Source organism: Lygodium microphyllum, chromosome 6, assembly GCF_053477565.2.
Source record: "Lygodium microphyllum isolate KBCC chromosome 6, Lygodium_microphyllum_v1.1.10, whole genome shotgun sequence".
NCBI lineage: Eukaryota > Viridiplantae > Streptophyta > Polypodiopsida > Schizaeales > Lygodiaceae > Lygodium > Lygodium microphyllum.
Window position 1 is genome coordinate 63,982,878 of NC_141140.1, and position 72,089 is coordinate 64,054,966.

The window sequence follows — 72,089 nt, forward strand, 5'->3', positions numbered from 1 at the left end:
GATGAAGGCAGTGTGTGTTAATGCCACTGACGCTTGTAATCTACAAATAATTATGAAAGGTTAGAAGGCCAAAGAGAGAGATGAAGATAATTCAAAACTATTGAGGAAACCCCTAAATAGGATGATAAGAGCAAGAAAATCCTTAGCCATGATGTACAAGGTGGTCCTTTGAAGGCTAGTAATAACAAAGAAAACCTAAATAAGGAGCCAATGAAGAAGAATGAGAATGCTAAAAAAGTGGCACCTAATATTATGAAGCAACTAAGAGAGCCAAATGATTTGGTAGGAGAAGAGGACTATTACTAACTTTTAATAATTTGATCTCATAAATTCTCTATGTGAGATCAAGCCTAATGTTCATCTCCTATAGCTAATTAAACTATCTGTGGGAGTGCTTGAGTTCAGAAAGATCTTTTATACTAGATATATTGTCAAACCCTTGGGTGTTGGTGATGATTGGTTTAAGCATGCCAGAAAACATTACCTAAGGGTTTTAGCTTATGTTGATGGTATATTAGTAAATCATGCCATTGTGGATACATGATCTTCTATTAACATTATATGCTTTGAATTGATGGAGAGGTTGGGATTAGGGATTCAAAGAGATGCCTCCACAATTCTAAGGGTGGACAATGATAGTTTGAGAAAAATGAAAGTTCCTATTACTAAAGTCCATGCAACCGTTGCTGACATCAAATGTATCCTATACTTTGGGTTCATTAGGTTTGCAGGGTGACTAAGCTACCTGACAAATGTACTAAGTTCTTGGGACCAAAAATGGGCCCAACACTAGCTGTAAGGCTATAATAACTGATCTAGCCTATAATAAGGGAAACCTCTTTTTCTCAATCGTAGGTCAATTTTTGGGAAGACATGTGCTATGCATCAAGGAGTTGATCATTGATACTATCTTTATATGCACATGCAGTGTGGCATACCCTAGCATGCTCAAACAAGTTTAATTAGCAATAAGCTATATGTTGTACATAGACATTATTTCCATGATTTTCTCTAACATAGTGCGGCATTGAGAAGACAGAACATCGGGCTAATCCATGTTGCCTCTGCTCCTTTAGATATTCATGAAAACTTAAATGCTACACTTCAATGCAAAATCATTCATTTTTCTTTATATAAGCTTGGCATTTTAGCCTTCTTTCGATATTTATTCATTATGTGGAGTATTCTTTATATTATGTATCATTTTTCTATGGAAACACTTCCTAAGTAGGTACTTTAATAATTAGCCAAAAAATCAAGTCATTTCAACCCTCAATAGGCCATCCTTTGACACTCCACATAGTTGTTGCCAACCACCCTCACACTCCCTCGCTCCATTCCTTGCATATTGTCATGAATCAGCACCCATTCTCGCTTATCCTCTCAGCCCACATGAATAGCAATTATGGTGAAAGACAAAGACTAAATTTTGATCTCTTCAAATAATATATTATTTCTGATGATTTCTGAAGTGATGGAGAGGAAGAATTGTTGCATCTCTTGTGTAAGAGGGTACTTGTTGATTCCACCTGCTACCAAACTCCATTTTTCCCATTTGAAGAGGCGTGAAAAAAATTGCATCCCCTCCCCTCATGAAGATTCGTGGGTTATTTAACTCTCTTAAGCTTAATGAGTTAAAAAAATGGTTCAACTTGATGGGACCTAAAATGGGCCCGCACTGGCTATGGCACTAGCCAGACCTCATGCACACAACAGAGAACCTCACCACACTGCCTCGTGGACCAGGAGCATTTGAGATTCACTCTACACTAAATGCTAATGCTGTTTATGTGTTTGTATTACATCATAGTCCAACGTTTACCATCCCTTCTCCTTAGAGGGAGATCCCATAACATATAGGCATAATGCCTCGTAGCACAAACATAGGGAAGCACCTCTGGAGACTAACTGTCGCGGCTCCACTTTGACTCTTCTACACCTTGGGGATTGGCCCCAAGATGCGTTGCTCCAAGATAAAGTACACACGAGACAAGATCCACTCTTTCATTTTGAATGTATTCCAGGAGATACCATGTGTCCTTACCAAATAATTTCCAAAAATTGATCAACTAGCTTACGGATTAGGTTATCTCACACACTCAAGCGTAGGTCATTATAATGGAAAACAAGTGCTTTGCATCCAGTTATTCATGATTCAATACCATGGTTGATATGCACATACAAAAGTGGATGATCCTAATGTACTCAAACATAATTTTCAATCAAAAATGTGTCATGCACAATTAGGCTTTCCAATGCTCATTTACTAACTCGTTGCGGCGATGTAAGGATAGCACTGAGACATCGCTCATGCTACTATCCTCTAAATTAAAATAAACCCAAACCTATATCATGCTATGCATAAGCAAAATTAGCCATAAACAACACTCAAATCGCATCATTCAAACTCCCCATCCCCTACATTTAGGTAGTGCTTCCATTGCATAGGTGTAGGGGTTCATTTTATCATATTTTCATATATGAAAATTAATAAATCACAAAATTTGACAAAAAAAGAGAAAAATTAGGCTAAATCTCATGCTCCACCACTACCATACATTCACAAACACTCATTATATTTTTTTCTTATTTTTATGAAGTGTATTTCTATGTTTTCTCTATTTTCCCTTATTTTTATGCATTTATTTATCAATAATCACTATTATTTTATAATTTTTCTTATAGCAATCATTTTAGCATACTAAAATCCAATTTTATTTTCCATGTTTCCCCATAGGAACACATTTCACCCACCCGAAACGACAAAACCATCATTTTACCCTTAAAAACTGCATTTTGGGTGTTACAAGATTTAAATAGCACATGCGAATCATTATGAAATCAAAATTTTCCAATAGAAAGCAACTACAAATAATGCAACGAGCACTCAAACAAATTTTCATCACATAAGAACATCATTTCCATTATAAAATGTAAAAAAAGCTTCATTTCCTTCATAAGAAATAGTCATACCGTGTTTCTACGAAACCCGAGATGCATTAAATGACTACGTGACCGGTAGACGGAGCCTCCATAGACCTCAATTCCATGTTGCACATCAAGCTTCAATATCTCCATTAATCTCCATCATCATTTGCTTCAATCTCCTTCCCGATTCCTCCTTCAAATTAGTGCATATGAACAGCCCATGGAGGGGAGAGAGAGGGACGAGAGAGAAAGACTAGATCTGGTTATTCTTATTCGGGTAGCCATTTCTCATGTGAGAGGCAGCAATGGAGAGCGTAGGATAGCACAAGATCACTGGTGTAATCAGTGGGGTTTTTTTTTTTTCAATCCCCAGCCCTCTTCTCCCTAAAAAATCGGCGCCTCCAGACGTCGCCTCGCTCTTCTTTTTTCTATACACACAACAGACCTCATGCACACAATAGAGAACCCCACCACACATCCTCATAGACCAGGAGCATATGAGATTCACTCTACACTAAATGCTAATGTTGATTATGCGTTTGTATTACATCATAGTCCAACGTTTACTATCCCTTCCCCTCAGAGGGAGATCCCATAACATATAGGTATAGTGCCTCATAGCACAAACATATGGAAGCACCTCTTGACTGACTGCCACAACTCCTTTTCGACTCTCCTACATCTCGGGGATTGGCCCCAAGATGCATTGCTCCAACATAAAGTACACATGAGACAAGCTCTACTCTTTCATTTTGAACGTATTCCAGGAGATACCATGTGTCCTTGCCAAATAATTCCCAAAAACTGATCAACTAGCCTACGAATTAGGTCATCTCATACACTCAAGCGTAGGTCATCATAACATAAAACAAGTGTTATGCATTCAGTTAGTCATGTTCCAATACCATGGTTGATATGCACATGCAAAAGTGGTGTAACTATCTTGTTGCTCTAGCAACATTGATGGCTAGTGCTTATTTATTTCTACCATCTAGATTATCATGTCATGTCTAGTTACTACTTATCGCCATCATATTTAGCATTATGCCACCATTTGCAGTATTCCACTTACTACCTATTTCTTCATATTTAGCTTAATGACACCATTTGTAGCAAGTAAATATCTCCAAACTATTGTTATATATCATTCACATCTTATGGAGTGCCTATGAGTGCTCATTCCTACCTTTGCACTCTTAATGAAGCTCTGAGATAGTGAGTCTATTGGAAAATTTTTTGTTATATTTAATCTTGCAAAGTCATAACGTTAAAGAAAAGAAATATATGCATATATTTGTAACATTCGCATAAACATATTTTTTTTAAAGGATAATATAAATTTTTTTATATTCCCCTCCCCAGCCGACTGATGTGCTGGAAGGGGAGGGGAATAGCAAGGAAGTGGAAGCTCCTCGTCGCTGAGAGCTCACTGGTGTAGGAGGCCATGCCTCTCGCCACATTGAGAGGGAGGATTCCCCCACCGCCCCAGCTATTTAAGCCGGGGATGATGAGACGATGGGAAAGGGGCTGCTGCCATAAGAAAAAGGGCAGGCTAAGGGTATAGTGTGGAGGCACCGCCGTTGAATAAGAGGGGGAGGGAATCCTGAGACTGCAGTGGTCCGAGAGGAGAGGGGTGCCGTCACCCTGTTGCGCCGAGCTAGAGGGAGAGGGTGGTCATGGAGAGGGAAGAGCCAGCCCTACTATTCTGCTGGACAATAGACACGTCAGCGGCCACCCTGATCCACCGCTGAAATCCATCGTGGCCACAACCTGGCCGTCGCATCACGGTTAGGGAGTTAATTTTCCCCCACGTGTCCTTCCCCTGAAGCTTGGAAGCTTCCAAAAAGGGGGGCCATCTTAGCCCCCATTCCCCTTCGTCTTTATGAAACCTTTTTTTTACCACCACCCCGGGTTTTAAAACCCCTTAAGCCTTCTTTCACCCCCCCCCCTTCTCATGCCTTTTCAAAAACCCTTCCATACCTCCCGTGACTTAACCTTTAAACCCTTTCTGTGGCATATTGAAAACCCCCGTGTGTAAAATCCCTTATCTCCCTTCCCTTGTGACATATTGAAGACCCCCTGATGTTTAAAGCTCATAAGGTTTCTTTTTTCCTTAGCCTTCCTATGCTTCCAGTGGGTTTTAAAACTGCGTGCTTTATAAAATTCCTTAAGCCTTTCTCTTGGACTTAGGGATTACTCCCCATTTCTCCCGTGGTTAAAACCCTTAGCCTTTCCTTACCCTTTTCAAAATACCCTTAGGAATTTGATTTTTTCCCCTACTTGAAAAAGAGAAGAAAAGTATTGAGGTGCAAGGGAGCAATGGTGGAATTCTGAAAAGGAGTGTAAAGCTGCTTCTACGTCCGAAGGACTACAATTGCGATGCCTCCTAAAAAAGTCCAAGGCGCAGCTGCGGGAGGGTCATCTCCCGGTATCCATGTGGATATCTCACCCCAAACCCAGGTTTTCCTTTCTAAATTATTATTCGATATTGTTGTAATTCAATCTTGCAAGGTTAATTGTTAGAAATAGGATATATTTTCGTCCTAGTGGTTCACGTCGAAGGAACTTAGTCATCAATACTTTAAATGGAACATGCAAATTAAAGAAAGTATAAACACATTCCTAGCAAATAGCTTTATGCATTGAAATAAATTATAAGCTAGATTATTATCCATTGAAATAGTATACTTCGATTAAACCTAGAAGTATAAACTGCATCTCGTGTTATTAATCCATATCCTCTTTGCAATGAATCATCATGGAAGGTGCAAGCATGAAATGATTCTTACGATGCATAAACTCTAGGAAAATATCATTTATCAACATCATAAATTATCAAGTAAAAGGTTACTTATTTAGCATGAATTTTGTTCGCAAAGTGTAGGAAAATTATTTGGAATTAACCTAACCTCAAATCGATAAAGTTTAGGATTGAAAAATCAATTTACACATAGATAACAAATCATGTGGAAGTAATCTCGAAGTTATCTTCTAGATTTAACCAAATTGATATAAACTTAAAAATACCTATGCTATGAAATATTCGTTGGGAATGAGTTAAATTCCAAGAAACGCCTATACCTTAAATACTTGCCCACATTCCCTGAATGTAGGGTCAGTAAATTGTAATCGTAAAAGGAACTAGGGTTTGTCCCTAAGATTCTTACAAAAATAAAGCTAGGAAACCCTAGGTCTAATGACGTCAACTTAAAGAACCTGAAACGGATTGTTTCGTGACTCCATTATCGCATAGTATGATGCGGCACTTGCGTAGCAAATACAGAGTCATATGGTCTTGTGATTGAATTACAAGAAGAAAGGCCAAATTCTTGCAACGAGGATGGCGGATCCTTATGCAAGTTATCTTGCAAGTGGATGTATACTTTGATATCCTTCTTGAGTAAGGAAGATTAATTGGAGATTAACGACCAGAAATCGAAGCACCCAATGAACTTTAAGGTTTGACTAAGTTGGGTTAATAGGGTATGCCCTAACCCAGGATATAGCGGATCTTGCCATGTTGCAAGTCATCCCGGATCGAGTGTTGGATGCATTCGAAAGGAAGGATTCATTCCTTAGAAGTTTGCCAATAAAAACAATCAATGGAAATGTTTGTGCTTGCTACAAATTTTAGAGCATTGTTTGACTTTGTTTGACCAATGAATTAAAAGATAAATGAATATCTATACTTCAGGTTGAAGGCCTGAAGGGAGAGGCAGCTTCAGTTACCCCTGACTACCTGCCTGATCCTAACCAAGGGGGTTGTTGACCGCGCCGGGAATGTGGACCGAATCTGTCGCGAGAGGTCTCTTCATTGAGCGCTACTTGGAGCAGGAGGACGCTTGGGTGCCAAGGGGGGCTCTGGCCGTAAATCCCTCGCCTTTCGGGTCTTGCACAAGAGGCTAACGTGACTCGGGATTGGATCTCGAGGCCCGCATACTAGTCTATGGGCGGAAACTTGGAATAGTGATCCCTGTGGATTGCTGGATAGCCTTCGGGCGAATTGTGGATAAGCCCACGGGCGAAACTCTTTGTATTTCAAAGATTAATATGATGACCTGTTAATAAAGAACTTGTTTGATATTGTTTTCTATGTCAAGTGATAAGATTACGTGAAGGAACCTGTGCCTAACGGGTTAATTAAAGAAGTTGGTTGTTACATGTCCAACTAATGTGGTAGATAATTAAATAACTAAAACAACCCGAGGAAAGTGCGAAGGATGGGCCATAGGTCCGTCCTACAGATGGGCGGTCCCGGTTGGCTGGGAACTTTTCTCAAATCACGAGGAACAATGGGATGATCGTCAAAGGACATGAACAACAAAAGCGTTGACCTAGAGTTATGATTTAACTTGATTTACGCTGTTTTAGGGGAACGGAATGGGACTATGCCTTATGGCAGAGAGGTTGAGCTTTGCATCCCTTTCGTTTTCCATTCTCCTTGAACCAAGTGCAACGTGAATCTATTTCGGACCTGGCATTTCTATGTAAAGTAGTTCGCTTGGGTCCGACGCTAGTTGCTGTTAGGAAATGACCAATTAGGAAAACCCTAATTGAGGTCGATCCTAAGTGGGAATGGTCGGAATACTTCCGCTGCGTGGCAGACGTGGAAAGCCCTAAATCGCAAACCCCGTAACATTCCATGGGAGTGGCGGCGGAGCTTTCTAGACATCCTTTCCGATGGACTGCTAAGACATGTCCTGGATGATACTAGAGGACACGTTACAGTTGGTATCAGAGCTGACCAACAACAGAATTGTTTTTATGAAATCTTAATAAGATGAAGTAAAGCAAATGTTGCTGTCCAAACATTTCCTTACCTTCAATGCTGTCTTGCAGAATTACGAAGCATGGAACAAGTTCTTAGTATTTCGAATCATGTTTATGACTGCAATGCATTCTCCGCACTATCGACAAAGGGTTGAGATGATGAACATCCTAGAGCAAATCTACAATCCATCACCTATATACATGGAACGAAGATGGATGGGTGCTTCAGGAATCTACTATATAGCCGCCCACCAGTTTGCTTATCTACAGACCAACCTAAAGAGGATCAAGTGATTAGAAGACCTGAAAGTCGTGAAGCTGTTCGTTTTTGTGGAAGCTCACATAAACTCAACTTTACATATTCAAGGTCGGAGGGTTGAGATGAACTCATATGTATATGAGAAAGTAACCCATGTAATCCCTGCCCCGACAGGATTAAAGTGTTGGGCCGCCATGAGAAGTATGGATTCCAACAAAAAGGATATCCTGAACTTCCAATGACTTACCAATTCCTGAAGATCCATGACCCGAAACCTTACTATTACACAGTTCCTGTAGATAAATGTAATACAACGTTGTTCTCCCAAAACTAAATGTAACAGTTGGCTTATCATCACATGAAATGTTGTATTCGAAAGGGCTATGGCCATATAAATACAAATAAAGACTTCTTTTTATCAATGTCTGATTGTGCATATCCCGAGACATGAAGCCTAAGTGGTAATTCAATTTTTATGAAGGAAAAATGAGTTTTTATGCTATTTGATTGATGAAACATTGTTCCGATGGGCTAATTATACATTATGATGTTGTTTTCTATGACTTTCAATAGTTTATAATCTGAAAATTAGAAAATCATAAGTGATATGGCTGAAATTAATGTCATAAAACCCGTAAAACACGCATTTAAGGGGTAAAAAGGGGGTTTTTGCAAAATAAATGGGAAATATGAGACATAATGCCTACAAAAACCTAAAATTTTGCTGTCAAGGAACCTAAGGGCCACAACCCACAATCAATCTTAATTTTTAGTCATTTCTTATTGAAGAAAATAGAGGAAAAATACCAAAAAATGGTGAAAAATGGGTTTTAAATGGGAGAAAATTAGGAAACGGTAAAATGAAAATTCTAAAAAATTACATGTGTGTTTGTGCAGCGTATAATGAAGGTAAAGCATGAGGTTGGCCTCAGTTTACTATCGTTTCTATGTTTTCGTTCATGTTTATCGTTTTCTTTGTAAGGAAATACACATAAATTGACCCTTTCACCTATCAACGGATGCAAAACTGCATTAAACGGTAGGGTGAGAAGGAAGTTTGAGTGTCAAAATATAAATTAAAATCTGGTTTATGTGTTGCATCATGCCTATAGGACGTTGTTTTAAAATAAAGGAAAAGGCAGCATGAGCGTAAGGCTCGGTGTCTTTTCTATTTTCATTACATAAATGCTAGCATGAAAATCATGAAAAGATTAGTTTTGCACAATGCACAATGCTGATTTTCTTTAGTTTGTGCACTAAATGGTTCACATTATGTACTATGCATGGTTCATGGTATCTATGGAAAAGCTCCTGGATTGCGTTGCAATTGTTTTCTTAGGAATTTGACCCACAATTGAGAGCGTAAGGTTATCCCTTGCCGTAGGATAGAGGGTCGGTTTCCTAAGGGACTGTTAAGTAAGGACATATGGTATATCTCCTAGATTCGAGATAAAAGAGAGGAGTTTGTATTTGTCTGTTTTATATGTTGAGCAGTGCATCAAGGAGCTAATCCCTGCAATGTAGGAGAGCTGCAGTGGGGCCGCGGTGTTTCTATAGAGAGGTTGCCTCCATGTATGTGATTATCGTGGCATTGCCAATGTGTAAGGGTTCTCCCTCTGTGGAGTTTATAGAAAGGGAAACGTTGAACTACAAAACTAGAAAACTATAAACGCATAGATTAGGCTTTAGGGCAGTTCGTCCTTTAGCAGTGGATAGATGCTCTTGGTTCAGAGGCCGTGAGGGTGTGTTTGTCTGTCATGAGCATGAGGTCCGGCTAGTGCCATAGCCAGTGCCGGCCCATTTTAGGTCCCATCACGTTGGTACCAGTAATGTGGGAGAGGCGAGCGGAACGACCATTGCAATAAATGCCCCTTCGAACACGAATCAAACCCAGGTTCTTTAAGAGTTATAGTTAATTTATTTCTCGTGAAAGAAATGAAGGGGGTTGGCTACGTGCATGGAACATGGATGGGTCTTAGGCGCTAGGTTGCATGTGCGAAATGATAGAGTATGGAGTTCACATAAGTTTATATGCATGAAATGATATCTTTTACATGCATAAAATGATAAGGTTTTTTCACTATTTCACATAAAATAATAGCTTTTAAACCAGTTCAGTGCATGAATAGTCATTTAGAATTCATGGTTTGTGATCATGACTAAAAGAAACACATGAGATGATAGTTTCCGATGGATAGAAACCTAGACCATCATGGGATCTGGTGCATTAGGAATTAGTATAAGTGCATGCGAATTGTTTTATTGATCATGCTGTGGACTATCGCAAATGGATATGCTCCTAGCTTGATTGAAGCTGGCGACCTAACCCTAAATGGATTGTTGACCCAAGTTATGATTGGTTGTTTGAAAAGGTTGTAAATCCCTTGAGCAAGTGTTTTGATACATCCAAGTTGAATTTTGATTGTACATGCAATGGGATTGCGATGCCTTGAAGCAAGAGGGTGTGCATTCACTGTTTGTTAATGTGGTTTTGGATGTTAATCCAAGTGGGGTGTATTTGATGATTGCATGGTTGGGTTTGAGATGACTAATTGCCATCGAAATGAAAGGGATGTTTTCCCTAGCGATTGTTATTAAGCTGGTTGCTTCAGCTATGGTTGATTTCCTAAAGGGATAATTAAGGAAGGATGGTGCTGGCTACCCCCCACGAGCCGCCAAACCCTAACCAAGGGGGTTATGAATCCACGCCGGGAATGTGGACCGAACCCACCGCGAGAGGTCTCTCCGTGGAAATCACTTGGTGTAGGAGGATGCTTGGGTGCCAGTGGGGGCTCTGGCTGTAAATCCCAATGCCTCTGGGCCCTACACAAGTGTTCTACGTGACTCGAGATGGGATCTCGAGGCCTTGATACTAGTTACAAGGCGGAATCTTAGTAGGATAAACCTTCGGGTTTTGTTTTCGAGAGATAGAATGAATTTTCTGCGGAGGTAGAAAGAAACACTTAATTCTCCTATATGGGCGGGAGACAAACATTAATCTGAAGATAAGTTAAGGAAGTGTTTGATATTGTTTTATCTTGTCTTTGTGTCTGTGCCCTAAATTAGGTAAAGGAACCTGTGACTAATAGGTTAATTAAGGAAGTTGCTTTTATGTGTCAAACATAACGTGGTAAGTAATTAGATAACTAAAACAACCCTCGAGAAAAGCGTGGTGGATGTGACCAATGGGTCTATCCTACAGAAGGGTGGTCTCGGTTAGACGAGAGCTTTTCTCAAAGGAAATGATAACGAGAAATGTTAGGAAAAAGTCGGTTTATGACCTTAGACAATGTTGACTAGGAACCCGGTGTCGAAGGATTTTGAAAGCAAGGTCGCAACCACAGAGGACTTTGAATAATTTCAGGATAGAAGATCAATCTAGCAGATCAAATTCAATTTGAAACCTCTATTTCTGCACCAACTCTAGTCTCTGAATCTGTAAATAACCAGAGTGTTCCTGTTGCACTAATGCCATCTATTTCTTCAATTAAAGAATAGGCAGTCTGAGTATTGAAAATATTATTCAGCTTGATCCCATATCAGAAGTACAAAGCCTCACTATCCTGCTTACATTCATGCACAACATTGGTAATATGAGGAGAATCTAATGCAGGTTTGTAAGCCTGCATCAATATATTTTTGTCTTTCAAAGCATCAACAGGCTAAACTTCATCTTTAAAAGCAAACTGCATAATACAAAGAGAACCATGTCAGGCAAGATCAACATCTTCACAAACAAAACCTATGATAATGTGCTGTTCTGGATCAGGCTCTAAGTAAAGTCATGGTAATTGTGATGAATCTGTAACAAGATGGATAAGCATTGGTAGACAGTTTGCCAAAACATCAACCATATATCCCACTTGCACTACTTTCACGGGCATCAAGTGAACGGAGGTCTTTTGGTATATGAATTCGAACAGCACTCAGACTTTCTATCTGAGAGAGGGGTAAAGATGCAACCTCTAAGTGTTGCTGCAACAGCTGTGTCGTCAACTTCAGAAGATTATGTCAAGCTTCTTCACCGTCACAGCAGTGCCTAGCTTCATATCTGTCACAGCAGCAATCATTGGATATCTCTCTCTATCTCCTCTGAGCATTCTCCTCCTTGATTCCTCTGATTTGACAAGAGATGCATATTCTAGATTAAACCAAAATCGTGCAATTTCATTCAAAAGGACCACTGTTTCAATCCGCAAGTTTTCAACCAGAAGAATGAAAAACCTTCTTATGGCCCCCAAATGATACAAGAGCCTTGCATCCTTCTTTTTCCAAAGTGACTTGACAAAGAGCAGGAAGAAGAAGCTGCACAACCATGGAAGAACTTTCTACAGAATCTGATGTAATACCAAACAGATACTGAAGCAAAGACAGAAATTGAGCTCTAAGTTTCTTTTGGGAGGGAGGTGCATGTCAAGATTGTGGGAGAGAAGGAAGGAGTCTCACTTGTAGCTTTCTTGCTTGCACAATGGGGGAATACACACAAGGGTGGAGGCTGAAAACAATTTTCCTCTTCTTAGTTGTGTAAGCCAAAAGAACTCTCATACAAAGAAATAGAAGAACCCTATATATGGGTCTCAAACCAAACTCAACTAACTAAGGTGGCATACTAACTGAGCCACGAACTAGAGTAGATAAGGATAGCTATCATGTAGCTATTATTCATGGGCGGTGTACCAACCGCGTCTGCAACTGACACGTCGGTGACATAAATACACAACGGTCACCCTGGCGTATCACGAGTGGAGCTCGATATCTCAACAGTGCATCTGTCAAATATCTTCCAAACCAAAAGTAATTATTCAGAACTGCCAATCATCTGAGCCGATGCCAAAAAATCATCTCCTTTTGTCAAATTCTTCTTCTGTCAATTCCAAAAGTACACATCTTTGTGAAGCTATATTGGGCTTCTTTGCAAGCAAAGCCTTGCTATTTAAGTTAGCAAGTGACTGCTATGTCAAAATTACCTTTGCTTCCCGTTTCTTCAACAATCACATCCATGACAGTTTCCAGTAAGGCATAACAAGTAGCCAAATTATGCTGCCTCCTCCTTGTCCGCTTCTTCACTGCAGATGATTACACTCTTCATAAGTCAGGCCGCTTCTGTGACATCCACCATTGCCCGTCATATTAGTAAATCCACTGGTCTTCTCGTTCTTCTGCTGGTTAGATTTTGTTACTTTGTAGAGTTGGCTGTCGTTGTTTTCAGTTTCATCATCTTCATTAACTCATGTCGTCGTAGATCACTCTTCTTCATAATCTCTATCGCAACACGTCCACCCTTCGGCTTCCCTATCACACTAGTGTTCACTCTTCCAAACTTCTCAATTATAACAATTTTTGCACCTCCGAGCTCTTTTGCCACAGCATCGTTGATTCCTTACTTCGTCCCAAGCTCTCCCTTCGTTCTCCTCTATCACAGCAGCAGTTTCCCAAACATCCTCTGATGTCACCTCTTCTTTGTCTTCATCTTTTCGTCCTTCTCTTCTGCTACCATCTTCGACTTCTTGAGCACCCTCGTCGACTTCGGCTCTCCTCTTCGATCCTCGTCTCTTTCTCCTTCTCAGTCCTCTTCTCCGCCTTCTGTAGCCGCTTTTTCTTTCCCCCCAAAAATCCTCTTTTTGAAAATAGCCATCTGTGGCTTTGTTTTTTCCTTTTCCTAGGCCAAATAGTTCTATATATAACTGCACAACGGAACGTCAGAATTTCCAGTAACTCCAAACCACAAAATGAATTCAAATAATCACAGCTACTGCCAGAGAAGCCAATCTCGAAACAAGAGATTATCTGGCACACATGCAGTTTCTCTGCACAGCCTCCTGGACTTGCATCAGAAATGCATTTCCATTTCCCTTTTAAACAACAATAAGCTTCCAGAAATTCAGACTTTGCCTCAACTCTTGCTTCATATGAAGAAGAGTCTCTCCAAACAGGCTCATTGTTTCATATATGCTTGATTAACTCTCTGTTAAAACAGTGGGCCTAGTTCTCTCAACACGAACTACAAAATATAAAGTCCCAGATATACCACACCAAAGCTCCATGAGATAGTTATTCAGTGTCAAGTCAGTAGCAGCAAGGACTCTATAAATTGAGTAAGATGCCTCAAGAATAGGAGACAGACCAGTGATAGAGGTAGACCCATTTGTGGGTAAAAAGTAGTTTGCCATTTTGACTCCCTCACCTTTCTCAGTCATCAAAGCATCAAACATTATATAGGCATTATATTCAACAATCCTAGCAGATAAAAGAGTACCAAGTTCTCCTTCAGCTCTATATGTGTCACTTCCTAACACCATGATTTTGAAATCAAAACCTGTCTCGTCCACCTTCAAGTGGGGTTCATCACAAGGCCCCTGATCTCTTGCCATTCTTCACAAACATATCCACCATTATGCTTCCCACAAGCATATTCACTTCCAAACCTCTCTCCACTATGCTGGCACGCAGAATAAGAATGCAAACACAACAACTAAGTATGTACAAAGTAACAAATGTCACACACACAACTTTTTGGTGAATTTCACACCTCGGATGCGCAACAGTATGACATCCACCCCCTCTAATCCTGCGCATCCTCCGGATGGCCCAACTACCCATGATCATTATCATCAAGATCCACGAACAGATCGATCTCTCCGTTGTGTATTTTCGGTATTTCAACAAGATTATCTGTCATATTGTGTGTCTCTTCTACTAGAGTTTCTTCTCGTTGCTCCTCTTGCAAATTCTCCCAATGCATAATCCTCATCATCTCTTTTCTTGAAAATCTTGATTCTTTTTCCTGCAATAGGCACTTTAAGCACTGTCCCATCCAATTCTGTCAGCTCATATGTTGCATTGTCAAAGACTTGTCTGACTATGTACGGCCCAAACCATCTTTTCACCATCTTCCAAAGTGCAGTATGCTGATTTTCAAGGTTGCTATCAAAGACTAATACCTAGTCTCCCTCTTCTATTGCTCTAGGCCGCAAGCGATGCCTACTATCAAACCTGTCTTTATTTCTTAGTCTAGTAACCTTCAACCTGTCAATAGCTAGCTGAATATCCTCTGATCTTCTCTCCAACTGCCGAATCCGAAGAGCTAAGAGCTCCTCTTTCGTCAAATCCTCCTGCCAAGGTAAAACTGACCAAGTCAAAGCACAAGTCTCAGTCGGCATAATCGGTTTCTAACCATACATAAACTCTGTGGGCATATATCCTGTGGTAACACTGTGAATCGTACGATCAGCCCACAAAGAAAATGGTAGAAGTTTTGGCCATTCTCCAGTCCGTCCTATGCATGCTTTGGCTAATGCTTTCACTATCGACGGATGCCCTCTTTCACTCTTCCCATTTCCCTCTGGATTGTATGTTGTGGTTAGAGCCAACTTGATTCCTAGTTGAGAGAAAAACTCCCTAGCTTCATTTGCATCCAATTCACCGCGATCCGCAGTGATCTTACCCACACAGCCATACCTGCAGAAAATTTCTTCCAATAAGAACTTACACACTGCACTAGTGGTCTTCGTTCTCAAAGGTCTGCCCTCAACATGATTGGTAAGATCCTCTCTAGCCAAAACAATATATCTCATCTGCCATAGACCCATAGGCATAGTAACCAAGTCAACTACCCACTTATAATGAATGCATAGCGGATAGGTCGGATGAAGCTCATCTCGATGACACACTACCGAATACATCTAGCAGTCTCTGCAAGTCTCTACAAAGTGAGAAACATCTCTATACATGCCTTTCTACCAATATTTCTCCTTGATTTTCCCATAAGTAGCCCACACTCCTCTATGACCAGCCCAAGGACTCTCATGAAACTCCCTCATCACTTGTAACTGTGTCTCTTTATCGCAGACAACCCGCAAGGGTAATCCATCTCTTTTCTTCGAGTGCTTCCAAAGAAATCCGTCCTTGAGAAAATAACTATAGGCTTTTCTTCTGATCTTCTTGAACTCTTCATATGTCCATTCATCTCTTTTGCTTAGTGTACTAAGGTACTTGCCAATCTGCAACCAATCTCCAACATAGAGTTCTTCTATGAAAGCCACAATATCATAGACATGGCAAACATGATCAACCATAGCGGGCTGAAATTTCTGCATCATCCTCTTCTGCAAGTAGTGTCTCCTCATCATCATATCTAGCTCTAGAGAGCATATCCGCACTGGATTATCCTTCCCTGCTATGTGTTTAAATTCTGGATTTAATGACTTGATGTATGCAATCCATCTCAGCATAGCTATATCCGGAGTAGAGCAACTCGTAATCATACCTAAATCAATGGCAAGCAATCTGTCTCTACCACAACTGAGGCTCCAATAAAGTACTCCTTGTCACATTTGAGAGCCGTAACAATTCCCAGTAATTCCCTCTTGATTTACTGATATCTCCTCTGTCTCTCGTTTAGGACTTTCGCCCCAAACCGAATAGCATACATGTTTCCATCTGCATCTTGACCCACAACCCAACCTATGCCAATTGAACTAGTGTCAACTGTCAATACAATAGGCCTTCCGCAATTATAATCCGCTTTCCTGAGAGTAGGAGCAATCTGTAACAACTTCTTCAATTTTTGCATGGCTCTAGTGTGGCTGTCATCCCAATAAAATTTCTACCCCTTTTGAAGCAGCTGATATAAACAATCTACTATGTGTGCAAAATGGGGTATCCAAATCATATAAAACACACAAGCTCCAATGAATCTCCGTACCTCTGAAGTGGTAGAACAATACTCCGTAATCTTGCCTATAGCATCCACCTTCTCAGGTGAGGGTTTCCTACCATAATACCCACACATATGTCCAACAATGACAACCTCATTTACTCCAAAAACAGATTTTTGCCCTGATAGTGTCAAGTTCACTTCTTCTAACCTGGCCAAAATCTTCTCACAAGTTGAAATATGATCAGCCACAAAGTATCTGCATCCCTGCTCATTTAGACTCTCATTCTTCTCTTCTTCTACACACCCCTTAATGGGCACATCATCCAAGAAAGGCATGGTAAGCTGAGGTATGTAATCACGAAGGACCTTATGCATGGCATTCATCATATGCGCAACAGAATTAGTAGCACCTTGAGGCAAGGTACACATCCTGACAAGCCCAATAGGAGTTCTCATAGTGGTTATGTCCCTATTTTCCAAAGCCAGCTGAAACTGATCATATCCCGAATACAAATCACCTAAAGAATAGATGGCACGTCCAACAAGTGCTTCTGCAAACTCATCCACAACTAGACCTATACCAACATTCCTGATAGTAACTCTATTTACTGGCTGCATGTCCTGTATAAATCGAAGAGTACCATTTTTCTTTGGAACCATAAACCACCTATTTGTGTATGGTGCAGATGATGGCTCTAGGATTCCCATCCTGATTTTATCATTCAACAAGTCAATTAGCTTTGGCAGGTGTGCCTTAGGCACTGGAATAGGTCGGAGGTTCCATGGAATATGAGGAATAGTAAAGATCACCATAGGAGCAAAAATATCTAGATTCACACACCCAATCTCATGCGGGAAAAAAGCAAACCCCCTTCCATGTCGCTCAAGCATCTCCTGAAAGCATTGCTTCTCTGTGGGTAGTAAGAAATCACCATTTCCAATTTTTAATTCAGCAAGAGTCTCTACTGAAAATTTATGGCCTATATGCTCTGGATTCCTCAAAATTGGCTGTTTGGCAGCCCTCTCTATTTGCTAATCACTGTCAGGTGGAAGCGGTACAGCTACGGCTTCATCTTCTTATCCATAGTCTTGTATTTCGTGTCAACCCTGGCTTCATTATGATCCTTTGCATTACTCAAATCTTGTTGTAAATCAGCAATTCTGTACTCCAATGGCTGAATACCCTCAGCCCTCTACTCTATGGACTGCATAGGAACAGCCCTAAACTCTGGATGCTGAAATATTTCAGCAGTAAACTCTGTTGGCTGAAAGTTTTCAGCCCTCTGTCTCTCTGTAAGCTAATCATAATCAGCCGAAAACTCTGTTTGCTGAATTTCTTCAGCACTCAACACTTTTTGCTGAGTCACCTCAGCCTTTGACTCTATCTGTGACACAAAATCTGCAATTTCATGAAACATGTCCAGGGATTGCACTGATACATTACTGTGATAACTCTGCATATCAGTTTTCAGCATATCTTCCATCTCTGTCATCGTATCTGCACAAATCATACTATCATATATCCCATCTATATGCTCATCATCCTCTAAAATCCCTGCATTTTTCAAATTTTTCTCCTTCCTGCATATGTATTGCCTGGCAGCTCTAGGCAACTTAGAAGTCTTCTGATAACTCATCGAACTGTTTGCTGAAATTCCAACAAAACTGGAGGAGAAAACACTGCTGCCAGGAGGCGAGAACTCCAATCTCCTCTGCTCTGTACCATCGTCGTCTCGCGAAACAGCGGTACCTAATGAAAACCCGAATCCCTCATAGTGGGCAAAGGTGCATCTCTAAGAGTATCCCTGTTTCTAACATGGTTCACACACACAGTCGTAAACTGAACTGCTCTCATACCATCTTTACTGTGAATCTGTGCATAAGCAGATCCATCATCCATTACTTTTGTTTCCATGCGCATCTCTGTGATGAATGGCTGTCCAAGAATTATGGGATAAGAGCATGAATCCTGCACAAAGAAATGGAAATCCTCCTCTACATCTCCAATAGAAACCTTGACACAGGGACATGCAGCATACAAATCACGTATAGTGTCGTTGGCGGCTCTCATACGCCACCCATGCTCTACATCCATAGGCCATCTATTACTTTCATAAACTCCATGAACTATGAGATTAAGCTCTGAACCATGATCCACCAAAGCAACATAAGGCACCTATTTCTCTCCAATTTTTACCATCGTTTCTGTAGTTTCCCTAGCCCAATGACTCCGCGAAAAGTGACTACGCGGTATCAAGACAGGCTCATCAGTTTTAGCATAATGCATAGGCTGAACCCTCTTCTCTATCTATGGAAAAACAGAAGCATTCTCAACCATAACCTCATCCTCATCCTCATCCAACTCCCCAATCAAAACTCCATGTGTATCAGTAGTAGGCAATGCATGTCTTTTCCTCTTCAGGACTTCTTGGAACTGATCTTGAAACTCTCTTTTCGAGATGCCCAAAACCTTAGAAATAGTAAAAGTCACCTCACTACCAAGTATCTTGTCATTAAAGATTTTCTTCATGTCCGTAGATGTCTCAATATCAGACATCAATCTAAACCCTGGCTGCTTTCTCTCTCTAGGCTCTTGCCTCTTTTCTTTCTTTTGAGCATCTTCCATCTGTCGTTCTGGCCTTGGTCTCAAAGACGGTCCTGCAATAGGTAGAGTAACAAACTCACCCCCTCTAGTCTTTTTAGCTACATTTGGATTTTCTTCATCCCTCTTACGCTTCTCCTCAACAAGTACATCTGCTCCCTGAGACTTAGCCAAGTAGGCATAAATAGTGTACCTGTCAGGCGAATCCCAACCTGTCTTAGATCTGATGCAAGAACCTGCATTAGTCAAAAAAGTCTGCTGAATTTTTCCCTTGTTTGTCGTCTCCATAACATAAGTCCATAATGTTGACTGATTCTCTGATCCTTTCTCAATTTGAACTCCATATGCAGAAGCATCTCCTCTAGCTGCCACATAAGAAGTACGTGCAGCCATATCATCCACTAATTTCTTCATTCCGCCTTTCCCAAAGTTGGTAACAAAAGCGGAGCTCTTGTTTTAGTCAACTAGATCTTACCTTCTTGTCCCCAAAATACCAAATTCTTCCTCCTTGCATCCTGAAAAGATTCACAATCCCTACAATGCTGATGGTCCGTACTATCACACCAAATACATCTTCGATCTCTCCTAGGTGCACTAGGAGCACTCCTAGGTGCAGTAGGAGCACTAAAAGAAATAGTAGGCGTAGTCGAAGAAAACTGCTCTTTCAAATTTTCCACCAATTCTGCTTTAACTGACTCCAGTGTCAAATCCTTATGCCTTTGATTATGTCATCAAGAGAGGAAGGCACCGTCGGAGCGGATGGTTTTGGAGCAGAAGGAGCCGGCATCAGTCTTGGAACAGGAGAAATGGGAGGAGTAGAAACAGTAGGCACTGGCATAGGCCAAGAAACTGACTGAGGAAGAGAAGAAATAACAGGGATAGAAGCAGGCATAGGAGCAGAAGATGGTGTCGGTGTCATAGAACCATTCTGTAGGCGGGTCTTCCATATCCTCCTCTTGATCAAAGTTGAGACTGCATCCTGGGCATCTTGCCAATCTGTTTTAAGACCCATAGGCTTCGTGCAATCCTCAAGAAGCTCTCCTAATTCTTCCTGAAGAGCAGGATCTGCAGCTTGCAAGAAAAGCTCAACTTTCTCAACATCCAATGCTCTTTATTCAATGGCATCAAGCTGACTATACCTCTCTTCAAATTCTCGAATCAACTCTAAAGCAGCTAGACCTTTGTTTGGCATGTAGACCCACTCTCGGAATGACCGACGTGTAGCCATCCCAAAGTCCTCAAGGAAATACTCTTCTTTCAGGGCCTATTTAAAATCTTGCCAATGCGAATTTTGAATAAAAAGATCAGTCACTTTTACCCTCAAGGCGGGTGTGACAAGATGAAGGAAATACTTACTCATAAGTCCAGCTGGTACTCCAAAAAATCCCATCTTGATCTCATACGTCTTCAAGTAAGCTGAAACATTACGGCCATCAAATAGCTTCTTCTCATTCTCAACTGCTTCAATCGCCTTAGTCGTGCTGATTGCATTCTCCTGCTCCGAATATAGTTTCCTTTGCTGAGACAACTGTTGTTGATGCAATTCATGCTGCTGCTGCATATACAATTGTGTCTGTTGATTTTGAAGCTGCATATACATAGACATATTCTGTAAAATCTGCTTTAAATCATCTGTTGAAGTACTTGAAGCAGCAGTCAATGATGGAGCTGAAGTAGAGGACAAAGCACAAATCGTAGAAGAGGCTGAAACTGATGTTGAAGTATCTCCCATCCTGAAATTTATGCAACGCTTTCACGTCGGGTTCACCAAAGATGTCGAAGGATTTCGAAAGCAAGGTCGCAACCACAGAGGACTTTGAATAATTTCAGGATAGAAGATCAATCTAGCAGATCAAATTCAATTTGAAACCTCTATTTTTACACCAACTCTAGTCTCTGAATCTGTAAATAACCAGAATGTTCCTGTTGCACTAATGCCATCTATTTCTTCAATTAAAGAATAGGCAGTCTGAGTATTGAAAACATTATTCAGCTTGATCCCATATCAGAAGTACAAAGCCTCACTATCCTACTTACATTCATGCACAACATTGGTAATATGAGGAGAATCTAATGCAGGTTTGTAAGCCTGCATCAATATATTTCTATCTTTCAAAGCATCAACAGACTAAACTTCATCTTTAAAAGCAAACTGCATAATACAAAGAGAACCATGTCGGGCAAGATCAACATCTTCACAAACAAAACCTATGATAAGGTGCTGTTCTGGATCAGGCTCTAAGTAAAGTCATGGTAATTGTGATGAATCTATAACAGGATGGATAAGCATTGGCAGACAGTTTGCCAAAACATCAACCATATATCCCACTTGCACTGCTTTCACGGGCATCAAGTGAACGGAGGTCTTTTGGTATATGAATTCGAACAGCACTCAGACTTTCTATCTGAGACAGGGGTAAAGATGCAACCTCTAAATGTTGCTGCAATAGCTGCGTCGTCAACTTCAGAAGATTATGTCAAGCTTCTTCACCATCACAACAGTGCCTAGCTTCATATCTGTCGCAGCAACAATCACTGGATATCTCTCTCTATCTCCTCTGAGCATTCTCCTCCTTGATTCCTCTGATTTGACCAGAGATGCATATTCTAGATTAAACTAAAATCATGCAATTTCATTCAAAAGGACCACTGTTTCAATCTGCAAGTATTCAACCAGAAGAATGAAAAACCTTCTTGTGGCCCCCAAATGATACAAGATCCTTGCATCCTTCTTTTTCCAAATTGACTTGACAAAGAGCAGGAAGAAGAAGCTGCACAACGATGGAAGAACTTTCTACAGAATCTGATGTAATACCAAACAGATACTGAAGCAAAGACAAAAATTGAGCTCTTAGTTTCTTCTAGGAGGGAGGTGCGTCTGTCAAATATCTTCCAAACCAGAAGTGATTATTCAGAACTGCCAATCATCTGAGCCGATGCCAAAAACTCATCTCCTTTTGTCAAATTCTTCTTCTATCAATTCCAAAAGTACACATCTTTGTGAAGCTATATTGGGCTTCTCTATAAGCAAAGCCTTGCTATTTAAGTTAGCAAGTGGCTGCTATGTCAAAATTACCTTTGCTTCCCGTTTCTTCAACAATCACATCCATGACAGTTTCCAGTAAGGCATAACAAGTAGCCAAATTATGCTGCCTCCTCCTTGTCCGCTTCTTCACTGCAGATGATTACACTCTTCATAAGTCAGGCCGCTTCTGTGACATCCGCTATTGCCCGTCATATCAGTAAATCCACTGGTCTTTTCGTTCTTATATTGGTCAGATTTTGTTACTTTGCAAAGTTGGCTGTCGTTGTTTTCAGTTTTGTCATCTTCATTAACTCATGTCGTCTAGATCGCTCTTCTTCATAATCTCTATCGTAGCATGTCCACCCTTCGGCTTCCCTATCACACTAGTGTTCACTCTTCCAAACTTCTCAATTATAACAGTGTTTGCACCTCCGAGCTCTTTTGCCACAGCAACGTTGATTCCTTACTTCGTCCCAAGCTCTCCCTTCATTCTCCTCTATCACAGCTCAGCAGTTTCCCAAACATCCTCTGATGTCACCTCTTCTTTGTCTTCATCTTTTCGCCCTTCTCTTCTGCTACCATCTTCGACTTCTTCAGCACCCTCGTCGACTTCGGCTCTCCTCTTCGATCCTTGTCTTTTTCTCCTTCTCAGTCCTCTTCTCCTCCTTCTGTAGCCGCTTTTTCTTTCCCCCCAAAAAGCCTCTTTTTGAAAATGGCCATCCGTGGCTTTGTTTTTTCCTTTCCCCAGGCCAGACAGTTCTATATATAATTGCACAACAGAATGTCAGAATTTCTAGTAACTCCAAACCACAAAATGAATTCAAATAATCACAGTTACTGCCAGAGAAGCCAATCTCGAAACAAGAGATTATCTGGCACACATGCAGTTTCTCTGCACAGCCTCCTGGACTTGCATCAGAAATGCATTCCCATGTCCCTTTTAAACAGCAATAAGCTTCAAGAAATTCAGACTTTGCCTCAACACTTGCTTCATATGAAGAAGAGTCTTTCCAAACAGGCTCATTGTTTCATATATGCTTGATTAACTCTCTGTTAAAACAGTGGGCCTAGTTCTCTCAACACGAACTACAAAATATAAAGTCCCAGATACACCACACCAAAGCTCCATGAGATAGTTATTTAGTGTCAAGTCAACAGGGTAGCAAGGACTCTATAAATTGAGTAAGATGCCTCAAGCATAGGAGATAGACCAGTGATAGAGGTAGACCCATTTGTGGGTAAAAAGTAGTTTGCCATTTTGACTCCCTCACCTTTCTTAGTCACATCAAAGTATCAAACATTATATAGGCATTATGTTCAACAATCCTAGCAGATAAAAGAGCACCAAGTTCTCCTTCAGCTCTATATGTGTCACTTCCTAACACCATGATTTTGAAATCAAAACCTGTCTCGTCCACCTTCAAGTGGGGTTCATCACAAGGCCCCTGATCTCTTGCCATTCTTCACAAACATATCCACCATTATGCTTCGCACAAATATATTCACTTCCAAACCTCTCTCCACTATGCTGGCACGCAGAATAAGAATGCAAACACAACAACTAAGTATGTACAAAGTAACAAATGTCACACACACAACTTTTTGGTGGATTTCACACCTCGAATGCGCAGTAGTACGACACCGAACTTCACGTCGATCCTAGTGGGAATGATCGGATAAGTTCCGTTGGGGGTTAGACTCGAGAGACCCTAGTTGGTAAACCCATCATTCCTTAGGAGTGGCGGGTGGCGTCTTCTAGATATATCTCTCGATGGACTGCTAAGATGTGTCCCACGATTTAAGGAGCAGGCACGTTGCAGTTGGTATTAGAGCCAAACTTCTTAATGATGCATGATTGATTAATGCTTGGATCATAGACATATCCTAAAGAGAAATAACCTAAGTGGTATGGCTTGATTGTCAGGCACCTTCTGCACCCACGAACACTGATATGTAAGAGAAGAAGTTCCTTCTCAAGAAAATTAAGCCATCTGAGTTTGATGGCAAGGGACGGACTGTTCAAGTTGATGTTGAGATTTGGATTGAGTCCATGGAGGACTATTTTGAGGCAACAGGAACTACACTTGCTAACCAAGCCATGATCGCCAAACTTAAGCTTATAGGCGAAGTGAGACTTTGGTGAAAACAATGGTGCAAAGACCAAGCAATCTCGGTGGGGACAATCACTTTGGATAAGCTTAAGGAAGCTGTGCGAGGGAGGTATCTTCCACCTGCCTACCGCACACAAAAGATGAATGAATTCTACGACTTGAAGTAGCTAGGATTATCCCTTGAAGCATATATTCAAAGTTCATTTCACTCCTAAAGTATGCACCCCCAATGGATATGACACAATAGTTGTCAAAGTTCTGTGATGGGCTGAATCCACCCATAAACACTCGATTGGAATCAATGCGCCCAATGAACTTGCAAGATGCATTACTCCGAGTGAATCAAATCTTCCAAGAACTTAAATCAAGAAACTATGATGAAGATGACTCATAGATCAAGACAAGAGGTGCCACAAGTGTGGAGAGGTATGACACATCCGTAAAAGATGTCCCAACCGCCAATGTTTCCACTGCAATGAACTAGGACACATCCAGACAAATTGTCCTGAGTTGGACCTTGAGAATCAGGAAGGTGTGATCGAACAAAGCTGTCTAAACTCTACCTTTGGCTCATATTATGAACCATATAATGATGAAGGCTTGGAGCCTATTGTAACATTTGAGGATGACTAGATATCCTAGGAAGATCCTCTTAAGGTAATAAGTCTTCTACTTGGAATAAATCCTATTGAACCTTATGAGTTATGGAAAGTTGTTATTTTAAGATGAGAATTTGAGAAATCAGAGTTGCGCAGCGAAAGCGTGATGGGTCCTAACCCACAGGTTTTAGAACCCAATGATAACTGGTTATCAATGAACCCTAAGCGCATTCGAGATGAGGACATCTCGATTCCTCTAAGGGGGAGAGGATGTAATATCCCCGTGCCCCCATACGAATCCCCCCCTTTTGTTTTTTTCAAAAAAAATTTCCCTCTCCCTCCCCCCCGACAGTACGTTGGGGAGAGAGAGAGAGAGAGAGAGGGAGTGAAGTGGGAGAAGGGGGGCATGCAGCCCAAGTGGCGGCGGACAGCTGCACCCCCCCTTTATAAAGACCATCCCCTCCCTCCATTGGCATAGTTCCCCCCCTCTGTTTGTTGCAGGCACCCCCCCTACCCGTCATCCTATCCAACAGCCCCCCTCTAGCGTCCACAGGTCCCCCCCTTCAATGACAAACGATGCCCCCCTGTGATCGTTGTTAAGAAGGAGAGGACGAAGGAGAAGAAGAGGGGAAAAGAGAAGGAGGAGAAGAAGGAGAGGAAGAAGGAGGAGAAGAGGGAGAGAGCAGAGAGAGAAGAGGGAGAGAAGGAGAAGGAGTGGGAGAGAGAAGAGAGAGAAGAGGGAAAGAGAAGGAGGAGAAGAAAGAAGAAGGAGAGGAGAAAAAGAAGAGAGAGAAGAGGGAAAGAAAAGGAGTAGAAGAAGGAAGAAGGAGAGAGAGGAGAAGAAGAAGGAGAAGAAGAGGAAGAGAGAGGAGAGGAAGAAGGAGAAGAAGAGGGGGAAAGAGAAGGAGGAGAAGAAGGAGAGGAAGGAGGAGAAGAGGGAGAGAGAGAGAGAGAGGAGAGAAGAGAAGAAGAAGAAGAGGGAGAGAGAAGAGAGAGAAGAGGGAGAGAAGGAGAAGGAGAGAAGAAGGAGTGGGAGAGAGAAGAGAAGAAGAAGGAGAAGAAGGAAGAAGGAGAGAGAGGAGAAGATTAAGGAGAAGAAGAGGAAGAGAGAGGAGAGGAAGAAGGAGAAGAAGAGGGGGAAAGAGAAGGAGGAGAAGAAGGAGAGGAAGAAGGAGGAGAGAGAGAGAGAGAGAGAGAGAGAGAGAGAGAGAGAGAGAGAGAGAGAGAGAGAGAGGAGAGAAGCAGTGGGAGAGAGAAGAGAAGAAGGAGAGGGAGAGAGAAGAGAGAGAAGAGGGAGAGAAGGAGAAGGAGACAAGAAGGAGTGGGAGAGAAAAGAGAAGAAGAGGGAGAGAAGGAGAAGGAGAAAAGATAGGGAGAAGTAGAAGAAGAAGAAGAAGAGGTAGAAGAGAAAGAGGAGAGGGAGTGAGGAAGAGAAGAAGAAGAATAGGAAGAGAGAGAGTAGGCAAAGAGGAAGAGAAGAGAAAGAAGAATAGGAAGAGAGAGAGTAGGCAAAGAGGAAGAGAAGAGAAAGAAGAATAGGAAGAGAGAGAGTAGGAGAAGGAAGAAGAAAAGAAGAAGAAGAGGGAGAGAGAGAGAAGGAGAAGAGAAGAACAAGGAGAGAGAGAGAGAGAGAGAAAGAGAGAGAGGGAGAGAGTTGGGGAGTGAAGACGGATCGAGGAGCCACACTCAAGCCACCCCTCATTGGCAAAGGATCCCCCGGCCGCAACCTTTCTCTCTCGAACCAGTCACCCTGAAGGACGAACTATCCAAACCCCGAGTAGTAATGGCTCCCAAGAAGAAAATCGTGGGAAGCATAGGAGCCAAAGCGACTGTTGGTACCGGTAATGCGCGAGAGGCGGGTGGAGTAAAAACCACAATAAATGCCCCTACGAACACGAATCAAACCCAGGTTCTTTAAGCGTTATAGTTAATTTATTTCTCGTGAAAGAAATGAAGGGGGTTAGCTACGTGCATGGAACATGGAGGGTCTTAGGCACTAGGTTGCATGCGGGAAATGATAGAGTATGGAGTTCGCATAAGTTTATATGCATGAAATGATAGCTTTTACACGCATATAATAATAAGGTTTTTGCATTATTTCACATAAAATAATAGCTTTTAAACTAGTTCAGTGCATGAATAGTCATTTAGAATTCATGCTTTGTGATCATGACTAAAAGAAACACATGAAATGATAGTTTCCGATGGATAGAAACCTAGAGCATCATGGGATCCGGTGCATTAGGAATTAGTATAAGTGCCTGCGAATTGTTTTATTGATCATGTTGTAGACTATCGTAAATGGATATGCTCCTAGCTTAATTGAAGCTGGTGACCTAACACTAAATGGATTGTTGACCCAAGTTATGCTTGGTTGTTTGAAAAGGTTATAAATTCCTTGAGCGAGTGTTTTGATACATCCAAGTTAAAATCTGATTGTACATGCAATGGGATTGCGATGCCTTGAAGCAAGAGGGTGTGGATTCACTGTTTGTTAATGTGGTTTTGGATGTTAACCCAAATGGGGTGTGTTTGATGATTGCATGGCCGAGTCTAAGATGATTGATTGCCATGGAAACGAAAGGGATGTTTTCCCTAGCAATTGTTATTAAGTTGGTTGCTTCAGCTATGGTTGATTTCCTAAAGGGATAATTCAGGAAGGATGGCGCTAGCTACCCCCTGCAAGCCGCCAAACCCTAACCAAGGGGGTTATGAATCCGCACCGACAATGTGGACCGAATCCGCCACGAGAGGTCTCTCCGTGGAAATCACTTGGCGTAGGAGGATGCTTGCGTGCCAGTGGGGGCTATGGCCGTAAATCCCAATGCCTTCAGGCCCTACACAAGTGTTCTATGTGACTCAAGATGGGATTTTGAGGCCTTAATACTAGTTACAAGGCAGAATCTTGGTAGGATAAACCTTCGGGTCTTGTTGTCGGGAGACGGAAGGATTTTTATGTGGAGGCAAAAGGGAACACTTAGTTCTCCTGTATGGGCGGGAGACAAACATTAATCTAAAGATAAGTTAAGGAAGTGTTTGATCTTGTTTTATCTTGTCTTTGTGTCTATTCCCTAAATTACGTAAAGGAACATGTGACTAACAGGTTAATTAAGAAAGCTGCTTTTATGTGTCAAACATAACGTGATAGGTAATCAGATAACTAAAACAACCCCTGAGGGAAGCATGGTGGATGTGACCAATGGGTCTATCCTATGGAAGGGTGGTCTCGGTTAGCCGAGAGCTTTCCTCAAAGGAAATGATAACGAGAAATGTTAGGAAAAAGTCAGTCTATGACCTTAGACAATATTGACTAGGAACCCGAACTTCAGATCGATCCTGGTGGGAATAGCCGGATAAGTTCCGTTGCGGGGCAGACTCGAGAGACCCTAGTTGGTAAACCCTGTAAAATATTACATGGCGCAGCAAACAGAATCTGAGAAAGAGATAGAGAGTACACAACAGATAAGAGGAGAATCAGTAAATTCTTTAACTTCAAACAACTGATACAAAGATGGCTCTGTCCACCCGTGCGCTTCCACTATGTGAAGCTTAGATGGCGATCTAGACAGAAGATAGGTGAAGAGCTTAAGGCTAGCTAGAACAACAACTCTGACTGGGTGAAAAGATGAGTGATCGATGGTTGTGAAGGGGTTTAGCTTTTATAGCCTGCGAAGGCTATGAGGTTGGCCTGACCGACCTACCATATAAGCCTCCACTAGTCGGCCACGGAATATTCCAAGGAATATTTACTTTACCATCGGGCCAGGGGCGCTGCCCCTGCACCCCCGCCAGGGGGGCCGCTGGCCCCCCTGGGACCCCCCAGCCAAGGGCCGCTTTTGTGGCCCCCGGGCCCCACAATAGGGGCCCATTTTAACTCCCTTACCCCGCAACTCGATGCAATGTGCCTTGAGTTGCTACCAGCTTAACCACTCCATCTAACCCAAAGATTAGACCCACAATGGTCACCTTTTTTCCATCCGGTCACATAGACCTCATCTAATATACAAGTCAGGACTCAACCAATGTCTGGGCTCACATTTGGCTTCTCCTCATAATGGGGGCCTTACAACTTTGAGCACCATGGATCATTGGTAGCACCTCATGAGGGTGGGGCATTGATCATATCTAACACCCCCCCTTCAATGTCCAACCATAGGTGAACTATCTCCTCGGCCCAATGCCGAGTCTCTGAAGATGAACTTGAAGAAGATCCTCCATAAGTGATTTGGTGAAGCTATCTGCTCCATTCTCCTCTGTTGGACAGTAGACCGGTTCCACTATCCCATCCTCCATCAAATCACGCACATAGTGATACTGGATCTCTATATGTTTGGTGCGTGCATGAAACACTGGATTTTTGGCAATGGCGATGCAACTCTGATTGTCACATCTTAGCACAATTGGTTCTTCATCCTGCACTCCCATATGCCATAGAATCCTTCTTAACCATACTGCTTCACATGCAGCAAAACAAGCTGCCTTGTACTGTGCTTTGGTAGAAGACAATGCCACTATTGGCTGCTTCTTACTAATCCAAGAGAAAATTCCTGAACCCAAAGAGAAACAATAACCAGAAACTGACTTCTTGGAATCATTGTCTCCTGCCCAATCTGAGTCATAGTTCCCCACAAGAGAAGTTCCGAAACTGTATGTGATACCATAGTCAAGAGTTTTCTTCAAGTATCTGAGCACCCGCATCCCAGCCTTCCAATGACTCTCATGAGGTTTGTTCGAGAACCTGCTCAAAACACCAACATCAAAACTGATATCTAGCCTGGTGTTACACAAGTAGATCAGACTACCGACCAACCTCCTATACCTCCCAATGTCTACTAGTGTTGATGTATCCTCGACGGATAACTTTGCATTTACCTCCATAGGTGTAGCTATCTCCTTGCACTCGGTCATGCCAAATGCCTTCAAGATCTCCCATACATGCTTCTTCTGAGAGATGAAGATCTTTCCTGGCTCTTGCCAGACTTCAATCCCCAAACAATAGTGCAGCAAGCCAAAGTCTGTCATTTGAAACTCAGAACTCAAAGCCTTTCGAGTTTGGTTGATCATATCTTCATAGTCACCTGTAATAAGAAGGTCGTCCACATATAGGAAAATCACTACAGACTTTTTACCATCCCTATAAACATACAAGTTAGCATCTGAGGCACATCTTTTGAAGTTTAGGTTTAAAAAGAACTTATCTATCCGCTAGTACCATGCTCTGGGGGCTTGTTTCAGCCCATATAATGCCTTCTTCAACTTACACACTTTGTTCTCAGAATGGGGGGCCTCAAACCCTCGTGGCTGAGCCACGTACACCTCCTCCTTGAGGTCACCATTTAAGAACACTGACTTAACATCCATTTGGTACACTGGCCACTTCTTGTGGGCAGCCACTGCAATTACCGTGCGAATAGTGGTCATTCTGGTAGTTGGGGCAAATGACTCTTGAAAATCAAACCCTTCAACTTGTGAAAATCCTTGGGCAACCAATCTAGCTTTGTACTTTTCTAAGGTACCATCAGCCTTATACTTTACCTTCCAGATCCACTTGGTGCCAATAACCTTCCACTTTGTTGGTCGATCCACTAGCTCCCAAGTGTCATTCTTCATTATGCTGTCATACTCCGCCTACATAGCAGCCTTCCATGATGGATCTGCAAGTGCTTCTTCTAAGTCAGTTGGCTCCTTTACTTCTCTCATAATCTCAACCATCAAGGCCATATTGACTATGTGAGCAGAAGCCCTCCTTTGCTCCTCTATTCTCTGAGACCTCCTTGGTCCGTCTGCCTTCTCCTCAACAGATGCAAGCATAGGATTATTGTGGTCATAGAGCTGCTTCACCCAGTGCGGCAATGGCTTTTCCGGTGGGGTGATATCAGGTTGGTGAACTTTTTCCTCATCATCTGAAGATGATGCTTCCTTCTCCTTAAGGATAGGGATAGCTCTCAGGACAGGTTCATAGTGGACTACTTATTCGCTTGATGATAAAGTGGAAGAACTTGCCTTCTCCTCCTCCACTGTATGCGGCTCCTCCTTGAACACCACATCACGGCTCACGATGATCTTCTTTGCCTCTTGGTCATATAATTTGTAAGCCTTCTGCTCATCACTATAACCGAAGAAGATACATTTTTTGCTTTTTGGTTTTAACTTGTTTCTCTTCTCATCTGGAACATGTGCATAACATTCACATCCAAAAATTCTGAAATGTGAGACAAATGGTTTCTTACCAGTGTAAGCCTCATGAGGTGTTTTTCCCTTAAGAGCCTTTGTATAGCTCCGATTTAGAATGTAGACTGCAGTATTAATAGTTTTAGCCCAAAAATGGTTAGGCAATCCCTTGCCCTTTAGCATGCATCTTGCCATCTCCACAATGGTGCAATTCCTGCGTTCCACAACACCGTTCTGCTGAGGTGTGTGAGGCATCGTCAATTGACGCTTGATCCCTTTGCTCTTGCAAAAGCCTTCAAACTCCTTTGAGTTGAACTCACCACCACCATCTGTTCTAAATTTATTCACGATTTTCCCTGTTTCATTCTCAATAAGTTTTAGCCATTCTTTAAACTTACCAAAAGCTTGAGCCTTATCACAAAGGAAGTACACCCACATCTTCCTACTGTAGTCGTCGACAATCAACATAAAATAAGAAGATCCCCCCAAGGCCTATGTAGGCATCTTACTACACAAGTCAGCATGCACCAACTCTAGAGGAGCCTGTGCTCTATTCTTGCTTTCTTGTGGAAATGCCTTTCTCTGTTGCTTGCCCATCATACAAGCTTCACATGGTTCCTTCAATTTAGTTATTGTAGGTAGGTGAGCAACCATACCTTGCTTTTGCATCTCCTTCAACACTGCAAATCCGATGTGTCCAAACCTTTCATGCCAAAGCTTACTTGTGCCCACTCCAGCGGTGGCTGTAAGAGCACTTAGCTCATACAGGTTGTTCCTTATTTCTCCTTAGCCAACAATTGTGCCAGCACTATCAAGAATTTCTGCACCTGTCTTCTTGAACCTCACTTCATGACTAAGATTAGTTATGGCAGCAAACTAATAAGAGATTTCTCCTGATTTCGGGAACATACAACACATTTGAAAGCTTTTTGACTTCACCATTTGTAGCAACAAAAGAAATAGTACCTGTGCCCGTAGCAGGGCATTTAACATCATTTCCAACCGTCACAGTGATGGATTCTTGTAGAGGCAGCATAGAACTGTATAGACCTTTCTTGTTGGTCATGTGACGGGAGGCCCCACTATCCAACACCCATGAGTCAGTGGTAGATTCTTCTTGCGCCGAGGAGCACACTTCCTCAATGGTCGCCATGAATAATTCCAGCTTAGCTTCAGCCGTATTGGCTGTCTCACTACAACAAAAAGGCTCCATAGACGTGCTTGTAGACGCAATATTTGAATTGTGAAAAAAAAAGTTGGGTGCATTTATTAACGCGTCTATTTTCGCATCTACAAAATTGCGTCTAAAAGCGCGCTTATAGTCAAAAATAGACACACACTTAGACGTGCCTATAGACGCGCGTATAAACGCGCTACGTAAATATATAATCATATTTATAAAAAAGTGGATATATTCATATTGTGCGTCTATACATGCGTGTATCTACGCGTCTAAAACTGCATTTACTCTAAAAGTTTTTGACGAGAATAGACGCGCATTTATCCTGCAATTTAGACACACTGATAGACCCCCATCAACATCAAATTGTATACTTGGGGAAAACAGAGAAAGATTATTTCGAAGATTGGATATACTAAAAACAAAACAATGTATGTAGCACACGAAATTTCATATATATAGATGAAACGTTTTTACATTATGAGTTCTAGTGCTTGTGACGTCATGATCCCAAGCACTAGCTGAAAGTAATACATATCAAAAATGAAAATTACAAGCCAAGGGGAGGCATGCATGCATGGGGCTCCTCTATATCTCCTCAGAAGAGGCATCATCATCGCTATCACCACCGCTGCCTGTGCTGTTGCCGTTGCCGCCACCGCTACTACTAGTCCCCCCTTCGCTATCCTCAACTGCATCAGGGTTCGCCTACACAAAGGATTAAAGTATATAAATACCATTGCAAACAATAAATCATATTGATCTATACTTTTCATGTAAAAAATAAAACATACCTCTTCTGGTGGTGGAATCCTCATGGTGCAATTACATTGCTCCTCCGTGATGAGTCCCTCCTCGTAGAAATGCTGCCAAGTGGACGCCCGGTTATGACCTCGATGGTAGCCTACCTCTCTAGGAGTAGGCATCCTACCAACGATATGGAACTACAAAACAATTTGAACATACAACGTATTAAAACACACTACATAATGAAGTGAAACAAATTACAAAATTTAATTTAAAAAAACAAATCAAATAATACTTACAAACTCAACCTCCCATGACTCCCTGTCACCCGATCCATAATGCGACGATCCCATGGTTGCCATCTGGATACGTCGCGTCTCTGCATGCTGGCGACTTGTCATTTTCTCCGTTGCTCTCTTCTTGGCCTCTTTCCACTCCTTGCAGTGGCAATTGGGTGGTTGGCCATATCCAGGGCGCCCCTGCTCTTGTCTCCGCAATGACTCCTTGGCGCGCGTCATAAGGTGAGACCTCTTGTTATGAATGTCAAGATTGTGGGAGAGAAGGAAGGAGTCTCACTTGTAGCTTTCTTGCTTGCACAATGGGGGAATACACACAAGGGTGGAGGCTGAAAACAGTTTTCCTCTTCTTAGTTGTGTAAGCCAAAAGAACTCAAGTACAAAGAAATAGAAGAACCCTAGATATGGGTCTCAAACCAAACACAACTAACTAAGGTGGCATACTAACTGAGCCACGAACTAGAGTAGATAAGGATAGCTATCATGTAGCTATTATTTAGGGGCGGTGTACCAACCGCATCTGCAACTAACAAGTCGGTGACATAAATTCACAACGGTCACCCTGGCGTATCACGAGTGGAGCTCGATATCTCAACACTCCCCCTCGAGCTCAATCCCAATTCCTGCACACCAAGCAGGTCTCTGAACTTGCGCAGCTTCTCTGCGCCCAATGCCTTCGTGAATATGTCAGCTACCTGATCCTCTGTGCTGACATAAACTAGATCAATAAGACCTAGTAAAACCCTCTCTCGCACATAGTGATAATGCACCTCAATGTGCTTTGTTCTAGCATGATAGACTGGGTTATTTGCCATGTGTATACTACTCATGTTGTCACAATAAATGACAACTGGCCCATCTCTAGACTGATGCATATCATAAAGTAGCTTATGCAACCAAGCTACCTCACATGCAGCCATTGCTGCACCCCTGTACTCAGCCTCTGTGCTCGACAAGGCAACTGTAGGCTATTTCTTGCTGCTCCAAGTGACTGCAGCACTCCCAAAAGAGAACACATATCCACTGGTAGATCGTCTATCAGAAATACTACCAGCCCAATCAGCATCAGTGTATCCATGCAACTGTATCTGAACCCCAGTCTCATAAAATAGTCCATACTGCAATGTGGACTTCACATACCTGAGTATGCGTCTAGCCGCATCCAAATGTGGTTTCCTTGGAGCCTGCATAAACTGACTTACCAATCCAACAGCATAGCTCAAATCTGGCCTGGTAATAGTCATATAAATCAAGCTTCCTACTATGCATTTGTACATAGTAGGGTCTTCCAGAAGCTCACCTGCATCTGCGCTCAGCTTCACATTCTGCTCCAAAGGAACTGAAATAGGCTTACAACCTGTCATCCCATATTTGGACAGCATGTCCAATCCATACTGCCTCTGCAAGAGCTGTATCCCACTTGGTGATCTAATCACCTCAATGCCCAAGAAATAACGCAGCTCTCCCAAATCCTTCATCTCAAACTTCTGCTTCAATAGCATTTTCACATGAAGGATATCTTCATCACTGTCACCTGTCATAATCAAATCATCAACATAAATGACAAGTAGCATAATATCTTTCTCTGTTTTTCTCACATAAAGTGAGAAATCTGCCTTGGAAATTTGAAAGCCAATAGTGACAAGATACTGTCCTATCTTGTCAGACCATGCTCTAGGTGCTTGCTTCAAGCCATACAAAGCTTTCTTCAACCTGCAAACAAACTCAGGATGAACAGCATGCACATAACCTGGTGGCTGCTCCATATAGACCTCTTCTTGCAAATCACCATGCAAGAAGGCATTATTTACATCCATCTGATGTAAAGACCATCCCTTTGATGCAGCCATAGCAATGACTGCTCTTACAGTTGCCATCCTTGCAACCGGACTGAATGTTTCTTCATAGTCAATGCCATATGTTTGTGCATACCCCTTGACTACTAATCTTGCCTTGTATCTGTTCACAGAACCGTCAGCATTGTGCTTCACCTTATAAACCCACTTACAGCCAATTGCATTCTTACCTTTAGGCAAAGGTACCAATTCCCATGTAGTGTTTGCTTCCAAGGCATCCATTTCTTCATCCATGGCTTTCTCCCATTTTTCTTTTCCCATGGCTTGCTCAAAAGAAGTGGGTTCTGGTTCTTGTATCACCTTGACCATATATGCATAGTGAATGGCTGTAAATCCATCATATTTCAGCCTATCCACAGGATACCTAACTCTGGTAGACCTGCGCAAAGTGGGTTCACTCCCAGGTGCTCTCAAAACATCCCTGGTCTTCCATACTCCAGGTGTAACAATAGAAGGAATACCCAACTCATCATCAATGCTCTGTTCTGAGCCACTGGATTCACTATCCACATAAGAGTGACCTGCATTCACATCAAACATGGGCTGATCAACCTTCTCTTTTCCTTTTCGTGATACCTGCATACCACTATCTGCATTACTTTGAGAAGATTCTCCTGATCTCAATCTGCCTGTCCATGGCGAAGAATGTGAACCACTGCTAGAGGATGCTCCAGGTCCACTAATATTTTGTGACTGCTGCTGTGAATTCTGTGCAGCATTACCATTTTGTGCATCTACATCATCAATCACATTTACTGGTTTATACCAGCTACTCATCTCATCAAAAACAACATCTCTGCTCACTGTAAACTTACGAGTAGAAGGGTTATAGCATCTATACCCTTTTTGCTGCAGAGAGTAACCAATAAAGATGCACTTCTCAGCTTTTGGATCCAACTTGGATCTCAGCTCATCTGGCACATGTACATAGGCAATGCAACCAAAAATTTTCAAATGAGAACTATCTGGTTTCCTACCAGTATACCTCTCCTCTGGAGTCATTCCATGTATTGCTACAGTGGGAGTCCTGTTCATTATGTAGACTGCTGTAGCAACTGCTTCAGCCCAATAAAAATCTGGCAAGTCTTTTTCATTGAGCATGGCACGAGATACCTCTCCAATATGCCTGTTTTTCCTTTCTGCAATTACATTTTGTTGTGGGGTATAACTGCATGAATATTGCTGCTTTATGCCATGCTCCTGCAAGAACTTTGCAAACTCATTTGAGAGGTACTCTCCCCCTCCATCTGACCTCAGGCATTTTATTTGCAGACCTGTTTCTTTTTCAGCCATAGCTTTAAGGGTTTTGAAATGCCCAAAAACTTCACTTTTCTTTTTCATAAAATACACCCAAACTTTTGTGCTATAGTCATCAATAAAAGTGACAAAATAATGACAGCCTCCAAGAGATGCAGCTTTAGTAGTCCACACATCAGAGTGGATTAATTCCAATGGCTTCTCACTCTCTTGAACATGTCTAGGAAATGGTTTCCTTGCCTGTTTTCCAAACTGAGAGGCTTCACATACCTTATGCATTTCTGCAACCTTGAATTTTGGCAATCCTGCAACAATATTTTGGGCCTGCATTGATTTAAGTCGCTGTACATTAACATGACCAATGCATTTATGCCAGATATCAATATCTGCAACTACACCGGTCCCATGTGCAAACATTGTTGCACTCAATTCAGACATGTCTGCATCCAACGTAAACATTCTGCCCTTCTTCTTTCCTTTTGCTATCAAGCGACCTTTATTTTTCATATCCTCAACAAAGCATCCATGAGGATTAAATCTGACCTGCAAGCCCTGTTCAACCATTTGACCAACAGAAACCAGATTCTTGGTGATATTTGGGACATGAAATACATCGGACAGGTATTTCTTTTTCCCATCCTGCATAGACAAGGGAATTTTTCCAATCTGCACAATAGGATGTGTAGTATCATCACCAGTCTCCACAAATCCTGGTTTTTCCATTTTCCTTGCATCCTCCATCCATTTTGCATGTCCTGTCATGTGGTTTGATGCACCTGAGTCAACATACCATACATCATTGCTTTCTTCTGCACTTGTCACAGAATTGTTCATGTACTGCACCATGAACAAATGCTCATTTCTGTCATCACCCTGTCTGCTAGAAGATGCATAATTCCCTTGTTGCAGTTTTCCATTCATGATGTCATTCTGCTTTTTATAGCAGTCTTTAGCCATATGACCCATTTTACCACAGTAGTAGCATTCAACATTACTGTTTGCATTTTGACCTCTTTGCCATCCACCACGACCTCTTTGGCTCCCCCTGCCTCTAGAGTTACCACGTCCTCCTCCATAGGACTGGTTTTCTTGAGTTTGCTGGCTGCATATTTTGATTTCTACCACGGCCTCCAAATCGGCCTCCTCTACCTCTGCCTCTACCTCTTCCAACATTTGAGTAGAAGACAGCTTCTTTTGAAGTTCCTCCTGAAGAAGATGCACCACCATTTCTCTGTTCCTCAGAAATTAGAAGAGCAATCAACTCCTCAAAATCAAGAAATCTTTCACGAACTGAAATGGATGTCCGAAACTGTGCATAATCCTTTCCTAGACCATTCAAGGTCACAGAAACTAAATCATCATCTTCCACTGGTGACCCAATGGAAGCAAGTGCATCTGCAATCTTCTTCCCCTTCATATGGTAGTCGTTGATGCTCATATTTTCTCTTTGCACATTGTGCAACTCTTGCTTGAGCTACATTTTCCTGGCTTGCGTATTTGTGCTATACATTTTTGACAAAGTATCCCATGCCTCCTTTGGCGTACTTGCATCCTGAATATGCACAATCATAGAGTCTGAAATGCTGATAGACAGCCAATACATAACTTTCCTGGCTCTCTCATGCCATGCTTTAAATGCCTGCATTTGTTGTTGATTGGGAACATCAGGAAGAACTGGTTCTTCTTCATTTCCTGCAACAAATTCCCAATATCCTTTTCCCATAAGGAAATTCCTCATTCTAAACTTCCATGCTTGGAAGTTGTTCTTGTCAAGCTTTTCAGTGACAATCTGTGAAAGAGAATCAGATGCCATTACAGAAGACTGCAAAAAATTCTGTCACTGCAAAAACCACAGCTTCACCCTCACAAGGGAAAATCTGCAAAACTGGCGAAAGTGGTATTTGACCACACAGTCACTTCCTAGTGACGATTTTGCATCAACAGGCAACAGGGATGATTCTGTAACTCCCAATGTCTCTGCGCACAAGCATACAATGCAATTTTTACAGTAACTATTCACCGACCTCTAGAACAGTGGCTGCACAGCATAAAACTGGGCCTTTTCCTGAGTGCGTGCAGAAAACTTCCGCCTCCAAAACAGACCCCGAAATGGCCTCAAATCAAAAAAACCGCAAAGAGCGTCTCAACCTGAGACAATGCACTCCTGCACTTTCCGGCTGTGCTACCTGCAGAGATCTGCTCCCAAAACAAAAAATGAAAGCAACACTACTCCTCTTACCAGAACACCGCGAGCTTGGCTTGCTTTCTTGAGCTCCTTACCACGAACAAGGCTCTAATACCATGTCAAGATTGTGGGAGAGAAGGAAGGAGTCTCACTTGTAGCTTTCTTGCTTGCACAATGGGGGAATACACACAAGGGTGGAGGCTGAAAACAGTTTTCCTCTTCTTAGTTGTGTAAGCCAAAAGAACTCAAGTACAAAGAAATAGAAGAACCCTAGAGATGGGTCTCAAACCAAACACAACTAACTAAGGTGGCATACTAACTGAGCCACGAACTAGAGTAGATAAGTGGAGCTCGATATCTCAACAATGAAGCGCGTCTCTCACCTTTGACCGTCCCCAATCATCTGAGAATCGTGAATTCTCGAGATTAGGGTACCTTTTAAGTACTGCCCGCAGCACCTCTTGCCATAAACCATTTTTTTGGTGCTTGAAGGGAATCACGCAATCTTTGTATGTGGCATGCACGACACTCCTCAAGTAGGCTATCAATTCCCTCCCCTCGAAGTCATGCAAGATACCACCAACATCAGTGATAGAGTAGTACATTTGTGGAGGCTCACCTCTCTCATTTTCCGGTGAGGGTGATCGAGAGCCACCACCTAGGCAACCCCCACAAAGCCCTCAACCTCCTCGTCCTCCTCCCTTGACGTGCACTACCCTCTACCTCACTCAATACACGTGCCTCTGCAGATGTACGTGCTTCGGCCGATCCATGTACCTCAGCTGATCCTTGTGTAGGCAAAGATGTGATAGGTGTCCCAGACATCACACTGAAAACCTCATCTGCAGTGGGAGGGCAACCAAGATAATTGGTCATCTCCCCCATGAATTGCTCCTTGTTGAATGGGGTGCTGAAGGATCCAGGATTCCACATCTACACAAGAAAAATCATATTACCCTGTGTAGATAAAACATATTACATACAACGTCTATACTTGCGTCTCTGTGCGCGTCTATACCTGCATCTCTGTGGGCGTCTATTAGCGCGTGTATCCTCGTGTGTATACTAGAGAGCACACGTGCCTGCACACACACTCAAAGACGCACCCCCAGAGAAACATTTTTCGCGTCTATATCTACGTCTACATTGAGATCTAGACGCGCTATCAGACGCGCTTGGTCGGATGATTTTAGTAGACGACCGCCATTATTGATTTACAAAATGCAATACATAATGGAATCACAAATCCTAAATACATAGACAGAGCAGAGAGAGAAAGATAGAAAGAGAGAGAGAGAGAGAGAGACTCACCTTGGGTGTTTGGTGTGGCAGGTGGTGGCGCTTCTTCCTTCTCCTTCTTCCTCTCCTTGGTAAGTTACCCTCCCTTGATGCTTGCTTCCTTGCTTGCTGCTTCTTCTTCTTTTCCTCTCTCTTGTTCTCTCTTTCTTCCTCTCCTTGGCTTTTCTTTTTCCCTTCTTGTGTGTTTGAAATGAAAGAAGAGGTGAGTCATGAGGAGGTGAGGCATGAAAAGACTAGGTGAGGCATGAAGAGACTGCATGTCGGCTAAACTCAAGCTTCAAAACCACAAAAAACGTAGGAAAGGAAAGGCATAGTTTGAAAAGAAATGATTTAAGTATGATTTGAATTTTGACGTGTGCCTCTATTTTTACGTGTATAAGTGCGTCGATATATAGACGCAAAAGTCGCATCTATTTACACTCACGTTTAGATGCGTCTATAGACGCTGTGATAGACGCGCCCGACTTTGCGCATCTAACATGCGCGTCTATGCCTCGTTTCTGTTGTAGTGTCTCTTTCCCTTTACTTTTAAGGGTACCATTCTTTTCATCTGCCTTCTTGACACAACATTCTGCAATTGCATGTCCTTTCTTCTTGCATTAGAAGCACTCTCCTTGAAACTTCTTCTTGCCGCCTTCTTCTTTTTGTCACCATCATTTTTTGGTGGAGGAACCACCTTTGCCTTTTGCATTAGTAGAGAATGTAGCATCTCCATTGTTGCTTCCTTCTCGGGCTTTCAGCCTCAACTCCTCCTCCATTAATAATGCACAAAACTCCTCAAAAGTCAAAGCTTGAGGTCTCACCTGAGTATTAAGGGCAGTTACTAGTCCATCAAACTTTTGTGGACAAATCCGAAGGCACCTCTGAGCTAGCTCTTTGCTAGTCTTTTGTATCCCAGCGCCAGTCTAGTCGCGTAGATTCTTAATCCGAGTGATGAATGCTTCAACCATCTCTCCTTCAGCAAACTTCTCCGCTACTAGTTGATTCTCCAAGTTTTGAATCCTTGTTTGGTTTCGTGTTTCATACTGAATCCTTAGTACATTCCAAGCCTCTGACACTTTGGCAAAACAGCTTGTAACTAAGGCACACAATGCATCTGCATTCCTTTGTTTCCAAGCTCGTAGAAGATCTGCATTCGGAGGAATCATCACACTAGGATTTGATGGGTCGAGGGTAGGCTGTGGTTCTGTGTCAATCCACAACACAGTCTCCAGAAGCTCATAAGAATCAAGGATAGTTGTAATTTTGAACTTCCACAAGGTGTAGTTTTACCATCTAACTTGCCTTTGCTAAAGGTTGGTGGACGAATCCTCTGTGTTTGAATAGCCGGTACAGCAACACCACCTCCTGCACCACTTCCTGATGCGCCAGAATCGCTTCCGAAAGTCGACATAGTTTCTCTTTGCTGTTAAAGCCTTTGTCTCTTGCACACTCTCCAATCTCTAGAGCCCCCTAGGCTCTGATACCATGTAAAATATTACACGGCGCAGCGAACAGAATCTGAGAAAGAGATAGAGAGTACACAACAGATAAGAGGAGAATCAGTAAATTCTTTAACTTCAAACAATTGATAGAAAGATGGCTCTGTCCACCCGTGCACTTCCACTGTGTGAAGCTTAGATGGCGATCTAGACAAAAGATAGGTGAAGAGCTTAAGGCTAGCTAGAACAACAACTCTGACTGGGTGAAAAGATGAGTGATCGATGGTTGTGAAGGGGTTTAGCTTTTATAGCCTGCGAAGGCCGTGAGGTTGGCCTGACCGACCTACCATATAAGCCTCCACTAGTCGGCCAGGGAATATTCCAAGGAATATTTACTTTACCATTGGGCCGGGGGCGCTGCCCTCGTACCCCCGCCAGGGGGGCCGCTGGCCCCCCTGGGACCCCCCAGCCAAGGGCCGCTTCTGCGGCCCCCGGGCCCCACAATAAGGGCCCCTTTTAACTCCCTTACCCCGCAACTCGATGCAATGCACCTTGAGCTGCTACCAACTTAACCACTTCGTCCAACCCAAAGATTAGACCCACAACGGTCACCTTTTTGCCATCCGGTCAGATAGACCTCATCTGATATACAAGTCAGGACTCAACCAATGTCCGGGCTCACATTTGGCTTCTCCTCATAATGGGGGCCTTACAACATTGAGCACCATGGATCATTGGTAGCATCTCATGAGGGTGAGGCATCGATCGTATCTAACAAACCCCATGTCATTCCTTGGAGTGCCGAGTGGTGTCTTCTAGATATATCTCTCGATGGATTTGAGGAGTAGGCACGTTACAGTTTTGGGGTACCTTAATATGCCTCTACACATGGAGATATTTCAAAAAGTAAAAGTGAATGTGTCACACACATGATCATATTGATCAAATTTTTAGCACATTTGCTAAGTGACTATCTCAACACAATACTTTTAGCATGCCCAAAATAATGTGTAACATACATAATACTTATACATCAAAGCCAGTTGTCTTGCACCTAAGAGACACATGATGTGACTTGGTGGGATGAATTTTTCTAAGACAAAAGAGAAAATACTTTAAAAAATACTAAATGATGATTGGCATCTAACAAAAACTTTTGCATAGCCTAAAAGTTTGAGTACTGCAAGTTCTCTTGCAAGGAGCAATGTACAAATGTCAAAGGAGATCCAAAAGATCTTACATCCTACGGAGCGAGAAATATATATTGGTAGTAGAAGATCAAGAACAACAACTGATAAGCTATAAGAAATGTGGTAGTGTGATATTAATGGCATTAAGATAGGCTCAGTTATAGCAACACTAGCTGAGGATGATAGGATTGGTCATCCATTTCGGATAGCAAAAGTTTTGGAAGTTAAGAAGGATGAGAATTTAGGTAAGATATGCTCCATAAAAGTACACTAGTTTTAAACAAAGCTTAAGGAAGCACTTGCAAAGCAAACACACACTCATCATGAACTCTACAAGAAATCCTAAAACAAAAATAAAGCAAGAAAAGTTAAGCCAATGCACAAGCATATTGAAACTTGATGAGGTGGATATATTAGTGTATGATTTTTCCCTTATAACAACTAGACATCTCACGATAAAGAGAAAGTTCTTCATTTCCAAAAAGATGATGATGATGATCATGCTCATGATCATGATGAGCCTAGGAAAACAAGATCTACTAGAAGTAGAGCCGAAAACTTGGAAAAGAAAAGTATACATTTAGATGAAAGCAATGCTCTTGTTGATAGTAGAGAAGAGGATGCATCATCTAGTTCAAAAGGTGAATGGTCACAAGCTAGTGGTAGTAATGGTGTAGCACAAGAAGAAGATGAAGAAGAGTGAATGCCTTATAACAATAAAATTATCCATGTTTTTTTAAACCTCTTTTTATTGAAATAGATATCTTTTTTTCAATTAGTATAACTTTTTAAATGTTTTGAAATCTCACTAGCATAGATATATGAAGTCTTAGTGAATAGTAAGTTTTACACAATGCATAAAGTTTGTATACTTCTCTTATGGTCCCCTTGTAATTTTTCTTTCAAAAACTAAGTACTTTTCAAGATGACAAGTATGATACTATTCAAAGATTTGTCATTTTCATATCATTTTTCAAAAGATTGACTCAAAAAAGTATAATTATAAATAATAATATGAAAAAATAGTAAAATTTTGAAGAATCTTTAAAAAGATTCCAAATGTTTCTCCTAAGACAAAATATTACCCAAAAAGATTACAAGTGTGTTCTTAGGTGGCTAAGGGTGAATAGATATAAAAAAAAGGAGGGGGGGGATGTCTTTTACAACTAGGTGCATACATGATGTATGGATGTAAAAAAGAGGGAAAAAGGAATTCTTTCACAATGATGTGCATCTTGGGGGGTTCACTATATATATATTCTCTATATAACGTGTGTTCATGGCCTATTTATAAATATCCTAATCTGTGAATTTTTCTTGAATAAAACACAACCCTTTTCTATTCAATCTGTAAGTAACCCCTTTATATGACTCCCTTCTGTATATGTAAAAAATGTATAAAAATAGTGTTTTAAAAACCCCTTATTTTGAACTCACGTTATATATACATATATTCATGAGTGACCCCCCCTCGAGATGTGCATACATGAGGGCTAATATTAGCCTTTGAAGGCTATTCTGGGAAGTGTGTCAATTTCAGAGGGGAAGAGGAGTTTTCGGGTGCTACAGAGAGGAGGAAGACGTAATAATTCTGAGAAAGAAGGCTAAATCTAGCTAGCCAAGAAGGAAGGGCATGATGGTGAAGGCTCTCCAGCTATGGTAATGAAGCTTTTGTTGGGATCAAAGAGAATCTTCATGACAATGAATAACATTCCAATGTAGCCGTATTTGTATGCAAAGAAACTAATGCTTTAGAGATAGCCATATATTTCCTCTATCTTTCTCCACGTAATTGATTATAGGATAATCTAGAAGAGGAAAAAAGTGGTGTTCAAACCAAAGCAAAAATGAGATATGAATTCTACAGTGTATGTAATAGAGAATATATATATAGTGAACCCCCCGAGAGTTGGAGCACCATCGATGCCAATAGAAGAGAGAGAATTGCAACATTAGTGGTGATGAAGAATCTTGCCATTGTGAGTATATTCAAAGCAAATGATTGCAGTCATGAGCAATGAGCACTACTTTAGGAGGTGCTATTATATTCTCAGGGAAGCTCCAAGCCTATAGATTTATTGTGGAAAATGCAATAGTATTAAGGATAAATGAGGGAGAAAGAAGCATCATGAGGAGCCTGCATCCATAAGGAGGGAGGCCTACATGTTTTTGGAGATAGCCACATAGATCTTGGCTCAAGGAAGCATAAGGCCTATAGTTTTATTGTGGACAGTGCAAGTATTAAGGATAAAGAAAGGAGAAAGAAGCCATCATGAGGATCTTGCATCTATAAGAAGGAAGACCTACGTGTGTTTGGAGACATCCACATAAATCTTAGCTTGGGGTTATACAAGATAAAGATGATTTCTTATGATAGGATCAGAACAAAAAATTCCAAGGATATGATGAAAAGTGGTAGGATAACATGTATAATGAAAAAGATGATGCTGAAGAAGCTTATGCTCAGATTGCAATGTGATTTAAATCTAGTGGATTATTGCCCTTTTGGGTACCTTTGTGAGCTCAAAAAGGGCATGTGGTGCCTTTAGGCTTAATATGGTTTTTGTGGGAACTTATTTTGGAAAAGAATCAAAACATGCATTAAAATATTACAAGTTTCTCGAGGGGGTCACTCATGAATATACGTATGTATAATATGAGTTCAAAACAAGGGTTTTTGGAATACCACTTTTGTATATTTTTTAACATACAAAGGGGTGTGATATAAAGGGGTTAGTTACAGATTGAATAGAAAAGGGTTGTGTTTTATTCAAGAAAAATTCATAGATTAGGATACTTACAAATAGGCCATGAATGCACATTATATAGATGATATATATATAGTGCACCCCCGGAGACAAGTTGAAATAGTGATGGTATGCAAACATTCACACTTATGTATTTGAAAACACAAAGAACATCACATGTATATTTGACTGAATGTAGGGTCTTGTGCTTTTATTGCAAAATTAGTTATGAAGATTGAAATATATTTTTGAGAGAAGTGTTAAGAGAAGACCTCTATCCATACAAAAAAATTAGGATTTTTGAGCTGATACTCTTAATGCATTTTGGGATTCATCATCTTGGAAAAATTTAATGTCAATTGGACAACATTTTATGGGAAGAAAGTAGTAAAGGAAACAAGGTTCTATCTCATGTCTTAAAATGTACCTAATTAATCAAGGTAAATTTTAGGGCCTTAGCTTTGCTCACTCCTAAGTGAGATTATGCTGCTCGGATGAAGTGGAGGGCTGAGTAGAATTCAAAGTTAATTTTGACTACTCCTAAGCCATGGAAGTGATTATCTTAGTATTATGCAGAATATTCAAAGCATCTCTTCTTGTATTTCATAAAATCTACCTCTGTCTCTTTTTCCTTGACTCACTTTTTAGAGACCCCAAATTTTACTGGCCTACACGTGCATCCTTTTGATAATATGAAAAATTTTCATTGAGGGATCTCTCACAATGTGTAGCTAGTGAAATTCAACCTCAAGGAATTTATATGGCTCGTGTAATAATTGATGGGATAATTGGCTCTCAAAGGAACGTAGAGTATGCCATTTGTTTATTAGATGATTTAGTGATTTATTAAAGTCCCTTATTGTTGGAAAATGGATAGTAACACAAACAAATAATTGATGAATCCAAATGCCATAGTCTAGGCTTACTAGCAACTCCATGTGCAACATTGGAGTGCATGGACTTAGGAGCTTGTCTACGATCTTTCATGGAGCACATCCAACCTCTTGACTTGTAGGTTGAAATGTTTAGAAAATGAGACACAAATAGAGGAGAGAAACGTAGAGCTCAGTCATGCTCTCTATCTTCCATTTTTATTCCATTGTACTTCTTCACTTACTAAAGAGTAAGTTATACACTAGGTTTCACTAACCATGACTAACTCTAGTTAGGTCACACTGACTAACCCAACTTATTGAATGTCCCACACATGTATAGCTCGACAAGCGAAGACATTGTTAGTCACACACAAGATAATGAGCTTGAAGTCTCAACATGAAATACATATTATTGATTTAATATGTTATATTACTAGTTTCTTGTACATACATGCATAGTAGAGAATATCATAATCCAAAGTATTTGCTCACAATGTTGTAGTGATTGCTAGGTATACCCTATTAGAATGAGAAACTTATCATACATGTAGATGAAAATGTAGCACACTCTTTTCAATTATTTCATAGGAGGATGAAACCTTAGATGCTTGAAAATAACCATCATTCCTAATATGGGCATGTGGATCAATTATTTGAGTAATGCTTATAGTAAGCATTTGAAAATATTTACTCTAAATGAAACTTTGAGTCTTACTTGAATACCAAGAAAGTGTCTTAGCTCACCTACATCCATCAAATTTTACTTCAAAAGGCCCTTGAGTTTAGCAATCTCACTATCACTATCACTATGAATAGTCTATGCCATATGTGTATGCATAGCCTTTTGTAAATAGCCTAGCCTTATACCTGCTAGAACCATCTACACTCTACTTTATTTTATAGATCCACTTATAGCCAATATTTTTCTTGCTCTTGGGCAATGATAGTAATACCAAGTCTTGTAAGCCTCTAATGCATCCATCTTCTCATCCATTCATGCACAAGGAGATGTATCATCCTACCTTTACCACATAAGCATAATGGTGAGTTGCAAAATCCTCAAAATCAAATCTTCTAACAAGATATCTCATCTTGATATACCTTCATACCATTGCATCAATGAAGCCTTTATATTACCATGTACTCTTTATACACCTTGTGTCCTCATTTAAGGAATATCAAGCTCATCATCCAAACTTTCTAACCCACTAGAGTCTCCATCAAGAACTAAATGACTAGCATATGCCATTTTCTTCTTCGAATTCTCATTATTTGCAATACTAATAGATGCACTAATGATATGGCCTACTTCTTACTCTTTAATCAAGGACTAGTAGCTATAGATCTATTACTTGATGATGTCTTTACTCCATTAAGGTCCATGATTCCTCCTTTTTTCTATACACATGACTATCATGATCATCAACATCACCCAATCATGCATCTTCAATAGATGCATACTAACCGATCAAATCATAAAAAATAACATTTGTGCTTACTCTAAGCTCACCATTGATAGGGTTACAACAATGATATCCCTTTTACTTTGTAGAGTATCCAATGATTTTTGACCTTTGGGTCCAATCTCTTCTTTAATTGATCAGGCACATGAACATATGCAATAAAACTAAACACTTTCAAGTGTGATACATTAGTCTTATTGTTTATAGAACCATCTTTAGGGATCATACCATCAATTGTAGGTATGGGAGTTCTCTTAATTGTAAAATCTTCTCCAAGGGTTATACCATGAGTTGTAGATGTGAGAGTTCTCTTTATAATATAGACTATAGAATGAACAACCCCACATAAAACATAGTTGGGTATATTCTTCTCAATCAATGTTAATGCAACTTCCATGATATGTTTTTTTTTCATTTCTACCACTACAAGATATAGGCCTTATACCGACGACGTTAAAAGCGATGAAAATGTAAATAAAAAAATTTTCCCCCGTCGTGCAAAAAGTGTCGTTATTGGCGGCGCCATAGAACAGTTAGTATCAGCATTGTTATCAGCGTCATTATTTGCGTCGGTATCAGCGTCACATTTGCGACGCTGATACCGACGCAAATAGCGACGCTAATAACGACCCTCTGCGATGCTAATAATAATGCCAATAACAACGCGTGCAAGTAAATTTGCGACGCTAATAGCCACGGTAATAGGGAAAAAGAAATTTTGTGGCAGGGTAGCTGTGTGCTTTATTTGGGCCATACAAAATAGTTTCTGCACTGTGTACAATGCTCATGTAAACAAAAAAAAGTGTACCTAAATCATAACACTGATATATAAAATAAATGCATGATCGCATAATGAAAGTGACTGGTACAATCATGGCAAGATATCACTACTACATAGAAAATGTCTACACAGATAAGGCAACCAAAAAAGAAGGGTGTGTGAGCTCCAGGGATCCAAGGGCGAGCTATATATCCTCGCCATCCGAAAGCTCGTCCTGCCGCAAAGGAGCATCGAATGAACTCTGCAAAAAAAGAAACAACTACACATCAGTCCACCATACAATAATGCATTCTAATTAAACATGGTAATTACAGACAAGAAAGATGAGTGACTTATAGGGCCGCGACGTCTATACAATCGGTTGATCAATGCAGTGAGACCGTGCCTCTCTACATATTGAGTCTCAAGGCCGGTCAGATCGCAATTTATAATGGAGTGCTGCAAAGAAAACAAAATAATAATTTTTAGAAACATGATTGTCAATACAAAGGATATTGCAAAAAAATAAGCAAGCAAAACAAAAGAAAAACTTACAAAGTCCTCCAAATATGTCTTGTGGCCACCACTTTAAATATGATGGACCACTCCGGCCTCTAGTCGTGCCCTTGTCACCTCGTGCTACTGACTCCAACGTCCTGGAGAATCTGTAACCTCCTCCCTCAGTCAGTGCCAGTCGTCCGCGTCCAGCCACTCGAGCTTTGCAGCCTCACTCTTGAGTGCCTTGCATGCGTCTGATCGTCTGTGTGATATATATGCACACATGCAGTCCATCATCCAGCTTGTAGAAAATCTATCTGTTGTGGCTAGAACTGGAAACTCCTTATGCAAGGATGCTACTATGTAGTCCTTGCTCCCCTCCGATATGTTTTCCCAATGATCTAAGACATTGTACCAAAAAACTTGTTGGCACAACTCTCTCATGCGAGCCATCACCCTCCTCCCCTCATCATTCATAATGATGGCTCTTGACCCATCATCGACAAGATAGGCATATCCCTCTGGGGTATGCCTAAGATGGGTCCTCTCCCACCTGCGTCCACGCTCCTAGGCATATCCAAGAGACCCCTGTATATCCCGTGTACCGACTGGGGTAGTATCTATCGGTGTAGCACCCATAGGGGTGCCATCTACAGACAGCTGAGCAAAAGCCGGAGTAACTAGAGTAGACGTTCCCACAGGTATGACAAATCTTGGAGGTGACGCAACTCCAGTAGAACAACAAGATGGAGATATCGCGCCCATGTTGAGATATCGAGCTCCACTCGTGATATGCCAGGGTGACCGTTGTGTATTTATGTCACCGACTTGTTAGCTGCAGATGCCGTTGGTACACCGCCCATGAATAATAGCTAGATGACAGCTATCCTTATCTACTCTAGTTCGTGGCTCAGTTAGTATGCCACCTTAGTTAGTTGAGTTTGGTTTGAGACCCATATATAGGGTTCTTCTATTTCTGTGCACTAGAGTTCTTTTGGCTTACACAACTAAGAAGAGGAAAAACTATTTTCAGCCTCCACCTTTGTGTGTATTCCCCCATTGTGTAAGTGAGAAAGCTACAAGTGAGACTCCTTACTTCTCTCCCACAATCTTGAAATGGTATCAGAGCCTGGTTCGTGGTAAGGAGCTCAAGAAAGCAAACCAAGTTCGCTGTGTTCTGGTAAGAGGACCAGTGTTGCTTTCATTTTTTGAGTTTGGGAGCAAGTCTCTGTAGGTAGCAAATCCGCAAAGTGCAAGAGTGCATTGTCTCAGATTGAGACGCCCTTCGCGGTGTAGGAAGAGGGTAGTATACGCCACGGGCATGGGCTTTAGCCCTCAGTTGCCCTATTTTTTTGATTCGAGGCCATTTCAGGGCCTGTTTTGGAGGCGAAGTTTTCCGCATGCACTCAGGAAAAGGCTCTGTTTTTTGCTGTGTGACCACTGTTCTACAGGTCAGTAAAAATTTACCATAGAAATTGCATCGTATGCTTGTGCGCAGAGACATTGGGAGTTACAGAATCATCCTTGTTTCTTGTTGATGCAAAATCGTCAGTAGGAAGTGACTGTGTGGTCAAATACCACTTTCGTCAGTTTTGCAGATTTGCCCTTGTGAGGCTGAAGCTGTGTTTTTTGCAGTGACATAATTTTTTGCAGTATTCTATAATGGCGTCTGATTCTCTTTCACAGATTGTCACTGAAAAGCTTGACAAGAACAACTTCCAAGCATGGAAGTTTAGAATGACGAATTTCCTTATGGGAAAAGGATATTGGGAATTTGTTGCAGGAAATGAAGAAGAACCAGTTCTTCCTGATGTTCCCAATCAACAGCAAATGCAGACATTTAAAGGATGGCATGAGAGAGCCAGAAAAGTTATGTATTGGATGTCTATCAGTATTTTAGACTCTATGATTGTGCATATTCAGGATGCAAGTATGCCAAAGGAGGAATGGGATACTTTGTCAAAAATGTATAGCACAAATACGCAAGCCAGGAAAATGCAGCTCAAGCAAGAGTTGCACAATATGCAAAGAGAAAGTATGAGTATCAATGACTACCACATGAAGGTGAAGAAGATTGCAGATGCACTTGCTTCCATTGGGTCGCCAGTGGAAGATGATGATTTAGTTTCTGTGACCTTGAATGGTCTAGAAAAGGATTATGCATAGTTCCGAACATCGATTTCTGTCCGTGAAAGATTTTCTGATTTTGAGGAGTTGATTGCTCTTCTAATTTCTGAGGAGCAGAGAAATGGTGGTGCATCTTCTTCAGGAGGAACTTCAAAAGAAGCTGTCTTCTACTCAAATGCTAGAAGAGGTAGAGGCAGAGGTAGAGGAGGCCGATCTGGAGGCCGTGGTAGAAATCAGAATATGTAGCAAACTCAAGAAAACCAATCCTATGGAGGAGGACGTGGTAACTCTAGAGGCAAGGGGAGCCAAAGAGGTCGTGGTGGATGGCAAAAGGCCAAAATGCAAACAGCAATGTTGAATGCTACTACTGTGGTAAAATGGGTCATATGGCTAAAGACTGCTATAAAAAGCAGAATGACATCATGAATGAAAATTTGCAACAGGGGAATTATGCATCTTCTAGTAGACAGGGTGATGACAGAAATGAGCATTTATTTATGGTGCAGCACATGACCAATTCTGTGACAAGTGTAGAAGAAAGCAACGATGTGTGGTGTGTTGACTCAGGTGCTTCAAACCACATGACAGGTCATGCAGAATGGATGCAGGATGTAAGGAAAATGAAAAAACCAGGATTTGTGGAGACTGGTGATGATACTGCACATCCTATTGTGCAGATTGGAAAAATTCCTTTGTCTATGCAGGATGGGAAAAAGAAATACATGTCGGATGTATTTCATGTTCCGAATATCACCAAGAACCTGGTTTCTTTTGGTTAAATGGTTGAGCAGGGCTTGCAGGTCAGATTTAATTATCATGCATGCTTTATTGAGGATATGAAAAATAAAGGTCGCTTGATAGCAAAAGGAAAGAAGAAGGGCAGAATGTTTACGTTGGATGCAAACATGTCTGAATTGAGTGCAGTAATGTTTGCACATGGGACCGATGTAATTGTAGATATTGATATCTGGCATAAACACATTGGTCATGTTAATGTACAGTGACTTAAGTCAATGCAGGCCCAAAATATTGTTGCAGGATTGCCTAAATTCAAAGTTACAGAAATGCATAAGGTATGTGAAGCCTGTCAATTTGGAAAACAGGCAAGGAAACCATTTCCTAGACATGTTCAAGAGAGTAAGAAGCCATTGGAATTAATCCAATCTGATGTGTAGACTACTAAAGCTGCATCTATTGGAGGCTGTCATTATTTTGTCACTTTTATTGATGACTATAGTAGAAAAGTTTGGGTGTATTTTATGAAAAAGAAAAGTGAAGTTTTTGGGCATTTCAAAACTCTTAAAGCTATGGTTGAAAAAGAAACATGCCTACAAATAAAATGCCTAAGGTCAGATGGAGGGGGAGAGTACCTCTCAAATGAGTTTGCAAGGTTCTTACAGGAGCATGGCATAAAGTAGCAATATTCATGTAGTCATATCCCACAACAAAATGGAATTGCAGAAAGGAAAAACAGGCATATTGGAGAGGTATCGCGTGCCATGCTCATCGAAAAAGACTTGCCAAATTTTTACTGGGCTGAAGCAGTTGCTACAACAGTCTACATAATGAACAGGACTCCCACTGCAGCAATACATGGGATGACTCCAGAGGAGAGGTATACTAGTAGGAAACCAGATATTTCTCATTTGAAATTTTTTGGTTGCATTGCCTATGTTCATGTTCCAGATGAGTTGAGATCCAAGTTGGATCCAAAAGCTGAGAAGTGTATCTTTATTGGTTACTCTCTGCAAGAAAGGGTATAGATGCTATAACCCTTCTACTCATAAGTTTACAGTGAGCAGAGATGTTTTTTATGAGATGAGTAGCTAGTATAAACCAGTAAATGTGATTGATGATGTAGATGCACAAAATGGTAATGCTGTACAGAATTCACAGCAGCAGTCACAAGATATTAGTGGACCTGGAGTGTCCTCTAGCAGTGGTTCACATTCTTCACCATGGACAGGCAGATTGAGATAAGGAGAATATTCTCAAAGCAATGTAGATAGTGGTATGCAGGTTTCATGAAAAGGAAAAGAGAAGGTAGATCAGCCCATGTTTGATGTGAACGCAGGTCACTCTTATGTGGATGGTGAATCCAGTGGCTTAGAACAGAGCATTGATGATGAGTTGGGTATTCCTTCTATTGTTACACCTGGAGTAAGGAAGACCAGGGATGTTTTGAGAGCACCTAGGAGTGAACCTACTTTGCGCAGGTCTACAAGAGCTAGGTATCTTGTGGATAGGCTGAAATATGATGGATTTACAGCCATTCACTATGCCTATATGGTCAAAGTGATACAGGAACCAGAACCCACTTCTTTTGAGCAAGCCATGGGAAAAGAAAAATGGGAGAAAGCCATGGATGAAGAAATGGATGCCTTGGAAGCAAATGCTACATGGGAATTGGTACCTTTGCCTAAAGATAAGAATACAATTGATTGTAAGTGGGTTTATAAGGTGAAGCACAATGCAGATGGTTCTGTGAATAGATACAAGGCAAGATTAGTAGTCAAGGGATATGCACAAACATATGGCATTGATTATGAAGAAACATTCAGTCCGGTTGCAAGGATGGCAACTGTAAGAGTAGTCATTGCTATGGCTGCATCAAAGGGATAGTCTTTACATCAGATGGATGTAAAGAATGCCTTCTTGCATGGTGATTTACAAGAAGAGGTCTGTATGGAGCAGCCACCAGGTTATGTGCATGTTATTCATCGTGAGTTTGTTTGCAGGTTGAAGAAAGCCTTGTATGGCTTGAAGCAAGCACCTAGAGCATGGTCTAACAAGATATGACAGTATCTTGTCACTATTGGCTTTCAGATTTCCAAGGCAGATTTCTCACTTTATGTGAGAAAAACAAAGAAAGGTATTATGCTACTTGTCATTTATGTTGATGATTTGATTATGACAGGTGATAGTGATGAAGATATCCTTCATGTGAAAATGCTATTGAAGCAGAAGTTTGAGATAAAGGATTTGGGAGAGCTGCATTATTTCTTGGGCATTGAGGTGATTAGATCACCAAGTGGGATACGGCTCTTGTAGAGGCAGTATGGATTGAACATGCTGTCCAAATATGGGATGATAGGCTGTAAGCCTATTTCAGTTCCTTTGGAGCAGAATGTGAAGCTGAGCGCAGATGCAGGTGAGCTTCTGGAAGACCCTACTATGTAGAGACGCATAGTAGGAAGTTTGATTTATATGACTATTACTAGGCCAGATTTGAGCTATGCTGTTGGATTGGTAAGTCAGTTTATGCAAGCTCCAAGGAAATCACATTTGGATGCGGCTAGACGCATACTCAGGTATGTGAAGTCCACATTGCAGTATGGACTATTTTATGAGACTGGGGTTCAGATACAGTTGCATGGATACATTGATGCTGATTGGGTCGGTAGTATTTCTGATAGACGATCTACTAGTGGATATGTGTTCTCTTTTGGGAGTGTTGCAGTCACTTAGAGCAACAAGAAACAGCCTACAGTTGCCTTGTCGAGCGCACAGAGGCTGAGTACAGGGGTGTATCAATGGCTGCATGTGAGGTAGCTTGGTTGCATAAGCTACTTTATGATATGCATCAGCTTACAGATGAGCCAGTTGTCATTTATTGTGACAATATGAGTAGTATACACTTGGCAAATAACCCAGTCTATCATGCTAGAATAAGTCACATTGAGGTATATTATCACTATGTGCGGGAGAGGGTTTTACTAGGTCTTATTGATCTAGTTTATGTCAGCATAGAGGATCAGGTAGCTGACATATTCACGAAGGCATTGGGCGCAGAGAAGCTGCACAAGTTCAGAGACCTGCTTGGTGTACAGGAATTGGGATTGAGCTCGAGGGGGAGTGTTGAGATATCGAGCTCCACTCGTGATATGCCAGGGTGACCGTTGTGCATTTATGTCACCAACTTGTTAGCTGTAGATGCTGTTGGTACACCGCCCATGAATAATAGCTAGATGACAGCTATCCTTATCTACTCTAGTTCGTGGCTCAGTTAGTATGCCACCTTAGTTAGTTGAGTTTGGTTTGAGACCCATATATAGGGTTCTTATATTTCTCTGTACTAGAGTTCTTTTGGCTTACACAACTAAGAAGAGGAAAAACTATTTTCAGCCTCCATCTTTGTGTGTATTTCCCCATTGTTTAGGTGAGAAAGCTACAAGTGAGACTCCTTCCTTCTCTCCCACTATCTTGATAGCCCGTGCCTCCACAGCAACCACCTGAGCCACGCTCCTTGGAACCGCCACAAGAGTAAGGAGAAGCACATGTATCTTGTGCTGACCACGGGCTCATTGCCTCCGTTGTGTATCTCTACAGCATCCCCCTAACCCTAAAGCACTTCCTCCCTCTGGCCCAAGTCTGGAGTGTTGACCTCGTCTGTTCGAAGGTGAAGCATCTGATCGTGCCAAAGTAGATCTGATAGAGCAGCCTGACAATGTCCGAGATAGCTCCTAGTCCGCTATGTCTGTGAATCTCACCATCTGATCTGGAGACATGCACGTGAAGATATCTTGCAACTCCTCATCGCTCATCCCTCGACTCATCCTGATGATCTAAGTATCCAAAAAGGTCACCTCCTGCACAGACAAAAAATGATGTTAGCATAATCAATTTAAATCATACAAAGCACGGTAATATAAATCCTTAAAAAATGATCTCACTTAAAATGCATATCTTATGTACCCTTATAAGCGATTAGTCAACAAATTGAGTAAGTGGATGCTCCAAGTATGAAGTATCCTATGGTCCCATGTCAATCTCCTAACACAACTCCATATACACTGGAAGGCCGATGGACATGTCACCACAAAAGGATGAGTCCACCTTGTTCTCAAAGTATTCTTGGACTCCTGTATTTCCATCATTGTTAGCCGATGCTAGCTCCTCTACATGCTCCAAGATTTCGGTGGCCTCCAGCTCTTGCAATATCGACCCCTCTATTTGCGTATTGTCCTAATCTATACTCGGAACATCACTTTGATCATATACTCTCGCACTTCGGGGAGTTGAAGGTATAACATACCACCATCGAGGTTGTCAGGGGTTTGGATAGAAGATTACATATTCACAAACACGTACAAGAGAGATTAAACTATTGTGACATGTACCATGTCGTAATACAATTAACAAAGAAATGAGTTCATGCACATGTTCACAATGGGCCAACAACACAAAGGTGTCGTGAAAATCCATCCATCTTTTTTCAAAATCTATTTCAAGAAATCCAAATGGACCTCGTCGAACTGTTGCTCTAGCTCCTTCAAGTACCAGTTTGAACCATTGCACATCGAATAGTATCATGGAGAAGCTACGGTAATCCACCATAACAATACTTTGCAAGTTTCCAAAATACTCCGTCTCATCTATAACCGTGTTTGGATCCGTTGCTCGTCATCGGCTCTCCTACTCGAACCTTGCCATGATACCACAATCCATTGTGGAGCACATTTTGTCAATATGCTCCACGCGAAAATTCCGTCCGCGTGACCATGCTGCACTATATATTTTGTACTGTACATTGAAACACTCAAACTAGTTGTCACATATAAAATATAGATATGACAAATCCTAAACACATCATCACCTTTGGACTACATTCCCTCGAGAATTCCCACTCAATTGAGACCTCCGCCCCTTCGCGAGACGTTGCGGTCAAAGCTCCATGCAACCATCGTGTTGACATGAATCACAGCATCTCCTCCATGCCCTCGAGATATCGAATCGGTCAATGGCTTGTACTACGTCAAAATTCAGATCGCACTTTCTCTCGATCTTGCCTAGAGATCTGGTACCTGGCGAGCCACATCTCCATAGAGGCATGGTGCAACATACAAAAGCAATTCACCTTCTCCTCCATGGCAACATCCATTCTTTTTTCTACCCCATTTCCAACCACCACATCTTTGGTCAGTCTATTATCATCCTTCAGCGACGACCATAGCATTTTGTTGTCTCAATCCACCATTGGTAGCCATTGTAAAATATGCACTAGCATCTCAGACACCAACCAACCTTCAGCCATGCTATCTTCTAGCCGAGCTCGTTGTCACACAAAGCCTTTCAAGGTTTTCATGAAGCACTCCAAGAAGAATATCCATCACATATGGAGAGGTTCAGCAATCTCCACTTCATCTACAAGATGCACAAGAAGGCGGATTTGTATCATGAGCATGCCGGTAGGCAGGTATTTCTCAACGAGACAGACCATCTCCACTGCTCCCCACCTCGTGGATTCAATACAGGATGTCTTAATCTCCTTCTGTGAGATCCATTGCATTAAAGTCGACAACCTATAAATGGCCCTGCGTATTTCTGAAGTAAGGCATCCTGCGATCGCGATCGGTAGTACAAACTACCACAAATGAGAAAGCATTATGAACAATGGCTACACTCCAAATAGCAAAATGCACGCGCCAATTACAATCCATTCGTAGTACAAACCTGAAACATCTTATGTCAGTCATAGGATTTTAGCCCTAATAATTGGTCGTCTTTAGAAAATGCAGACATGAAAGAACGCATCATACCCATCGGAGTGCGGATAGACTTGACTACTTGCTTCACAATGCGCTCTTCTTTAGTGGACGAAACCCAAGGAGCGCTAGGTAGCTGCACGCGACCATCATCACTCCACTATGGCCAAAGTGCCTCCATCTTGCCTACCTCCTTCAAATCCATTCGTGCCCCTACAGTGTCTCTCTTTCCTATGATGTGGTCCCATAGCAAGCTGCCCACATTTTTGAAAATATGCATGGGATCCAACAAGTGGTTGATCTGTAAGTGGGTCCAATATGGCAACTCATAGTTCAGCTCGTACCAGCTTGCGGCATTCATATGTATTGGAGGTCGTCCAAGAAAACCTTCTCTAAGCTCATGATCCTCTGGAAAGAAAGCGGCATGTCCTTGATATACCATCTTCTTCATGGCTCATGACCTTCCAGAGTCTAATTGTGGCCCGCACAATGGACATGCATGATAAGGTGAGGTAATGAGACTTGTTCCAACACCTCTATCCAGGGAATACAGACTTGAACGAGATAAAATATAGATATTACCAATGAGAACAAAAGCCTATTTACTTGAGCACTCTCCGAATCCTGGAAAGTCATGCATCGTCTACATGAGAATGACTCGAATATTGGCGGACTGTCGACAATTGCGCTTGCTCATATCTTGCACGGTGACTCCCTCCTCCCACAAAATCTTAAGCTCATCAACTAATGGACGAACATATATGTCCATATTTTTGACTTTGTAGCGGCCGGGGACGAGTAAGCTAAGGATGAGATGTCCTTTCTTCATAGAAAGCCATGGAGGGATATGGTAGTTGACAAGAATTATAGGCCACACATTGTAAGAAGTTGAGCACAGACCAAATGGATTCACACCATCTCATTTTTTTCTCTCTCATCTCCCTCTCTTGTTTCCTTTTCTCTCTTTCTCTCCCTCTCTCGTTTCCTCTCCCTCCCTCACCCGCTCCCTCTCTTTCTCTCTTTCCCTATCAGGTTTAATGTTTTTTCTCTCTTTTTCTCTCTCCTCTCCCTCTCTCATTTTTTTCTATTTCTCTCATTTTTTATCCCTCTCTCATTTTTTTTCTCTCTTTCTCTCCCTCCCTCACCCTCACCCTCTCTTTCTCTCTTTCCCTATTATGTTTAATGTTTTTTCTCTCTCCTCTCTCTCTCTCATTTCCTTTTCTCTCTTCCTCTCCTTCTCTCATTTCCTCTCCCTCTCTCACCCTCTCCCTCTCTTTCTCTCTTTCTCTATTAGGTTTAATGTTTTTTCTCTCTTTTTCTCTCTCCTCTCTCTCTCATTGTTTTCTCTCTCCTCTCCCTCTCTCATTTCCTTTTCTCTCTTTCTCTCCCTCTCTCATTTCCTCTCCCTTTCTCACCCTCACCCTCTCTTTCTCTCTTTCCCTATTAGGTTTAATGTTTTTTCTCTCTTTTTCTCTCTCCTCTCTCTCTCATTTCCTTTTCTCTCTTCCTCTCCCTCTCTCATTTCCTCTCCCTCCCTTACCCTCACCCTCACCCTCACCCTCACCCTCTCTTTCCCTATTATGCTTAACATATTTTCTCTCTTTTTCTCTCTCCTCTCCTTATCTCATTTATTTTCTCTCTCCTCTCCTTCTCTCATTTCCTTTTGTTCTCTTCCTCTCTCTCTCTCATTTCTTCTCCCTCCCTCACCCTCACCCTCTCTTTCTCTCTTCCCCTATTATGTTTAATATTTTTTCTCTCTTTTTCTCTCTCCTCTCTCTCTCTCTCATTTCCTTTTCTCTCTTCCTCTCCCTCCCTCACCCTCACCCTCTCCCTCTCTTTCTCTCTTCCAATATTATGTTTAATATTTTTTCTCTCTTTTTCTCTCTCCTCTCTCTCTCTCTCATTTCCTTTTCTCTCTTCCTCTCCCTCTCTTATTTCCTTTTCTCTCTTCCTCACCCTCACCCTTTCCCTCTCTTTCTATTTTTCCCTATTATGTTTAACATCTTTTCTCTCTTCTTCTCTCTCCTCTCCTTCTCTCATTTTTTTCTCTCTCCTCTCCCTCTCTCATTTCCTTTTGCTCTCTTCCTCTCCCTCTCTCATTTCTTTTGCCTCCCTCACCCTCAACCTCTCTTTCTCTCTTTCCCTATTATGTTTAATGTTTTTTCTCTCTTTTCCTTTCCCTCCCCCTCTCTTTCTCTCTCCCTCCCTCTCCCTCTCGCTTTCTTTCTCTCTTTCCCTATTATGTTTAATGTTTCACTCTCCCTCCTTCTCCATCTCCATCTCCCTCTCCCTCTCCCTCTCCCTCTCTCATTTTCCTATTATGTTTAATGTCTTCCTCTTCCTCTCCCTCTCCCCCTCTCCCTCTCCCTCTCCCTCTCCCTCTCTTTCTCTCTTTCCCTATTATGTTTAATGTTTCCCTCTCCCTCCCTCTCTCTTTCTCGTTTCCTCTCCCTCCCCCTCTCTCTCTCTCCCTCCCTCTCCCTCTCCCTCTCTCATTTCCATATTATGTTTAATGTCTCCCTCTCTCTCTCCCTCTCCCTCTCTCTCTCTCATTTCCTCTTCCTCTCTCAATACACACAAATTATACCAAAAATAAGTAAAAGAGAGAGAGAAAACTCCCTCTCCCTCTCCCTCTCTCATTTTCTCTCCCTCCCTCCCCCTCCCTCTCTCCCTCTCTTTCTCTCTCCCTCCCCCTCCCCCTCTCCCTCTCCCTCCCTCATCCTCTCCCTCTTCCTCTCTCATTTCCTCTCCCTCCCTCTCCCTCTCCCTCTCCCTCTCCCTCTCTTTCTCTCTCATTTCCTCTCCCTCTCTCAGTACACACGAATTATACCTCATTTCCTCTCTCTCCCTCTCCTTCTCCCTCTCCCTCTCTTTCTCTCTCATTTCATATCTCTCTCTCAATACACATGAATTATACCAAAAATAAGTAAAAGAGAGAGAGAAAACTCCCTCTCTCTCTCTCTCATTTTCTCTTCCTCCCCCTCCCCCTCTCCCTCTCTTTCTCTCTCCCTCCCTCTCCCTCTCCCTCTCACTCTCTCATTTCCTCTCCCTCCCTCTCCCTCTCCCTCTCTTTCTCTCTCATTTCCTCCCCCTCTCTCAATACACATGAATTATACCAAAAACAAGTAAAATAGAGAGAGAAAACACAAAAGCAAAGCAAGAATGGACAATGCACTCATCGTAAAGGCTCGAAGAAGGGTTTGGCGGCTCCTGTTCGTGACGGTGGCTGCTCTTCACCCTCCGTACACCTCCTCCTCTTCTTCGCGAATGGAGGCGACGACGGCAGTAGCGGTGAGAAGCCTTCTTTCTCCCTCTTTGTCTCATTCTCTCCCTCTCAAAATGCAAGATGTTAGCTCTCCCTCTCGCTCTCCCTCTCGCTCTCCCTTTCGCTCTCTCTTTCGTGAATGCATGCAAAATGATGCGCTCACGTTTTGGCCTGCGTTTTTTTCATCTAGGTACCATCGCTATTTGCGTCGCGTTTGCGACGCTAATAGCGATGCAAATAGCGACTTTGCTATTTCTCGTCGCAAATGGCCATCGCTATATCCTCATATCCTTGTAGTGTAGAACCCCATTTTGTTGTGGGGTATACCTGCATGTGAATTCTTGCTTCATCCCATGAGACCTCAAAAAATTAGTAAACTCATTAGAGATGTTTCTTCACCTCCATCTAATCTTAAGCACTTAACTTTGAAGCATGTCTCCATTTCATCAATAGCCTTGAAAGTTTTAAAGTTCTCAAACATTGCACTCTTTTCCTTCATGAAATATATCTAGAGTTTCTTAGAGTAATCAAAATGTAATAAAATACTTAATGTGCAAACCATTTTGTGGATTAGATGGTCTGAGTCACCCTATCCCATGGTTGCTAATGAGAGCGGAATTAAAAACACTACGAAAATGCCATAAAAGTGCCAAATAACAAGATTTCAAGGTGGAATTCAAAGCTCAACACAAGCGGAAGACACAGATCTGACAATTTTAAATGGCCATGGAAGATAGGAATTCAAATTACTTTGAAAGCCAAACTTTATAGTGGTTGTAGTTTTTTTATATTTTTTCAATGTGTCAAATTGAAGTATGGAAAATTCCATGTAGTTTAGGACTTCAAGAGGACACACATAAATTTTCAGAATTAAATTTGGTTGCCGGACATGGAAGTTGCACTTGAGTCTTCAACAGCTACTTCTTCCACTTCTTTCAGCTCTTTTGCACTTGTATTCACCTCTTTCCAAGGCTAGAAAACTTTCCCCAAAGTCACACATACATTCCACAGAACACTTACAGAAGCATACAGAACAGTCTACAGAACAGTACCAAAACAGTTACAGTACAGAACAAGACAGAACAGAAGACCTACAGAAGGTTACAGAAGGTCATCAAAACCTCATAACTCATTCTCAAACCATTTCAAACTCTCACAAACCATTCACTAAGCTTTCACAATATCTCATTCTTCATCAATCAATACTCCATCCCTCCTTACAGAAGACAATCAGAACAAAACAGACCAAAACAGAACAAAACAGAAGGTATACAGAACCATTCAGAACCTATCGGAACATCACAGAACCATCAACAAACATCATGAACTTCCAAAACACAATCATTATCATCCAAAACACTCTCAAACCACTTCCAAGTCAATCAATCATCTCAAAAAATCAACTATTCAGCTCTCAAAAACAACAAAAATCAGCCAAAAAACAAGTCATTTCAACACTCAACATATCCCCACACTTAATAAGGAAGCGTCCTCGCGACCCAAGAAAAAGGGAATACAAGTTCATTGAAAAGCTTCACTGTGATCTTCAATATCTTCTCAAAAAGAATCCATCCACCACGATTCCAACTTATAACCTGTTTCTGATATAAAAATACAAAGAAAGGAAAACCCTTTTGAAATTAACACCTCTTATCAAACTAAAAATCACAACAAATTTGTAAAGGATATAAGAGTTTGCTTCTTCTTCATCAGCATAAGCTTCAACTCTCCAACCACGACCCCATCTCGACAAATCTCCAAAACATAGCTCGTACACGAAATTCCATAGGAAACCACCACGTTCGTTTGACATACATAAACTCACAACACAAACACTAATACACAACACAACCATCTGAATGACTTCCTCAAAAAGAGAGTTGTTCATTAAAAAGCTTCCACCATACATTGGAAAGGCATCAATGAAGATGATCCCTCTTAAAAGATTGATGTTGTCGGAATCGATCCATAGATAAGGATTCATCTACAAAGTTTTTAGGAGGATTTTGGAAAAATTGGAGACAGCACATCCTTTCCAACAGGACCAAGTATCTGCTAGGTAAGCAGAAGGCATGAAAATACAGTATCTCCAGCTGTTGGGAATCAATGCTAACATTGACATTCATGCACAACTTTGGAATAGGCTTTGAATCAGTATGAGAGTGCCTATGCATATACGCCAGGTACCAAGCAAAGTGAGCAGTTAATCTCACTGAGGGATCTGCAGACTGTGAATATTGTTGGGCAAAATGAACATAGTTTTGATAAGCTTGACTTGAAGCTGTCCATTCGCCTGGAATTACTGGCCAATTAATCTGCGGTCCTGTAAGGCAATCATCTGAACTCCATCCCCTTCTTCTGGAAATCTGAGTATCAAAACCGTCACAGTCACTAACCAACTTAGGTGGTTGAGATATGGAAGTGTTAGGAGAGGGTAATGGAATAAGGAAAAGTGGATGTAGGGAAGGATAGGAAAAATCATAAAAGGAAGAAAAGGTTAAAGAAGGAGTGGCAGAAATTTGTAAGGAATCACTAAGGGACGGTGTTAACTGATAAATAGGAAATGTGGAGGGTACATTTATGAGGGGTGAAGGACAGGGTGGAGAAGGGGAAAATACCCTATCCTCAATAAAGGAACAGTAAGTGAAAATGGGAATTTGAGGGAAATTGGAAGGTTGGAAAAGAAGTGGTAAAATTACTGTGGAATTAGTTTGACAAAGGGAAATATATATAGCATAGCGGTGAGCCATTTGTTGGTAATAGAGGAGGGTAGAAACAGAAGGTCCTAAGAGAGATCGTCTATGATAGGCATCAAAGAAGGTAGCATCAAATGGATTATGTTTGGAAAGATAGGTTAAGAGATCCATCCTCAGTTGGTTAGTACTCTGGGTAAAGGTAGGAGCTGTGTTTTGTCTTTGATTTAGGACCACCAAATCAATCATGGGATGCCACGAATTATCCTGACAATCAGCTACTTTGGAGGAATAACTCTGAAACATATCAGCTATGCGCAACTCCAAATGATTGACATATAAAACAGCCTGTAAGACCACATCCCCCACATACCATGCCATATCTACCTCATCTGGAATTAACAAATCTCCTCGGAGATACATGTATGACATCAACATGGTGTCTGGCGTGACAGAATCTTCAAAGACCATTCTGACTACCTCTGTCAACAACTCAGCAGACCAAGCCCCACTCCAGCCATCCTCTGGAAAAGGCAAATCCATCGTGGAAAGCTTCATATAGAAAACCAACTTCTGTAAGTGGTAGTGGACAAAGAAAGAATGGTCTGGTAGGACAAAGTCCTGAAACTGCTCAAAGGTAGACCATAACAAGTCCATTCGGGATTGCAATCTTTCCACTTTGTCTTGGAATAGAGGGCACAAAGTAGCCTGTCTCTGTAGGGCAGCCAAATCCTGCTGTGAAAGAGAAGGAATTAATGGAACAGGAGGGCTTGGAGGAACAGAGCGGGACTTTGCAAGCTGATCTTGCAACTGCTGGATTTGGGAGGCTTGGTTGGCCACTGTGTCATTAGCCATCTGTAAAGCTGAAAGCTTGTCATCTAAGAGAACTTGGAATTCGTTCGCTTCGCTGGACATCCTCTCCTTCTCTGCTAAAAGGCTAGTAACCTGTGACTGAGCCTCGAATAACTGGGTCTTCAATGAAGAAATCTCATCACTTTGAGTGGCAACCAGTTGGGTTTGCTGTTCCATTTGCTTAAATAAATCTGCTAGGGTATCCTTAGCAGATGCTAACTCAGATGTTGCCTTATGCAACTGGTCTTTGGACTGCATGAGCTCCTCATAGAAAGATGCGTACAGCTGTTGAACACAGGCTGTCACTGACAACTCAATGGAACTTTGAATATCCTTGCAGAGGAAAGGAATGGCATCTCCTGAAACGAGACTGTTCAGGGAAGGAACTGAGATCTCCAAGGATCCTTCTCGATGTGCTCGGAACAGATTATTGCAAGTGAGATACCCAGGGAGTTCACTGCCAGAAGTAGCAGGGATAGACACTGAGGGAAGTACAGCAGGGGCTTTGTCCGCTACCCTCTTCAAGCGTTTGCATTGTATGACCAGGGGAGGCGGAGAATCATCATCCTCAATGTCAATAGGTGCTGACTCTTCTGAAGGTGGAGGAGGAGGTACTGGATCTAATGGAGGAGGTGGAGGCACAGTCTTCTGTAAACCTGAATAGGTCAAGAAGGCAGACAAATATGATCCGTAGGTAACATTGGTAACATTACCCCTCGTGACTTTAACAAAATGCTGATCCATTTTAGTAAGGAGGTATGTGCTCCAATCAATAGCAACTCCTTTTAGCACCATCCTGGAAGCTGTGAAAAGCTCTTTGGACAAATAGTGGGATGGCGTTTTGGCAGGCATGAACCTGTCCTGAAGGAACTGACACGTCGTCTTCCATACGGGATCAGTAATCATAGAAAAAGAAACTCCTGAAGAGTTGATCACTTTCTTAACATCAAGGACTTCCCTTGTCTGCTTCTGCAACAGCTTGAGAATCTCTTCATTAGAGAAGAGCTGACGAGTGGTCACAAAAGGTTTTCCTTTGGAGGGTAAAGATAGAGCCTTCCCTAAGCCTCGAGATGTCAATGTCATAGACATGCCTTCGACTACTCCTGTCTTCTTGCTGTAAGAGGCCAGGAACTCATCACATACGGACGGATCCGCTGGAAGTAATGGAAAAGGAGTGGCCACAAAAGCAGCAAGTCCCGCCTTCGTGAGGGGCTCAAAAGTAAGTAGGGACAAGTAATCCCTACTAACTAATGGGACGTACTGGATAGGGGGAGGAGCATGAGAAGGCGCCATTCAGATGGTTACACACACACCACAAACACAGACAATCAAGGAGAATGCCTGCAAAGCAACAGACAAAAACCAAGATAAGAGAATTACCAATAAAACGTGACTCGACCTACTAACCCCAAGCAAACCACATCCTAGAAAAAATTTGACATGACCTCGAGACAAATGCGACCAAAAGCTTCATGCGATGCATCAGACAAACACCCTGAACCCCGTATCAGGCAATAAAAGAAAAAAAAAACAGCATACCGTACCCGTAACCGTAACAAAGACAGGAAACCAAAACCATACCATATCCGACACATATCAAAACTACATCTGTGATAAACCAAGACTGGACCATGGAAAATAACACTAATGACTGCGTATACCCATCCCACGAAACGCTTCATTAAAAAGGGAATTAAGTGCAGTGAGGGGGGAATTAATTTAATGAAGGGTTGATTTTAATCAATTATTAAAAATTGGTGAAGTTTTATTAGGTGATAAACCTTAACAAGAAAACGGCGGTTCCTTATTATAAATTTAATTACCAATGATTAGGTTAAACGGTGCAGTTATGCGATTCCCGGACTTCGATTCCCGACTGGGTCTCTAAATGCAATTCATTGATTACAATTTAAGGTGATGTGGAGCGCTTTTTTGCCAGCGCGTGCTCATGTGACGGCTGGTTGATTTTAATTTTAAAAAAAATGTGTGTTTAGCGCGAATGCGCGTGGAAACTGTGGGTGAATTAAAGAATTCATTTTAACAATTAATTTGTGATTAAGGGGGAAAATAAAAATAAATAAAGCACATAAAATAAATACCTGGAAGGGGTGTATATGTAATGCAGGAATGCGCACGGAAGAGTCCAGTAAAGGAAAAGTAAAGAACACTGGTGAAACAATAAGGACAACACCTTAGCAGATGTGTTAAGTTGGTTTGTGTTGGTTTTTTATTTTTATTTATTTTGTTTATTTTTAGTTGTGATTAGTTAGGGTTAAATAAATGGAAAATGAGCAAGGGAGGTGAGGGGAATTTTTTAGAATGTTTTTAGAATTTTTTAGAATTTTTAACAATTTTTTAAATGAATTTTCTATATTTATTGGCAATTTTAGGGGTAAATTTAGGAAATGTGGAATTTTCAGAAATTATAGGGTAGGCAATTCCCAGCAGACAAATTTCCAAAAATTGACAAAAGGCAAAAGGAATTTTTAGAAATTTTTCTGAAATTTTTTAATGGAAAAATTAATGTAGTGATTAATTAAGTCACCTAAATCACATTAATCACATAAGTCAGTTAAACATAAGTGAATTAAGTCAGGTTAGTGGGATAAGTCAGGTTAGTCTACCTAAGTCTAGTCAGGTGAGTCAAGGTTGATTAGGTTAGTCTGGGTTAGTCTAGGGTAGACTAAGTAAATTAGGTTAGTCTGGGGTCAGTCTAGGTTAGTTTAGTTAGTCTAGGTAAGTTCTAACTAACCTAGGTGAGACTAACTAACCTAGGGTTAGTTAGTGGGGGTAGTCAACTAATCATGGTTAAGTTAGTAGGGTGTAAACTAACTAGGGGTTAGGTTAGTGGGTAGGGGTAAACTAACCCTAGGGAGGTTAGTGGGTAGGGAACTAACCTTAGTTAGGTTAGTGGGACTAACTATAGTTAATGAATAACTAACTAGGGTTAGGTAATGACTAACTAAGGTTAGGTTATTACCAACTCGGGTTAAATGGTGGGGGTTTTATTAACCATGGTGCAGTTAATGGGGGGGTTAATTAACCATACTAGAGTTAATTCTAACTAACTAGAGTTAAGGACTAACCAGGAGGTGGGTTGGAGGTGGAGGTGGTGGGTGGGGGAGGAGGAGGAGGGGAGGTGCAGCGGTGGCAGCGGCGGAGTCGGCGGCGACGAGGCGGTCCTGGGGCGTTCGAACGGCGGCGCGGCGCAGGCGGCCCGGCAGCGACCTGCATGGGGGAAGAGGAAGGAGGGGAAGGAGAGGGGAGGACGGCGAAGCGCGGGAGAAGAGGAGGGCAGGCGCTGGCCGGGGGCGAAGGGGGGATGGAGTGGGGGCTGCGTGGGAGGAAGGAGGTTGCGCAGGAGGGCGGGGCAAGAGCACGCCGCCAGGGGGGCGCGAGGAAATGGCGGGGGGGAAGGTGCTGGCGGGCGGAGACGAAGGAGAAGGCGAGGAGGAAGGCGCTAGGGAGAGGAAGTGCGGGCGCCGAGGGGTGGAGGAGGGAGTAGAACACGAGGGAGGCTGGGGGGGCGATGGAGGAAGAAGGGTGGAGGAGAAGGAGGTCGGGGCGGCGGGAGAAGGAGAAGGAGTGGGGGCGGCGGGAGGAGGAGAAGGAGTGGGGGGAGGAGAAAGAAGAAGGCGAGAGGGCGCAGGGAGGAAAGGCGATGGAGGAGGGAGAGGTGGAAGAGGAGTCGAGGGAGGAGGAGGAACTGGATGGGGGGGGCGTTGTGGAGGCGAGGGTGGAGGAGGGAGTCCGCTGGGGAGGTAGGGTGGAGGAGAAAGAAAGAAAGAGAGAAAGAAAGAAGAAAGAAAGAGAGAGAGAGAGTGTCACGGCGGGTGGGGAAGGGGTGGCAGTTGGGGGGGGGGAAGGGGTGGGAGGAAAGGGTGGGTGCCCATGGGGGGCAGTTGGGGGGGGAAGGGTGGGGGGAAAGGGTGGGTGCCCATGGGGGGGGCCATGGGATGGGGACAAAGGCGCGTACCCCCGTCCCGCACTCGTGTGCGGGGCGGGGTAAAAAAATTTGCCGTGACGGGATTGAAATGGCGCGAGGAAGACGGTACGGGTTACGCGGACACGACCGAGGCGCGTGGAGATTCGTAAAATCGAAAAAGGCGCGTTCACGCGCAAAACGGGCGTGAGAAAAAACGTAAAAAGAAAGAAAAATTAATAACTCCCAATCCAGACGTCAAAACGAAATAGCGTAAAAACAAAAAGTGGGCAGGACGACAGGGGGGAAACAAGGAAAATACGGGACGGGGGTTCTGGGAGGGGTAAAGGGCGGTCACGTGCAAAAAACACAAAAAACGAACCAAAAACGCAATTTAAAAATTAATATCGAAAGATCCGTGCATCAGAATGAAGTGCAGAAAAAAGGAAAAGTGTGCAGAAAGATGTGCCCAACAATCCTATCACATCAAAACATAATTCCGACTGAGGTAAGACGCATTCACATGGGAAAAACCCAAAAAACAAACCCGAAAATGGGATCGGAAATTAATATCGAACAAACCATTCACCGGAATGACATGCAGTAAGAAGGAAAAATGTCCGCAGGAAGGAGTGGCACAGGGTTATCATGTTAAACCGCAGTTCCGGCGGAAATAGGAGGGGTTCACATGTGAAAAACTCCAAAAATACTCCCGAAAAGTCATTAAAAAATGAATAAGTAAAAATCCAGAAGTCGAAAAAGGGTGGAGGAAAAGGAAAAAGGTAGGGGAAGGCACAGGGGACACGGTTGTCAAATCAAATTGGAATTTCGATGCAAGTAGGGCAGGTTCACATGGAAAGATGTCAAAAATACACACGAAAAAGTCTTAAAAACCCGGAAAATTAATAACGGACAAACCGTGTATCGGAATGATGCGGAATAAAAAGGAAAAATGTCAGGGAAAAAGCGTTAGTCAGGGCTATGATGTCAGAGCATGAGTCGAAAGCAAGAAAAGTGCGTTCACATGAAAAATCGGCTAAATTGTGCAAAATGCTTCAAAAATTAATAACTCAAAAACCGTGCACCGGAACAGGGGTAGGTAAAAAGGAAAAATGAGCACTTTGAAGGGAGGAACAGGGCTATAAGGTTGGATTTGGATTTTGGTGAACATAGGATGCATTCACAGGACAGGACCGCAAAATCAGGGAATGAAGGAAAACTGCAAGGGAACAGTCCCAAAGGTGGGGGGAACATAACTGGGTGGGTGGGAGGGAACCCCATTAGGGTAAAAGCAAGTCATTGTATACATGCATGAGCAAGATAAGGCATATGCAAAAGGGTATGCAATGTAGACGCGCAGGGACGCGTCCCCACACTTAAAACCTTAACGGATAGGGTTAACCGAACAACAGGGACCTAGGACCACGCCATAGACCATCCACTAACGTCCCCACACTTAAAACGTGATCGTCACGAAGAAACAGAAGTTGTAGGGTTAGAAAAACTTGGCCCGTTTCGTCAAGAATCAAGGTTGAGTGTCGACGGCACGTCCAGTGTTGTTGTCGGCGCTGGAGGGACCAAGGCATCTTCTCGGCACACGTCCGTCATGGAAGGGACCACGCGGCAGCACCCAGGGAGGTAACTGGTGGAAGGAATCGCAAGAAATTCGTCGATGATGAGGGATATTGCACTCAACTCACAATCACTCAATTGGAATGAAAGATCAGTCACTCGCCCCATGACTAATATCACTTGAGGAATAAGGATTAAGACCCATATCTCATACCCGGTTGAGGAATCGACAAGGGGGGAATGGTGCAGAAGGAGTATGCCAGGGTGCACAGTTGATGGTGCAGTAGTGCATCCAACCCATCTGGCATAAGTGCAAGGAGGAAGGCAAGGGAGCCTTACAGTGCCGTGTACAGAACAGGGTGACGTGTCTTGTGTTGACAGTAAAGACCCATCCCGTGGGTGCATAGGGAAACGGGAACATACCTGACTCCAAGTGTCGTAACGTCCCTCAATCTCACCTCTCGGTAATTGATTGAAGAAACTCCAGTCAAACTCAACCCACCCTCTGTCTCACTCTCTGTTGATAGTTACAGAAGGGCAGCCTTTTCCTGAAACCCATTGATGTAATCCTCACAGTCACTTGTGCAAAGATTGTATGCCTTGTGCGCATTTGATGGTGCAACAGTGCATCCCGCCCTGTGCCGGCATACAGTGCAAGAAGGAAGGCAAGGGAGCCTTACAGTGCAGTGTACAGAACAAATTGTGCTTTGTGCATTGAGAGGCCCATCCCGTGCGTGCAACACTTCATTCACACTTCTTACCTCTCATTTGATTTGAAGGGAAAAGACTGGTCTCTCCCCCCACCTTCTGTCTCACTCTCTGTTGATAGATACAGAGGGGAACCATACTCACTTCCCCATCCGGTTAGGATGAAAGCTCACAGCACTCTAATGGTTGTCGATGAAGATCACGTCATCAATTGTTAAAGAGGCGTACCCAGGGAGGTAGCCATCAAATCGAATATTGTATTGGACAGGAACATGTTATCTGCTAGAAGACAGATAGTCACTTTGCAAAGAGACCCAGGACACAGCGTACCAAGGGAGGCAGCGTCGGAATTGGATCCTAGGGATATCAATTAATGAATCCACTTTCTGGACTGCTGGGTGTTACCACCTTTTCCATAGCCAGCTTCCCGCCCAAGGGTGTTTACCACCTTTTCTTGGAACGAGGCCCGCTATGACAGGGAATTGCTTCCTTTTCTCTCATAACAGATTTGTTTTGTTTTTTTTTTTCTTCTTCTTTTCTTTGTTTTTCCTATTCCCGAGGGTGTTTCCACCTTTTCTCGAAGAACAGGTCGGCATGACAGGGACCTAAGTCCTTTTCTCCCATGACCGATATGTTTTTTTCTTTTTTTTTTCTTTTTCTTTCTTTCTTTCTTTTCTTTTCTTTTCTTTTTCTTTTTTTTCGAATTGAGCAAGAGAATGGTAGAACTACCATTTATCAGAACCCACCTCGCCACTGATGCTGGTGGAAAATAGAGGATAAGAGATCAAGGCTAGAAGGGGGGTTTGAGGGGACAGAGGGTTGCGTCCACTTCATCAGGAGTGATTGAAGAACGGCTATCAGAAGTAGCATCATAAGAATTACAGTGCCGTGCCAACGAGGGAAAGGATCAAGTGTCCGTAATTGTCAAGATCCCTAAGGAGGGAAGTACTTCTTGAGGCGATATCCATTCATCAGAAAGGGATCATCAGAGGCATCAACGGTCTGCACTTGGACAGAGCCATTAGGGTTGACTGCAAGTACCTTATAGGGGCCCATCCACCGCTGTTGGAGCTTGCCAGGAAACTTGCCAAATCGTGAATCATAGGCTAGGACCAAATCACCTTCTTTGAACTCCTTGTGCTTGATGAAGCTATCATGGTAAGCCTTGCGTCGAGCTTGCGTGGCTTCCATGCACTGTAGAGCCATCCTGCGAATTTCGTCCAAACATTTCAAGTGCAGGAGACGGCGTTGCAGTGAATCATCATCCCCCAAACGCTCTTTGATCGCCACTCTCAAAGAGGGTAGTTCCAATTCAACAGGAAAAACAGCTTCTGTACCATACACCAACTGGAAAGGTGTCTGTCCCGTTGTTGCTTTATGGGAGGTTTTGTACGCCCAGAGGGCCTCTGTAAGTCGATCGTCCCAATCACGACGATGTGCAGCAATTGTTCTTGTCAGAATCGAGCAGAGAATGCGATTCGTGACTTCGACTTGGCCGTTGGCTCTGGGGTAATAAGGAGTGGACTTGCGATGATGGATCTTATACAACTCTGTCAACTCTGCCATG